General features: G+C 36.5%; 1 protein-coding gene across 1 annotated transcript; it reads right to left on the reverse strand.

Moving 5' to 3' along the window:
- Nucleotides 1–4,202: 4,202 nt before the first annotated feature.
- Nucleotides 4,203–10,533, reverse strand: LOC106661846 (putative leucine-rich repeat-containing protein DDB_G0290503). The gene is made up of 4 exons (XM_014385551.2): nucleotides 7,614–10,533; nucleotides 7,088–7,119; nucleotides 7,030–7,043; nucleotides 4,203–6,952 (listed from the first exon to the last, which is right to left on the reverse strand). Exons 1-4 carry the CDS (start codon nucleotides 10,405–10,407, stop codon nucleotides 4,228–4,230), a joined length of 5,565 nt encoding a protein of 1,854 aa, XP_014241037.2. The 5' UTR covers nucleotides 10,408–10,533; the 3' UTR covers nucleotides 4,203–4,227.
- Between the last annotated feature and the right edge of the window lie 61,556 nt (nucleotides 10,534–72,089).

Genomic DNA, 72,089 nt, shown 5'->3' on the forward strand with positions numbered 1-72,089 from the left:
CTAGAATTAATTAAGGTTTTTAGTTGAGATGAAAAAAGTTAATGGCACGAGCGCGATTCGAACCCAGGGGTTGAGATGGGAAGTTGATGTCCGAGTGGATCGAGGTCACGACAGCTCAAGTGGTAGAGCAGCGGCGTATCTAGCCGAAGATCGTGGGTTCGAATCCCGCTTAACGTCCTTTTGAATAGTTATGTATACACCATATTTACAGAGATTGAAGCCTGATAATGCTATTCAAAGATTTTCTCTCACAACACATACACGTACACATATAATGTAAAGATATACTACTAAGAAAATTATTCAGAAATCGTGAGATGCGTTCTGGTGTGATGTAGGTTTCAGAAAACCATTTTCTTTGCCGTGCCAACGTTTCGATCTTTATTGAGATCATCTTCAGGGCCTGGGATTTTCATTTTCAACCATTGTTTACATTTAACAAATACATGTAGGATGTGGAAAAAAGTGAATTTATACAATGCAAAAAATATTTTTGTTTTAAATATTTAATCAAAATATTTCTACTCACCCAAAGTGTTTGTTTTCTGCGTGATTGTGCCATTCTTGCGTGTCGTGTTGAGAGTGCCAGTGGGATATTGCTGTTTTATGTTTATATATGTTGGATTTTGAAGGGATGGGGAAGGAAGTCGGTATAGAAAAGACATTTCTGTAAAAGGCGTCGGCTTCTTTGAGGTGAAAAGAGCCAACGAAGGAAAAATACGTTGGTAATGGTTCGGCCAGATTATCCTTTCAGGATTATATAGAAAGGGATAAATAGGAAAAGGAAAGCTAATTTGTTGAAAAATTAGACTATGTGAAAAATGTTTGATGTGTGAAATGTGATATGATGATATATGCATGTTATCTATATTGAATTTTATTAATGATATTGGCATAGCTGCGACTGAGTTTACATGTATCTGTTCTGTAATTGATGCTGTGTTTATCTCTGTTGATGTAAACCATTTCTAAAAAATTACGTTTATGTTTGTTTTGTTCTGTATGTAATATTTTTGGATTGTTGAAGTCGAAATTGTGTTTGTGTTCAAAATGGTGGGTAGCGAGTGCTGTAGGATTTTGCTTGGGTTTTTAAAACAGCATTTAAACATTTAAAACATAAAACAGCAATATCTCACTGGCACTCTCAACACGACACGCAAGAATGGCAGTTACACAGAAGACAAACACTTTTAGTGAGTAGAAATACTTTGATTGAATATAAAAAAATATATTTTGCATTTTATAGATTCACTTTTTTCCACATCCTACATGTATTTGTTAAATGTAAACAATGTTTGTAAATCCCAGGCCCTGAAGATGATCTTAATAAAGATCGAAACGTTGGCATGATAAAGAAAATGTTTTTCTGAAACCTACATCACACCAGACCGCATCTTACGATTTCTGAATAATTATCGATTAACGGTCACTAATCACCACACATTACTACTAAGAAAATTAAACTAAAGGGGGAAATAAAAATCTTCGGTGCCAAGAGGTAAGGGAGGAAGTAATCAAAGAAACGGGATTTAAAAGTGAAAAGGGCTGGGTCTCGGCGGATAGGGCGAAGAAGTCGGAAATCAACACTGAAGGTGGCGAAATGCCGATATAGCTTCATCATCCTCGGTGTACAGATCAGTCATGTCTGTTCTTCTTGAGGAACAGAAGAAAAAAGTACAAAATAATTCATCAGACGTTTAAGCTTATCTTCAAGCTCCCCAATGAGTCTGCCGTACACAACACATCCGTAACTTGAGTAGAGGAGGATAAGGGAGGAAACTAGAAGTTTACGCGTACTAAAGGTGAAAAGGTGGTTGTCGGCACTGATAGATAGTGGATCCTATCTTGGGAGATATAGGATGGTTTGATCAAGGATAATCCCAATTCTTGATGATGGCACTGAAGGAAAACGATATTGCAGGAAGCTTAAGCAGGAATCAGGCCTCCCCGACCACTACTGCATCATCAAGCAACGTCGACGCCGCCGCCTCTTCCCGTGCCAGAACGTAACAAATACATATGCACTTCTCCTACCGCACGCCGAATATTGATAAAACCAAAATGTCCAAAAATGAGTAGTAGAAATTTTTTTACAACATAATTCTTTCTAACTTAAATCGTCAAAATATAATTTATGACCGTCAATTTGGATTTCCCAATTACTATTCACCAGATATTACCTCCTTCTCCCTTGATTTGGGGGGCAGTACAGTTCTGGGGCCTTTTTTGTTGTAAGTCAAAACTTTGTATCCGGTTAGACACCCGGGCATGCTGTTCATACTCAAGGCATTCCTTCCAGCTACTACATCATACTTCAGTTACCTCACTGACCGGGTTTTCCGTGTCTTTGATGTCAACTCTGCATATTTCTTTTTTACTGCTGGTGTTTCTCAGGATGTAGCGTTTCTCTCCCCCACACTATGCAGGATTGCACAGCTGACATTATTTCTCATCTTCAAATCACTCACTTTTGCAGATGATATAGCGATCCTCTTAAGTAACTGTAAGTAATCAACGCCTCTACGAAGTCTTGTTGAATAACATTTAATTGCAGACAAATCTACCCAAACTACCTCCACTCTGCTAAACATACTCCACCAGTTTACATCACTTTTATTGCCTTCTTATCTAGGAACGGTACCTAGGACTCGAAGTGGAATCCTCACACAGGTTAAGTTTTCAACTTTCACATCAAGAAGTTATGACACGATACAGAGCTCTCGCACGTCTCAGTAATAAAAGGCTGCTTTATAACACTATCGTTAAGCCGATGCGGACTTCCGGGCTGGAAGTTTGGGGTTCAGCCAAACATTCCAATATTCGCCGTATCCAAACTTTCAAAAACTCATTGATGCGACATTTTATGTGTCCAACAAAATTACCTATACAATCCTAAATATTTCTTTCGTTCAAAATGTAATCCGCACCCGTTACCACAAATGTCATAAAACCCTTCCATCTCCATAAATCCGCACATCAAAAAACTCGCAGCCCGATGAATTCTCTCACGCCTAGATTTATCTAGTGAAAGTAATGGTGATGGTAACACTAGGCCTTATTTACATAGGCAACTGTATATGGTATCCCGTAGACATACGTCAATATTTCAGAAGGATCTCCTACATGCCAAATTGGACTAAAAAACCGGCATCGTTTAAAGCATGATTCTCAATTATATTCCATATATCAATTAATTATTCTTGTTATCTTTTTTGTCTTAAATGAGCTGAAAAAGTTAATGTCCTGAGCGGGATTCGAACCCTCGACCTTCGGCTCAATACGCCGCTGCTCTTACCACTTGGGCTATGTGATCTACATTCCATATATTTTCACTTTTCAGGTCACTTCAATGTTTCACAATAATTTCATAAGTTTATTGTCTATTGTGCTTCATAAAATGTTAATTGACTGTAAAATTCGATTACACCAATGGAAAGAGCATTGAAAACCCTATGTCTTTTTGTTTAGTTTATTACGTTTGGCATTTTTTAATAAAATTTTCCAAATCTTAATGTCTAATATTTTTGAAGGTTTTGTTAACAGAAAAATCAAATTTTAAGCAATTAAATGTCTTTACAGCTCATTTGCTAGGGCAACTTTTCTGTAAGCGCCATATCTAATGAAGATAATCTTACTTAAACTTTAGACAATAATTTTTAAATGCGTAAAAGTTCATTCAATGAAAGTTTATTTTGTTCCCTTAAGGTTATAATACATATTTTTTTAAAAAATAATCTCTCTTATCCAATAATGAAATCCAATTGAGTAAGATCAAAATTTTAAGAGATACGGAGGACTTTATGGAACAAAATTGTGAAAGGTAGCCAATAAAATAAGTAATAACTCGAATAAAATTGATAATCAGATAATTTGAAGAATTTGGACTTTCAGCAAATAATAAAACAAAAGAAATAAAAAAGAAACTATTATGACAAAAAACTTAAAATATTTTAAATGGAGCTAACAGCAGTTAAATTTAAACAAAATCCTATCCTTTATTTGACATATGGATTAATTTGAGATTTTATGCAAATTCAAAGTTATGCTTTTGTCAGACCATAACCGAAGTACAAGATGATGGATCTTTCTATTGGTAAGCTAAGAAAAGTAAAGGAGAAGACGTTTTACCAATGGGACCAACTGCATTGTTGACTTCATGTCCAAAAGTACCAAAACTAGTAATGAGATAAACCGAACACGTGTTAAAATCATGACGATGGAGAAAATTTATTGAGTCAGTTTGTTACAAGACTTATTTTCGCAAACAGTATTGAAGTAAATGTTCTGAAGATCGTCGGATGAGATGTCAGGAATGGCTGAGTACGAGCTGTTCCTGTGGCGGTGGCGTTCGGCCTGAGGTTGAATGTCGAATTCGACGTTGTACACGCTATAATTGAGGTGTCCACCGACGTTGGCAGGCGCGGTGCTGCACTGGGGCCACTTCAAGATTCCTGTCCTGGCTGGAGTTTCCGTGACGGCCGTTGAACTCTTTTTTATCGTGGGTGACGGCGAGTCGGGAAATTGGCGATAGTCGGAAGAGTCGAACTGGCCGTGGAAATCGTTCAAGATGGTCAAATTTGCGCCCTTGTGGATGACCGTGCTCGTGTCAGCCGTTGTATCCGTCGAGTAATCGGACAGAGGTTCGCTTTTTGTGTTGTCCGACGTGTTTTCGCGCAGTTTCAGCCTGATGTTGAAGTTCTCGCTGATCACGCCTCGCAAGTTTCTCTTCGTGTCGTCGATTTCCTTTTTCAGCTCCTCTTTCGCGTGTTCTTGGTCTTGCAACTCTAAAGTGAGCTGTTTGTTTTCTTCGATGAGGCTTGCGACCCGCCTTTCGTAGGTTTTCACCTGGCTTTCAATCGTCATTTTCTCTTCTTTCAACTGGCCAAGTCTATTATCAAGATCGCGGATTTCTGAAGATTGAACCGCTTTGAAATTTTTGAGCTCTTCGATTTCGCATTTCAAGTTCTTAATCGTTAATTCCAGTCTCTCTTCTTTCTTCACCAAATCGATCTTCTCGTACTTGAGTTTGAAATGGTCTTGACCGGTCTTTACGCATTCTTCGGCAAGTGAATTGTTAATTCTTTTCAAATCGTTTACCTGCTTTTTTAAATTTTCGTTTTCTTTGGCGACTTCGGCCATTTTGCTTTCCATCTGCTCAAATCTGCCTTCGTTCAGTTTCATCAGTGTGTTTTGCTCATGGAACTTTTTCTCATAGGCGCTTTTTAATTCGTCTAATTTTTCTTTTAAAAGCTGCGCCTCTTTGTCCGTTTGGTTTTTCTTTTCTTCCATGTCTTTAAATTTTTTTTCGATGGTCTCTACTTCCTGGAGCAACGCCGTGGCTTTGTCTTGGGCGACGTCTTTTTCGGCTTTATCACTCGTCATTTTCTTCATAAACGCTGCCAATTCTTTCTTTACTTTGGTCAGCTCAGACCTTGTCGTGGAGTGTCCTCTCTGCTCACTTTTTAACGAATTTTCTATACGCGTTAACAACGCCCGTGTAGTAGATATTTCGTGTAATTTATCATCTAACGACTTACTCAGATCCGCGTTTTCAGTTAAAAGAGACTGTATTTGTTTAGCCATTTCATCTTTCTTTTTCCAAATAAATTCTTTCTTCTTTTCTAAACTGCTAACGTCATCCGACATATTTTCTACCCTCCGTTTCAACTCTCCGTTTTCTGCAATGAGAGCCTCTATCTGGTAACTCTTTTCCAATAGTTTCTGTGCTAGGATAACTTCCTGAGATTTTGAAGACTTTGCCGATTCAGAATCTTTCGAGCTTCTCTCTTGCGCTTTCTTCTCCAAAGAGAACTTTATCGTGTGTAAATTGTCTATTTCCTTCTCTTTGCTTTCCAGCTGTGTCGTCAGTTTTCTCACAATTTCAACAGCTTCTTTTAGTTCTACTTGATAAGTTTCGTTCTTTTTGAGAGCCGATGTGAGCTCGGTTTGGAGTCGTCGCATTTCAGTTTTTTGAGATTTCGAACCGGCAGGATTGTAAGAATCTCTTTGCGGTTCCTCTTGAACGACTTTAGGGCCTTTCTTCAGTCGGCTGTTCTCTTCAGTGAGATTTTGAACAGTTCTGTCCGCCACGCATATCCTGTCCCTCAGCTCTTTGACTTCGTTGTTCAGTTTCTCCAGCTCCATTTGTCTGGCTTTGTTTTCCGACGACGCGAGCCCGAGACTGGAATGGATTTCCCCGAAATTCGACGTGACTTTGCACAGTTCAGACTGAAGTTGATTTATCTGCTCTCTCAATGAGTTGTTTTCACATTCGATTTTGAAAATATAAGATAAATATTGATCCAGCTCTTCTGGTACGTCTCCTTCTTCCTTCGGAGGAGGGCTCGCTTCTTTTTTCCCCTTTGCCTTCCCGACATTTTTACCGCGACCTCCGACGGCTGTGTTGCAATGATAGACGTACGTCGATTTTTCGCTAGGACTGCAAGGATGGCGAATTTCTTCTTCCGACTTCGATTTTTCCCGTATCCATGTGACCCCGTTTTCGTCAGGTGAGTTGTATTCTTTTGACAATTTTCCAGATGACACTTCACTGATACAGTTCATATTATTCCTTAGCACGCCGATCGCTCTGCGGCCTTCTTCTACATCGAACAAGAGTTTGAGGTACTCTTCTTTGACTCGTTCGAGCTTGTGCCTTGCTCCGTTGACGCCGCCGATATCGCCGTGGACCGTGTTAAAGAAGTTATTTTCTATTTCACCCTTGATTTTCCTCAGATCTTCGAAAAGGAGCCTCAACTGCTGAAGAATGACTTGACCAGTCAACAACTCGAGATCTTTGGTTTTCGACGGTCTGTTGTGACAGTGGTTCTCCTTTTGCAAGGCGTTGAAATGGCTCACAGTCCGCGCGAGCTTCACTTTCAGCTCTTTAAATTCGTCGTCGGCAAACTTTCCTCTCGGCATTCTTGCGTGAAAAATACATAAATCTGAAGAACTTTACACTGTGTTATTTTTTGTTTGTGGTGAAAATACAGAAATTGGGGTTTGTGTGACAGCCCAAAGGCTGACTACTTTTTGTGTTCAGGCTAAAAACATGTGATTTCTTTACATTATAGTTCAATACAAAGACGTGCTTATCTATTGGTGTTGGATGCTGAACCGCTTATAGGAATTTTTAGTCGTATTAACTATTAAAGCCTTGAACTCATTCAGTGAGAGGAAATGTAGAAGAGTGGTCAGCATTTTCGAAAACATTCGGTATCTAAATGGCATTGCATTATTTGCCAGTTGGAACTGGTAAACAAATATTTACTGCTGCAAACGGCTGCTTAGTTTGCTCTCGATTGGCCACAACGATCAGAAAACCAAAGGTCTTCGTCAGGTTCATGTGGTTGGACAATATAAATAGGTAAATTATTAGTAATTTGTTTGAATTGATAGAAGAAATGTGATTCGGACAGTGAAAAACAAACATCTAAAATGTAGACTCTTGTGCTGATTTAGAGATTCTAAGATTTCCAATATTTGTTTAAATTGTGCATACACATACTGTCTGTATTGTATATATAGTATTCACATTTAGTAAAAAGTGAAAACAAAAGGAGTAAAGTAAAAGGTATTTATTGTACAAATATCCGCAAACAACAAACTTCAACATTTTTTCCTCTGAGGAAGTCGTTTTTTGCATTCACCCTTGGAACGTCCGTCGCCCTCTGTTGTTGGGATTGCGATTGCAAACACTTGCGTCGAACTTTCTACTGCCGATTTGTTTTGAATCTGCCCGTGAACTTTACTCCTTCGAATTCCGCTGTTAATCGAGAATTCGTATCCTCGAACGTTTTGGCTTGCTGCTGTGTTGTTCGCCGGGGGGCAGCAAGGTTTCGAAGCCCCTGTAGCCGAGTGAGCCGAAGGTTCATCGAACTGTTCTACATCGTTGGAATCGTCGTCGTTCGTCGAACATTTATCACGCGATTCCAATGAAATCTGTTGGTATTTAAGATCCAGTTGGTAATTTTCTTCTCTCAGCCTCAACACCTCTTGATTCGCAAGGTCCATATCCTGGAGCAGGTTTGCTTTCTGCTGTTCCACTTCGGTCAACCTATTTATTAATTGATTTTTGTTTTCGTTCATTTCCATCATCCTTTCGTTCGTGGTATTGACAATATGGTCTAGTCGCATTTTTTCAGATTTGAGTAAGGCCAGCTCGTTTTCGAGATCTCGACAGGCGCAATCATTAAGCATCCTTTCACTCTTCAAGCTATCGTTTTCGTTGGCAATGGTATTGAGCACCTTTTCACACCTTTCTTTTTGTTTAGAAATTTCCACTTTTTCGTACTGCAGGCTTGTGTTTTGTTCCTTTAATCGCACAAGATCGTCATTGAGGAATTTGTTGGTTCGTTTCAGATCATCTATTTCTCGCTGCACGTCAAAGGATGGTACTTTTTCTTCAAGTTTTAATGCCCTTGCTTCAGCCATCTTCAAGCGATCGGTCTGTTCTGCCAATTTTTTCTCGTATGATTTCTTCAGTTCGTCGCTTTTCTTTTCTAGTAATTTGTTTTTGTCTTCTAACTCTTTTCGTTTCGATTTGTTTTCTTGATTTTCTGCCTTCAGACTTTCGATTTTCTTTTCGAAATCTGATATTTTGCAGTCCTTATCTTTCTTTAATGAATTCAGCTTGTTTTTTTGTTCTTTGTTTATGTCCTTGCATTCGTTTAATTCCATCATGACTCTTGCAAGCTCGTCTGACAGCTGTTCCTTCAAGTCGCTTATTTCACGGCATTTGTCAAGTTCTTCCTGTAAAATTTGCACGCGATTCAGCAGCTCGGAGTTTTCTTCCGCGTTCTTTTCTTTTAAAATTTCTAAAGACCCTTTGGCATTTTTCAATTGTAGATTGGCTAGTTCTAAATCCCGAATTTCTATTCCCATCTGGTCGATAGCTTTTCTGAGTTTGATGTTCTCTTCCAGAAGCTCGTCGCATTCGTAACTTTTGTGCAGCAGTTTTTCAGATATGTCCACGTCGCTCAGTTTTGCGGATCTCAGTCGATCTGCCTCTTTATAGTTGCTCTTTTCGGCAGCTTTTAACGCGTCTTTTAGAGATTGGATCTCTTTTTCTTTCAGGTCCATTTTCTTTTTTATTGTGTCGGGTGTTGAAGATCCTTTTAAAGCAAGGTTCATTTTGGATGTTCGGGCATCGTCGTTCGTGACGATAGACATTATACTTTTGTTATCTTGTCTGGATTGAGTCACTTTCATTAGCGAATGTTTAACCGGACCTACCCCTCGTTTCTGCAAGACGGGATTGGAAGAAGGTTTGTCAACATCATACATTCGATTGTCATATTCTACGTCATCGTTGGAGTAGAAGTCCTCGCTGAAAATTTTCGTCTTGCTTGTGGTTTTGTGGTGCATACCGGCCCTTTGATTACTGGTGGTGTGAGCCATGCTTGGTGCAGAATGGGAATTTTTATATTTCTGCTCGGTCGGAGAAATTCGGTTTACAACTAACGGTTTAAAACCGTGTTTCATACCTTTTATTCGACCGTTTTTTAATCTACTTTTTGAATACGGTTTCGCTTCTTTCCATTGTTTAGGACTAGGTGCACGGTCGCTCACCGGGGGCGATAAGTCGGACTTTATAGATATCAAGTCTTCTTCAAGAGAATGATGTTTCTTGTCTTTGTATTCCGCTTCAAAATTGACATTGTGTCCCGAATCCGAAGGGGAGCGTTCGTACGTGGTTTCTTGTTCCTCAGACTTGTTATATGCTTTATTCGCTTTGTAGACGGTTTCTGTTTGGTATTCACTGTTAGTCCGTCGGGTCGTAGTAGTTTCTTCGGTTACCTCGGACCTAGTTTTATGCAATTTTATTCTCGAATTATTCACAGTTAGTCCTAATTCTTCCGGTTTTATTAAACCCCCAATAGGGTGAGTGGTTTCTGTTTTTAGTTGATAAACAAGAGTCGACTTGTTGGGCTGGTTGATTTTTGTTTCATTGTTTATATTCTTTAAATTCAAATTCCGTATGTTAGGATCATATGTTGAATCTTCCAGTGCAGTTTCCGGCTTGTCGTTGTTATCGAAGGATTCCAGATTGTCTTTTAAACTTTTTACTTCCTTGTGGCTTCTTTCGACGTTGCTGAGGATGCTCGTGTACTCCGCTCTGATTTCTTCCAGCTTGTGCTTGATCTCGTTGGTGTTTTTGGAGAACGGGGCGTCGGAGGCCGTGAGCAGATGATCTTCGATCTTGACCTTTACCTTCCTCAGGTCTTCGAAGAGCAGCTGAATCTGATCGAACGTGTCCAGCCCCTCTGATATTCTCGCACCTGCCACATCGGCGTTTTCCTTCCTCTTCACGCCGCCGCAGGTGAACGGCTCCATCTTACACTTGAGCTCTTTGATGTCCTCCTCGACCGTATGGAGACGAGAAATTTCCTCTCCAAAATCCTTCATCTGTGATCAATAAAATTCAAAACTTGCTCATACCTTTCACTTAATTTTTATTATTTTTTAACATGATTTCGAGAAAACAACGTCTTCCGTCTACTCACATATTGAACAAATCGATCATATGAGTTTTTCTTCCCACATGTTCGTAAACCGACTAACGGTAGGTAAATAACTCGAAACTATATTTTTATAAACGGGTTATAGTTAGTGTAATTTAATAATTTTAGTCTCTTTTTACGATATTTGAAAGCAATATATTATTTTTATGTGCAGATGACGTTGCAGCTTTCAAAATCGATAGTAAGACGGACGCAACGCAGGCGGTTATAAATAACAACTGTCACACCATCAAAGGTCGGTGCATAAAATGGACGACTAACAACAAAACAATTACATGTTGAACCGGCACTGGGGCATTTAGTGGGTCCGTCTACACTCGCGGGTTTACGTGGTTATTCAAACGCGTTCCGGCTTTGCACCACATAAGTTACACCATTCAAAACATCAAACAAATTGAGAAGGAAAACGATCACAAAGACCAACAGAACAATAAAAACTCCAGACTTAACCCGCCAAAGACACCCACCAATGCCAAAGATGACACCAACCCAAGCACTTCACCCCTCACGAGCTCATAAAAGTAGGCGTCGGTGGCCGCAACGGTTTTGGCATTGACTCTGCACTCATCACTGTAAGGTAAAGGTCCCGGGTTCAAATCCAGCGGCCCTGCATTCAAATCCGACATACCTGCAAATGTTTTTTTTTTCTTCAAAAGCACCGGTACACTGACGGGTTATATGACCTCTGTTGTTGGAACCCTCGTAAAAAATAAATAAACAAGGAAATTATTTCATTAAAAATCCTGTTAACTATGAAACCCTTATAATGTCAGAAAATGTATTTACTTACACATTGCTTTTTAAATTCAAGAAAAGGAGTAATCAAAATATTTAAAGTCCGTTTGAAGGGAATCCAGGGCTAGGCGCTGATAGTCTAGAGAATAAATCGGTAACCATATTTAAATAAATGTATACATATTTTTTAAAGCAATATATTTATGTTGATGAATGTAATGGATGGAGGTTGAATCTGTTTTAAGAATGAAAGAATGAGTGTGAATATTGTTTATTTTATAATCTGAAACATGGCCATACGATGCTGATGGAATACAGGCCTCTCAAAGCTCAAAAGGCTGGTTTATTTTGTTCTTCCATCACGTGCACTTCCGCCGAGGTAACAAACATTATCGACCTAGAGAAGAATATCAAACAGTATCGCCTCAATATTATATGTGCGGTGACTATGATCTTGTATTCCCTGTGGCCTCGGCACGTCGCGGCAGCCCCTTCATTCGTTGCGATATGGCAACCAACACGTCTTGGCGGTGTTGCGAGGAAGGAAGCTCACGTACGCCGTACGAAAATAAGCCCCGTCTCATGTATCGCTCCAATTCGCCGCGGCACTACTACTACTATTACTACTACTACTAATAATAATTCTTACCGTATTTCTATTAAAAAAAACTTCATTAAGTGAATTTGTTTGAAGTTGATATTTTAAAAATATTACATAATTCAACATGGTATAATTTATATAATACTAGCTTTATACCCCGGCGTTGCCCAGGGGAGGTAATAAAAAGTGTTATTTACCACATTATTTTGAGTATACATATTGCTACTGCTATAGATAGAAGCGTATATAAATTGAATGAACACAATTGAATGTTTGATATCGATGATTGTAATTAGTCATCATATTAGTTATTTACATATGCAATATTATTATTGTTTTTGATTACATTGTTTTAAATTGTAATTTCTGTTTAATTCAGTGTTAAATTCATTATTATTTATTTGGAGATCGTGAGATGTGGTCTGGTGGGACATAGCTTTTAGAAAAACATTTTCTTTATCATGCCAACGTTTCGATCTTTATTGAGATCATCTTCAGAACCTGGGATTTATAAAAATTGTTTAAATTTTACAAATACATGTAGGATGTAAAAAAAGGAATTTACACAATGCTAGAAAATTTTAGATTAAAAAAGAAGAAACAAATGAATTTATACAAGGCTAGAACATTTTAGATAAAAAAAGAATTTATAGAATGTTAGATATTTTTCTAGCATTGTATAAATTAATTTTTTTTAATCTAACATTTTCTAGCATTGTATAAATTCATTTTTTTAATCTAAAATTTTCAACATGTATTTGTAAAATTTAAACAATATTTATAAATTCCAGGCCCTGGAGATGATGTCAATAAAGACCGAAACGTAACATGATAAAGAAAATGTTTTTATAAAACCTACTTCACACCAGATTGCATCTCACGATCTCCAAATAATCATTAAAGTCACTAAACACCACACGTTAAATTCATTGCAATGCTCTCGGATATACCATTTTTTGGTGGTTCCATTTGTAACATACAGGGTGACCTTTTTAGAAGGCCCGGGTGAATTTCTCTTGAACCAATGACGCTATAAACAAAATAAATAATAATAATACGTTTTTAATATTTTTTAGTCTAGTTTCAAATGTTCACCTTTTTTGTAAATAAATTATAGGGTCCTTCAGGCCAAGTCCAACTTCAAATTTTAATTAAAACCCTATACATCCTGACTCATCATTTTAAAGGATTGTTACGCTGAAAACAACGAAGCAATCGGAATTTAAATTGGTCAAAAAATGACAAAGTTAGGATAAAGTAAAAAAAAAAAAAAACAGTCATTTGGTTTGGTATTTATTAATCACATTTCACGTTCGAGCTGCCTGTCTTGCGTAAAGATGCGAGGATTTGCTCTTTTTAACCACTCTTCACCGGTGCTCAGAGCGATAAAGTCAGAGGAAATGGATTGACAAACATTTTCTATCCTTTGCCGCAGTTCTTCAACTAGGTTATGATTGGCCTAGACACTGTTTTTCAACATCAAAATTTCAAATACGACCGTACATCTGTCATATGATTTTAAAGGACTTTCTTTGCTGAAAAAATGGTGCAATCGGATTGTAAATTGGTCAAAAAACGACCAAGTTATGGGAAAAAGAAACCGGCAGCGCAATTTCGACTTCGAAGAGCTGATTATTTTACTGAATTTTAGCGAAAATCCGAATTTCTCTCTCCGAAATGTTCGAAGGGCTTTAGGTTTTTCAAAACATAAAATTAGACATGTACTTAAAATTTTAAGCCGTATCGCTCTCATCTTGTCCGGGGACTTCGGGACTCTGATTATGACACGCGAAACAAATGACTGTTTCCAATTTTTTGTCATAGCTTTGTCATTGTTTGTCCAATTTAAAATCCGATTGCTTCATTGTTTTCAGCGTAAAAAGTCCTTTAAAATGTTATGTCAGGATATATATGGTCGTATTTGAAATTTTAAAGTTGAAGTGGGCCTGAGTTACCCTGTATAATTTTTCTTCAAAAAAAGGTGAACAATTGGAACTAGAGTAAAAAATATTAAACACGTATTTTTTATAAAGTCATGGGTTCGAGAGAAATTCAGCCGGGCCATCTAAAAAGAACACCCTGCATACAAACAACAAATCCCTTGGGTACCTGGAGCATGCAACGTATAATTGTCCGTGATAAAATCACGGATTATCCCAATTTAATCCACATAATAGCAATGATTAACCTTGCGATTTGTTATTGTTACTGCAAAAGCCAGTTTAATTGTAAATTGCAATAGTTTGAATTGGAAAGGCACTTCCATTGGTATCATTGGTGTATGTTTATCCCCTCGTTTACATTTCAGTAATAATATTAATATTATTCTACGAACAATATGTTGTCGATTTGATGGCATTTGTAACAACATCAAAATGCAGTTCTGCAAAGAGAGCCAAAACGTCAGAATGTAACATTAAACATTATTAGGTATGCTTAGAAAACTTCACTTCAAAACACGACAAAATCATCTGTATTAATAATGAAAAGGAAGAGACTTCCAAGACATTTAAAAAAACTCGGGGTGCTGCAAAAAGGTTTTAGGTCACCACCCCACAACGCAATTAGTCCCTAAAAACAACCATTCACAGATTATCTATTGATTGATATGTGTATTTATTTAGTATATACACCCATATAATTTACATTGTCACGTTGTTCATTTCGATCACAAAAAGGCAAAAATTGCCTTAATTCTCTAATTCCTACTCGACTTGCTTCATTCCGTGCTTCGTGATGTTTTGATGATTAAGTAGCACATGGGTGTGGCGAATGAAATATATTTTGTTAATTCTGTTGTGCTGTTTCTTCTTCTATTCCATTTTGTCTTTCATCTTTAATTCTCTTGGCAATATTTATGCGATGACCAATATTTTGTCTTTTAAACAACAACAAAATGCAATTCTACAACAGGAGTGTCAAAAAGGCAGAATGTAGGATTAAACATAATTCATAATACAGCAAAATCATCTCAATTAGTTACAAAACATTGAAAAACTGAACACAAATCTGAAATTGCAACCTCACATTTGATAAAAATCAGAATGTTAATAAATCCGATTGGCAAAACAACACTACTACATATCAGATATAATTTAACCTGACCAAGTTTGGTAAAACAATGTTTAATAATATTTTACATAATTTATAATTATTATATACTTTAAAACAAAACCTGTTTTCATGGTCTTTTTCATTGTACATTAAATGAACGTTCTCTTGGAGCACTTTTCTCAATGACGATGGTTTGGCATTTGGCTCAATGGTTAGGCCATACAGCCGTAGTACTTTCTACCTACACCACTCCTGCCTATAGTACTGTACAGTTTACATCAGCGAAACCAATTATGTAGTTTCTGCGACTATAATGTATAGTTATATATAAGAGGTTAAAATACTATAACCGATTCAGTAATTTTTGTGACTATAAAGTGTTAGCGCAGCTTTTTTAATCTATTGATTGTTAGTGCTTCCAAATCCGAATTTGAAAGTCGCGGGGAACGTGTGTCATATCGGGAGCCGAAGGCTGACTGGATAGCTGACACCAGTGAAAGCAGATGTGAAAATGGACGCCACAAATCCCTGAAACCTCTCTTTTTTTGTAAATCCTGACCCCCATTATTTATATATCCATTTTATATTCTCTGAATACGAATAAAGTGTGCAAGTTTCATCGAAATCGGTTCGGTAGTTTTCGTTTTATCATTAAAACGCATACGAACATTCACTTTTATGTATGCAGATTCCAGACTGCAAACTCTAATTTGTTATGGGTTGATTTAAATATTCCTTTCAAATACGGCAATGCAGAAGGATAAAGATCGATCCAATATCTCAGGTTCATAAATATTTTTAATTACATATATTCTTACATGTATGTAATGTACTATTACATTTGGTAATGCAGGGGCTAATCCCCAATAACCCGAGGAATATTAAGTTCACTGGGGAAGTGCGAATGAATGCGTGAATATAATTCATTAGCGTGAATGAAGGGGTTTAACTCCAATTAACCTGAGGAATATCGAGTACTTTGGGGTAGTGTAAATGAAGTCTGGGGTGTGAAAGTAATGTATTAGTGCGAATGGAGGGTGTATCTCCAATTACCTCGAGGAATATCGAGTATTCTGGGGTAGTGCGAATGAATGCGTGAATATAATTTATTAGCGTGAATGAACGGGTTTAACCCCAATTGACCTGAGGAATATCGAGCACTTTGGGGTAGTGTAAATGAAGTCTGGTGTGTGAAAGTAATGTATTAGCGCGAATGGAGGGTTGATCTCCAAATACCTCGAGGAATATCGAGTACACTGGGGTAGTGCAAACGAAGTGTGATATTTTATTACCCCGAACTTATACAGAGTACTCAGAAGTATAGTGAATGTAATTTATGAACGGAGGGGCTCATCCCCCTCGACATACGCCCGGGAATATTGAGTACTATGCGGTAGTTTGTCAGCCCAAAAGGTTAACAAACACTTTTCTGAAATTTTTGTAATTCTGACATGATATAAATTACGTACACATAAATTATACAAATAAATATTAAATTACGTATTAAATATTAAATTATTTTGAGTGACATTTTGATACTCGATATGTATATTTTTTAACCTTTTGTCAACAAAATCAACAATTTACTGGAAATCATTTGTACATCGAGCAAACCTTGACACTGAATTTTAGAAAAGCTTCTATCATCTGTTGAAAAGGATTTAGGATGATGTAAAATATATATATATTTTTTTTTAGAGGCCTTATCTTGCATATTAGCCATAGTACGAATTCTTGTGTGTTCAAATTGGGGGTTATCGGGAAAAAAGGGCCAGAGGCGACGGTGGGAATCGAACCCACGACCGCGGCGTGAGAGTCTCTCATGCTAACCACTCGGCTACCGCGGTCCCCCATAATGTAAAATATGCTACATAAAACTGAGTTCCCTGGAGGAGTTAAACGTTTTACGTTCGCAGATGTCATGCAAAAACCTTTGGCTAAATTTGTTATTTCGATAGCACTGCTAAACACGTAGCAATAGCATAACCGTAGTAAAGACAGGGTTTTGGAATTGAAGGCCGTTGATGACCCTATGAACATAATAAATTACAAATTTCCAATCCAGTTCCTGATCAATTGGTAAAATGCGACTTGCTGGATGTGAGCCAAATAAGTCAATGAGCCCTTATGGGAATCGGAGACTTTATTACCGGGCTTTCGGAGCAGGGCGCTTCTTGAGTTAGTGTGGCGAGGGCCATCGCTAATGACTGGCCCTCTTCAGCAGATAAATCTCACCCCCTCACACCCCATGGCTGCGGATTTACCGACTTTCCAACCCTGGGAGGGGATTTAAACTTTAGATTCACAGGTATAAATTGAGAGGAGAGAGAAGAAAATCCCAAGTGGCGCTGAGATGTAGGAGGCCCCAGGGCCGAGCCAAACCACCTCTATATATGCTAATCACTATTTAAAAAACATTATCTCTCCTCTACAGACATTGCACGCTATCGGAGTCCTTATTTAGAAAAAATCTCCCTTTTATGTGCATCTGACCAAGACATGAGTTTTCAAGGGGGCGGGGGCTCGTCTCGCTTTTGTTCGTTATCCATGCTGTTATCAATCCAAACTACCTTTTAAAGAAAAAGCCTTGTTCCATTTCAAATGATAACAACCCAAAATTGTACTTTAAACCATTATTTTTTACGAAATATTTTTTTCAAAGAAATTTTATGTAAATCAATGGAGCGTACCATATCTGAGAAAATGAAACCACACATTTTCTATAATGCCGAAAAATTCCCAGCGGTGAAGGTGAAGTATAGCCCCGGGCCACTACAACACCAGAGTGTTTTTGCCATAAGTTCCACCAGAACTTATGACTCTTGAGTCATAAGTTCGATTCTCTCTATATATGTGCAGAATTGAGCTTATACAAATAAATAAATAGTGCTATGTTTCATTGATTATGTATTTATGGTTAAAACATTATCTAGAGAAAAGAAGTTCTGTAGTGGCCACTTGTAGTCACACGTTACTGCTAGATGCCACTACCACTTATGGTTGTTCTCATCCTCCTCTCTGCAGCCAATCAGAGTAGAGCTCTTCCATATATAAGCACTGCCCCGTTGGAAACAGACACCTCAGCCCGAAGAGGTCTCAAACATCACTAATAATCAACGACAGCAGGCTCGTCAACCCGACGAGCTCTCACAAATCACTAATGGAGCACCGCAGCATTAGCCGGATTCTCGCCTTCTAAACACAACCGATTTGGCTATAAACGCCAACTGCTGCTCTCGGCTAATTGCTGCACTCGAGTACCTTCGACCTCTAAAGACAACCGACTCACGGCCCCCGGACCTCAGCCAACGGTTTACTCGGTCACAGACAACCACCAACGACACCACGCATACGGTCTCGGCCTTGATCCAACGTCTCGACGCTACTACACAACACTGGCCTTTTTCAGGGGCACAAAACTCCCAGTCACTAAAACATCTTAAAAACAGTAGGACAGACACAGGACTGTACCCAATAAACGGTCCACAAACAAAGATAAATAATCGTGCTCACGATCGAAGAACGAAAAAGATCTCAAGATGATCTACATACGTACACGCACGAACATAATTGTACTTTGCTATCTTGTAGAACCTCCTTTGAAGTTATTAGCTTAGATCCAATTATAAATTGTAGATCAATCCTAATAAATTAATTATCGTAATGATATAATTGTGCTTCTAGGCTATCAGCATTTAGATTTTTGGAAGATACAGAGGTATTTCTGCATATATAAATTTATTTTATCGTGAGAATTATTTTTAAGCGCGAATATGTGGGTAGTATGCGAGCGTCGATGGCGTAATATCAAATGCCCCTTCGACTCTCAGTTACAGTAGTTAGTGTATGTGCAGTTGTTTATAAGTAAAAAGGATGATAGGGGAATATCGAGTACTCCTCCACCCTAATTGAGATAATATGTAAGAAAGAATGAATTAAAAAAAAATGCTTAAATGATCTTGCGGATAACACATGGAGCCTGACTTCGGCGGTGCTACGTCTAAAACCGAAGTGTAACCCAGGCCACCAAAACACCAAAGTGAGTGACTCATAGGTCATAAGTTATGCAAATAAATAAATAGTGCTTCTGTACTTATGTTTCATTAATTATGTATATACTGGTAGCACATTATCTACCTATGCAAAATACGAGAAGAGAAGTTGACATCTTAAAAACTTAAATCACAGGAATGTACCCAACAAACGTGCCACAAAAAATATATATATACATGTATTATACTTATATTATGTAATTGTTTAATTGCACTAAAAAAACTTTCCTTTCCTTTTAAAGACTTGTTTCAAACTTTATGTCAACCAACTTTGATTAATAATGTCGTATGAATACGGTAAATTATTATATGGTAAGTTTTCTCTTAGGTGTATGTTTACGATGTCATGATGAACTTCGATAAATGTTAAAACGGTCCACGCGCTTCATAATTTGAAGGAATTGCCCATGAAACCGCGCTGTAACATAAATAAATAAAATCGTCATATTATTACTTTTCGTATAAATAAACCATACACATGAGCTTATAAGGTATGCCGTTATGAAAGTATGAATTTTCCAAAGGCTAAGGGAATGAATCATCCAAAACCCGTGACCCTGATCATTGATTTGACGAATTTTACACATTCTAAAACTCTCGTGGTATTTACACAAAACGTTAATTTATCAAATCAATTTTGGGTGTGATCTGAGCATTAAAAAAATAAGCACGTTAAAAAAAATTTGACATCAGCAGGTTGCCAGAGCTACTTGCATCATATAATAATGTACAATGTGTTCAAAATAACAAATGAATAAATTATTTAATACAATAATTACAACTATTATTACTACCCTTATTTTAATATAATTATTCTCTTTTGTTTATATTATTCAAGAAGTCCTCTATTGCAGAGGTAACCTCGCTAGATAGGAGCTTATTATATTTGAATATCCTACCACATTTCCCATTGTTTTGAATAGCATTCAGCATCTTCCTATGTTTCTCTTCGTAGAATGGACACATCATGAAGATGTGTTCCAATGTTTCTATGCTACCAGACGTGCACTTTTCGTCTTGTTCCTGATTTATCATTTTTTGAGTAATATTTGCACACACCGTGATTGGATCTAAGCCTCCCCATTATCCTGCACGTTGCTCTTTTATGAGTGGTCGTTACAAAATCTGGGTGTTGTCGAAATGGCAGGAAACATTTTTTATATAGCAGCCACACCACACTCACTGTATTGAGTCTGCCAACTATTCATGCCTCTCGACATGGCCATTGGATAACAGTCATGGTATGGTTATCTGATATTTAATATTGTTGGTTTTCTGGTTACTTCTTTCGCTAATGAATCTGCTTTTTATTGCCACAGTGAGCTAGAATCTAAAACAAGACGAGTTTTATTTCTTCCCATTTTGACAATTATGTTCCTTATTTGCCGTATTATGTAATTGTTTAATTTTTGTGCATTGACTGCTTTGATCGCCTCCAAGGAACTTTTGGAACCCGTTATTATTATCACTGTTGATTTATCGTAAGTAATTAATTGATCGGGTATAAAGTAGTGTCCCCTTAATTGCTTGAAGCTCACAGTTAAAGGCTGATGTTAGGGCGTCGGTGGCCGCAACGGTTTAGGCGTTGAAACTGCGCTCATCGCTGTATGGTAAAAGTTCTGGGTTCGAATCCAGCGGACCTGCATTCGAACCCGACATACTTACAAAAACACTGGGTCCCTGAGGGTTTATATTACCTCTGATTTTGGGAACCATCGTAAAAAAATAAAATTAAATTAAAAAAAGGCTGATGTCTCTTCCGGCAACCTAACCTATCGACCATACTTCTTCCTTGGGTCATAAAACCCTCATCCTGCTTTCCCATCAGCCTTGGTGCCATCCGTGTGTAGCACAAGCGATTATATTGGAAATAAAGTACTTAAGTCTTCTTAAAACAGTTTATTTATTGAGATCATGTCCATATTTTTTGTCTATATTTCTATCTGCTATTTTTATATTTGTAAGTATATTGTCGAGTAAAAGTTGAATTATTGGTAATTTATCTGATTGGTCTCTACGCACTTTTTAAAAAGGTATTAAAAAAACTAACTTTCGTAAACTGACAACAGCTGGTTAAAACAGATTTACAGATATTATCAATTTAGACTTAACTTTTATTGCTACAATTAAAATGGTCTTTTACGGGAAATAAACCATACTGTATTACTATTTTTTTTTAATGGTAATGCGTTTTCCATTTTGTCCTCTAGTTTTAATATTATTTAAATAAACAAAAATTGTCAAAAATTCGATGAAACGTTTAAAATAAAACTAGATTGATTTTATTTTTGACGATTTTTTCCAAGATCTAAGAAATTTCTGGAGTCTGCAAGCTGACCGACACGCGGGAGTGGGGTCAAACCAATTTCTGAAGTTAGATTAGTGTGACCCGGCTTGCAAGTCGAACGTCCGACGATTGTTTGCCCAAACTTTATCTCGCGTTTAAAGCCCCGTTCTCCGACGTCGATTGTTTATTTATCAATAAATAAGTTTATATTGTTAGCGCATTTACTCAAAATGTAAACACAAATGGAAACCTTTAAATTGAACTGACTGAAGTGTTCGTAAAAACTTGAAAAATAAATGTAGGGAGCAGAGAGAGAAAGGAAAGGACACATAAAAACGTGGAAGAGAACAGATTACAAGATTAAGAAAAAATGTCTGGTAAAAATAATTGCAGAAGTAAAAATAATTAATTGACAAAGAGTTGAAACCGAGGGAAGTTTTGGCCTATTACAAAAGTTGATAAAGAAGGTTTACGTTTGCTTGAAATATTCAAATATGTTTACCGTTAAGTTGTTAAATATCTTATCACAATAAAAATATTCAATAAAAATATTACAGTCCTTAGATGGATATGTTTTTGAGCTGATGCACAAATGAGTTGGGATAGGTTGGGTTAGGATTAGGGTTAAGATTAGGCTAAGTTGGTTTAGGGTTACAGATGGGTTAGATTGGAGTCCATGACTCAATGTTGTTCTGTGAAGCGAGAAATGAGAGAAAATATCTGAATGTGAAGCTAAAGTCGCAGCCGTATCGCTTTTTATTTTATTAGATAAACGGACCATGAATAACGCTCATAAATCTGTGGTACTAACAGTCGTCCTTAGTAGAGGTCGGAAGAAATCAAATTTATCTGATGCTAGTGCTCACTTGGCAATATCCATTCTTGCTTACGGCCTAGGAAAAGTCTAATTTGACGTTTCGCTGTTTAGAAACTGTTTCTCCACACAATATGTGTTTTCGTTTCGGTACTTTTTGAATTAGCTTCTTAGAAACTGGACGTTATTTTGGCTGCTACAACTGAATCTCCAGGTAAATGATTAGGATGAGTTATCTTGGTAGTCTGATGTTGGGACGTTTTATTGGGCATTTCTTTTGCTATTAGAATTATGTTGAAACCACGTGCATAGAGCTATCTACGACATATTACGGATCTACGGATGTAAATGCGTTTGATTTTAAAAAATGCTTGCTGGAGGTCGGAGGAAACAAAAGTAGTCTGATCCTTTTCGCATTTGTCAAAACCAATGTGAAAATGCAAGTTAGTTAAAATGCACCTAGGTAATGTTCAATTTGACGTTTTGCTGCTATGAAAGAGTTTTTCCTTTTTGCTCAAGTTTTGTGTTGATTTGATTATTTTTAGCTTTAGCTTTTTAGAAATTGGAGGTTATTTTGGCTACTGCAACTAAATTTTGAGGTTTGTATGATGCTGTTGTTTTGATCTTTGTTAGACATTACTTTTACTATTTGAAATCTGTTGAGACAAAAGTGCAAAGTGGTGTTTAGCTCATACCGTGGAACTCAGTTGATCTGGGAACACGATTATGGATAATTTTTTCTCATTGATTTGTGTTACTAGCATTGCCTCATGTCTCATAGTTATATTTCAAAATAAACTTAACGATGTGTCGTTTGATTTCTAAGGAATAGTTGGTGGAGGTCAGAGGAAATCCAAGTTGTTTGATCCTCTTGCGCAGTTGATAAAACCAACAAGTTTCGAGCCCAGGTAAAGTCAAATTAGACGTTTTGCTGCACGGAAAGAATGACTCCACAAAATTTGCGTTCTGATTTGAGTACTTTTGTCTTAAACCTACTAATGATCTATTTAGATGAGTTACCACGGTAGCGTGTTATTAACTTTAATTACTTTTCCGATTGGAAGAACAATATATTGAGATAAGAATGCTATGTGAAGTTTCGCGTATGCTTCTGAGCCTCTGTGATCTCAGGACACAGGAAGATTTACAATTTTGGGATCTGTGTCGTACTAGGCATGGCTCATATCTCTTTCATCCAAAAAAGAGAAGCGACAGACAGGTAAATGCGTCGTTTGATTTTTAAGGAATGCTTTTTGGAAGTCAGAATAAACCTATGTGTTTTACTGTGCGGATTTTGGACAATATGGCCAATGTGTAAGGTTTATACAAGTTTACGATCCAGTCCAATTTGATGAAAAAGAGTTCTTAACAACCAACTACCCAATGGGTGTCGCGGACGACGGGTCAGACCGCTATTACAATTTTTTTTTTATCGTTCTGTCAATTATAATTTCATTGGCAGTGCCAAGAATCCAACTCTGAGTTGGATGCCCAAATGAAATTATCACCGAGATCCCCCTGCACAATTTAAATATTTGCAATTGTTTTTATCGTTCAACAGGAGATATAATGTTGTATTGTAATTAGGAAATATGACAATTGAAAGATAAATAGACGGTTTTTTACTATGCACATTACATAATTTTTTTATGTATGTGCTGATTTTAAGACAAAATATTCTAAACGGAATAAACATTTTTGATAAGATTTATGTTCAATAATCAGCGAAAGCGTTTTGACATGAGAATTTTTCAGACGTTTTTCTCAGGAGCGCTTTGTAGCTACGCGTCTATTAATCATAAAAGTGTTTGCCCGGTAGACTTCGACAGATCAGGTAGGACGTGTTGTATGATGAATACACGCCCCGGTTTGACAGAAGGCTGAAAAATGGTTCGCCTTCCCTGGAAAGAAGTGGTTCTGTACAATTTATTATCTTTTTCCCACCTCGATCTGTTAAAATGGACGGGCCGGCGGTTTTCACAAGAGCATTCCGACGGAAAAAGTCGGGAAGGTTAATGGAATGTTTGGACATTGCATGATGGATAACCGTTCGACAGACGAAATTGCAACAATTGGCCATTAACTGGACGGGAAAACGATACTTTTCCTTTTTTTCCAGCGATGAAGAACATCCCTTCTTGATTTTTATATTCAAGTAAATATAATAAATAAATTCTGATAACATATATATTTAAATATTAATTCATTAATGTTCAGCGCTATTCTGGTCAGTCAATTTGTTTTATTTAATTTCTTCATTATTTATTTAAAAAATCCATGTGGTGATTCTTGTTTTATATAAATGCACTTAGAACACTAGCCAATAATAACGTATAATGTTGCTTGCTAAACTTTCTATTGAATGAAAAAAACAAAAAACAACTACGTTATTGTAATTTCTGTGACCAACTTTATTTGAACATTTTGCTTGCGTGGAATCCCGCTGAGTTGGATATAAAAAAGTAATCCTCGACTAGAACCTCTTGGGGATTAGAGAGGATTTGTTTTTAACCCGATATTTCCATCGAGTTCAACGGGATGGATAACAAAAATATTGAATTATATAGACAGCAATGTTCTGATGGATAAAAAGCGATCGGGTTTTTTTTTGATAAATTACATAACCAGGAAGTAAGCAGTAATTATGAGGGAACAGACTTCTTGCCAGTTTTAATGTTTTATTAAATATACTTGAAAAACATAGTAATAAATACATATAACAAAATATAAATTGTGAGAATTCTCCTTGAGGTTTGCTTGGTGATGAAGCTAATTTGGTTGTTGGTTGTTGCCGATCATCCTGGTCTGCCTATTCTAGTAATGTTGGCGAAATACCGGAAAGCATGATACAGACCAAAACATAATAGATCGTTAACAACCCTATTACATCAGATGATAAGTTTAGAAAAGTTACTGAAAAAGTAAACAAGCCCAGCTACTTTTGAGTTGTTTTTTATTCTTACGTTTTGACCCAATAAATAATTGTGTTTGATGTTCTGCAGTCATTTTAATTCGTTCAATAATGTGTTGTTGTTTGGGTGAATTACTCTGAGAGAACAAACAAGTGACGACCTTAATTATCTCTTAGACCATCCTCCATTTACAATATTATCTTATAACAATATTTGGTCCATTTTAAAATATTATAGGTAATTAAAAAACAGATAAAATCTCCCACTTGTGTTTATAATTGGATTGCCTAAATCCCAATTGCCGCCGGAGTTCCCCAAGGTTCAATCCTAGGGCCATGCTTGTTTCTCCTTTTTATAAGTCCACTCCCCTCACTGAGAAATTGCAAAATTGCCCTTTATGCGGATGACATAGCTGTCTTGTTTGTTCATCCTGGAGGCTTAAGGCAATTGTGAAAAGATTAAATGACAGCATCACCAGAATTTGTAGGTTTTGTCACCACTGGAAACTCAGGATTAATGTCCCCAAAACTGATGCCGTATTTTTCACAAAACGACGACCAATATTCAGGGAAACCATTTCCATTCGCGGACACAAAATCGAGTGGTGTGAGGGTAAAGTACTTGGGTTTAACTCTGGACCGAAAACTTAACTTCTCAAGGCATATAAATGAAATAGCTATAAAAGCCTTATTTCTGCTGATGGCCCGTGAGAATGGAATAAGCTATGAAAATAAACTAATTATTTATAAAGTAGCTATTAAACCTATGCTGCTGTATGCTTGCCCAGCATGGAGTTACACGTGCGGATCAAACATCCAAAAACTGCAAGTGGTTCAAACTAAATTTCTAAGATTTATTATCTCACTACCTCGATACACCAGAACTGGACTCCTCCATGAAAGAACGGTAGTATATTAAGTCCGAATTAAAGCGTCGGTCCAGGAATGTTTTTATGGGTCTCTCCTCCAGCAAGAACACTACTTGTAGGGATGTAGGAGTGTATGATGTAAACTTTCGATGGATACATAGAAGGATTAGACTCAATACATAAATCTAGGATCTGTTATATATTTATTGTTTCCTCTACCAGAGCTGTGATACTATAAGACAATTTGTGATAATTCAATTACTAGTTCTTGTTAATCTCATTTATGTTTTATATTTTTGTTAACACATTTTTGTTAATTCATTTGTTAATTTTTATCCTATTTCATACCTAGTGGGTTTTTAAGAAACGTTTTCCCACTATTTTCTTGTTTGATTAATTAAAACTAATATGAATAGGAAACTTGATAGGAAAAAGTGTTGAAATAGGACGTAAAAGTGCCCCGCCACATCCCCTGCTTAATGAATGTTATGTAACATAATGTACAAGTATTTTTCAATAAATGTTTATTCAATTCAATTCGGATTGCCTAAATAAATCTTGAAATAGTCAATCTCTTCCTCGTTGGTTTTTCTGTAAAGCTTCTTTCTAACGTTCCGTTGCTTTTATTTTTGAAATGTGTACCATTTTTTAGTTTCGAAATGTTTGGGTGATGGTTTATGTGAGAGAGATTTAGCTAGAATCATAGCATTGTTGGAAGATGGATTCCCAAAACCACTGCCCGAAGGGTCTTCCTTCGCTACAAAGATACTGGGAGGTTATTCAACAAGGCGTGGATCAGGTCGCCATCTTGACTCACAGAGGTCTTTTTACTGTTTTGGAATGTACTCCGTAATCGAAATTCAACCGCTGTTGCGATCAAGCAAACTTCAACACGTTAGAAATGTTACTACCAGTTTACGCACTTCAGAAGCTGGATTACGTGCGAGAAGGCATGCCACAGGCATGCCACTGGTCCAGAACTTCAGACAAGGCACAGAATTCGGATAAGTTTCGCAAGAAATCACATCAATTAGTCTGAGCAAAATTGGATTAAAAATCCGTTTTTCGGATAAGTCAAAGTTTTGTAGGAGGTCTTTTAGAGGCCGAGAGAGGGTTTGGAGAAGAACAGGAGAGCGATATATTTTCTCTACGGCGAAGCTATGGAGGTGGTGTTGTGATGGTTTGGGTAGGCATTTCTATGGAAAGAAGCACAAACTTGGTTTTCATCGAGGGTTCCCTAACGGATGCGCGATACATTAAAGATGTGCTATTAGAAGTTGTTCCTTACATGCCTACTAACTGGCAACGATTTTATTTTTATGTATGACAGTGCAAGGCCCCACACTGTTAGGATCGTTAATGACTACTTGGAACGGGCTTCAAACCGATGTTTGGAGTGGCTAGCGTGCAGTCCCGACGTAAACCCTATCGAACACGTTTGGGACGAGTTGTCAAACAGAGTCGCCAAGTGATGTCAGAGGATTTGCAGGAATTAAGCGGGGCAAACACTTGCCCGATGCAACGCTACGTGACGCTACTCGATGCTACGACTCCTTGTCTTGTTTTGGTACTCGATGCTACTCGACGAAAATCTGGACAGCGAGGACCGCATAGCGTAGAATAGGGTAGCGTTGCGTGGCATCGGGCAGTTGTGCACGAGAGTAATACAATCTTATGGAAAATTGGATATTGGATTTACATCAGGTAGCATCGGGTAGCGTCGCGTAGCGTTGCATAGGGTGTGTTCCTCGCCTTAAGAATGCCTTTGCTGAAGGTGTATGAAAATACGCCAGACCACTACATGAAAAAAATCTCATAAAATTTATGCCTCTCGAATGCAAGCGGTGATCTACACAAGATGGGAGAAATACTCCATATTAATTTGCATATTTTCTTTTTTATTTCCATATCAACATTTTTGGTAGAATTTTTTTACTCAGTTTAATTTTTTATTTAATATTTTTATTGAAGCTACAACATGTATTTTTCTTAAAAATACTCAGTAAATAGCAAAACATAAAACGTTTTTAATAAAATAAAGGGAAAAAAGAGGGTGGCCACTTTTTTGCTTAAGTGTATAATTTCCAAATTTTCTTTAACTTTTTTATATCATGGGATTTTTACGAATTTTATGGGATTTTATATCATGGGAATTTTACACTCTTATGTAGTGTTCCTTAATGAACGTATACAAAAATATTTTATTATAAATTGCTCGGAACCGCTGATGGACGAACAGTCATTTTTTATTCTTCCAATTCATGGCCCATCCCATAAATAGTCTCAATGACAGCCGCGGCGTAAAACAGGTCAGGGATGAGGGAAGAACAGTAATATATCTTTGAATTAGGTTGGTGAAGTCCCGGAGGGGAAAGGGCGTAAACTCAAACTACCCGCTAAACCCACCGCTCACATAAAAATGACAATTTCTTTCCACCTGAATTTAATTTCCACAGCCGTAAATCCACCTCTCTACAGTCTCCCCGATCTGTTTACGGCTCGGGGCTGCGTTTTTTGATCTACTGCCGGGGAAGGAGTCGAATTTTACACCCGATGTGTTTTATTTTATTGCCAACTTTTTTGGTTACGGTGGGTCGGAGTGCATCGTGTTTTGAAAGTGAAATATTCTGTAGAAATTGGTGGATCATCGACGACTGTGCTATTTAGTGAGATATTTCGCAATGTTTCATGGTTTAAGCAAAAACGAACACTAATTAGTAAACAAATAGTAGTAAACAGAACTGCACTTGGCAAACATTAGCGTACAATGCAATTTTTACTTTCTTTCAAAACTGTAATATTAAGTGTGAAGGATTATGTGTGGATATGCTTGTGTTTGCCCACTTATAGTGGGCGCGCACGTTAATTAGTGAGTGTGAGATTGATAGATAGGTAAAGAGAGAGCGATTTCTAGGACATGGCTTAAATACAACGTGAGTAGAAAGGGTGTGACAGTGAGAGACAGAGATGAAGTTTAAAATTAAAGAAAGGATGAAAAGGGCAACAAAAAAGAGAGAAGGAGACAAGTTAGTAAGTGAATGATAGAGATAATTAAAGTTTTCAATAGATAAATAGAAATAAAAGAAAACGAAAGAGAAAGGTAGAAGAGAAATAGAAACGAGAGAAATAGTGCGAAAGGTAAATATATCAAATAAAGAGAGATATAATAATGAGAAAGGGAGAATGAAAGAAAAACCGAGAGAGAGAGATGATGAAGTTGAACGCTTTATTTATCAATCACACAAGATTATTTGGTCTGAAGGCCCATTCTTACATCTAATGAAAGAGAGAGAGAGAGAGAAAAGAGAGAGAGAGAGAGAGAGAGAGAGAGGGAGAGAGAGAGAGAGAAAGAGAGGCAGAGTCAACATATGTAAACTCAACATAACTCAACATATGTCATATGTCAACATTAAAGTACACACAATTTTTTAAATCCACGACTGCATCGGTAGATAAAATGTAAGAACAGAAGTAGCTTACTAAACTTGGCAAATGGAAAGTTTCAATCTTTCGCCTTTTTTATTTATCATATTTGAAAGGCTGAGTAATTTACTGGAGGAAATGAATAAAAAGACCGTTTTCTTTAAACATCTACATCTCTTCATTTATACTAAAAAGCCAATTATGCACTAAAATAGCTATGTATGTATTGAAGTATTTTCGTATACAACTATATAATTCGTAAATCCGTTCTCAAAACTAGACAAGCAATGAAGCCACGAAATGCTTACATTTTAAGTAATTAATTATCATTCATATTGTTTTCTACATCCATTATATTTAGTGGTCTATTGACCAAATGACTCAATTAATTAATTTTTTTACGTAAGGTTTTGGTCGAAATGAAAAAGTTAGTGTCACGAGCCGGATTGGAACAAAAAACGACCTTCGGTTCAGCGGCCGAAGTTCATGGGTTCGAATCCCGCTTGTGACACTAACTTTTTTATTTCAACAAAAACTTACGTAAAAAGAACAATAATTGTTTTCTAGGTCGTTTCCGACCTACCCGGTCCGGCTGTCTTAGCTTATTTGGCTCAAACAGCTTTCTTGGTTTAGGCAGTTCGCCAACGGAAACCACTGAAATTGATATAACATAAACAATACAATTTCACAAACTGCAGCATAATCTATAATTTTACCCAATCGCTTTGATTGGCGAAAAGCCGAAATTGTGATAACAGGCAAACCAAAATGATCGGAAAGGACGAAGCTATAGACATTTTCACCCGCTAAACTTCTGATGATGTTAATTATTTTGAACCATTTTCTGCCTATTCCTTCTTAGACTTTTAACGCGGTCTTAATTGAATGAATGCTGAGCGTAAACGTTTGAAAAAATGAAGTGTTATATATTTGATCCTCAACTAAAATATAAAAGAAGGGTTTAAACCTTTTTTTTTTAAATTACAATACTTTACATTCCAGCATACTGAAGCATATTTATTGTCTTTGCACATGTCTAAGAAAGAAAGTGGCGCTACAAGCCATATTCGCTTGGCTAAGTATTTGTGTGATGATTTCAATTTAATCTTAGACGCTGCTGAAAATTTTTAGGACTGCTGATTAGGTATATTTTTAAAAACTTCTTTCTTTAAAATGCATTAATGTTGAGTAAATTCAGCCAATAGCAACCGATTTCCTTAAAAAGGTGTAAATTTGTTTTCGTCGGCCTCAACATGCTAGAACAAACACTCGTTTTCAACCTGGCTTTCCTCTCAGCTATTCATAGGAATTAAAGCTTTACCGGCGTTATAATCCGGCGAGGAGAGCGCTTTTGAGCTATATTAATTATTCCATATTAATCCGTGCTATAACGAGGCCGAGGACAAAAAGCGGCGAGGACTGCATAGTTAACCGACCCACACCCGCTATAAACTTACATTATTCATCTCCCGGTCCTCATCCCGCTACCCTTCTACTCTATTTACGAAGTTTAAATTGAGGAGTTCTCGTCTTCCCTGATTCTCAACCTCGCCGACACCGTTTTAAATCCCGTCTATTATTAAGGTAGAAATTAATCCTTTACCTTCTGATTCAGAGCGTCTAAGTCGTTCATCACGTTGGGAAACCGTTAAACTCAACCTTAAATAATAATAATCCCTAATTTTGAAATTTTTATTTAAAAACAAAAAACTTCCGTGTTTAGTAAAAAAAAGTATATATATATATATATATATATATAAAATTTATAAAAAGATAAATCTATTTACTATGGTAATTACACAATGTATTAAACATATGTATTAATACATAATGAGTTGCATTACTCTGCCGTTCTTTTTGTGTTTTATGCTTATTCTTTTGCAGTGACTATATGCTTTTAGGATTTTCAGCCTAATTCTATAAAACAATTTTTGTTTTAAATCAGTTTTGATCACTTATTTTTGTGTTTTATGATGACACACTCGATTTAGCTCTTTTGCCACCTACAGTAATGGAGATTTCAAAGTTGTTAATTATTCGTAAGTTTGTACAATTATATTGGTCTACGATACACCATCTTCATGGATATTTGTTGGCAAACTAAAGAAATTTATCTGGCAGACTAAGGAATGTGGAGCCGCAATTAATGATTCACTGTTCCACAAAAAGTGAAATTTTATATATTTTTTTATACAAATGCCTTTTTCGTAGTTTTCTTTCATTATACATTTTTTTCCCGGTTAAAAAAAAACAAAAAAAAAGATTATGTTATCGTTCAGGACCGCTGGATTTGAACCCGGGACCTTTATGTAAGTACTTTTGCCCTTAAATCTAAAACTTAGGCATGTTTAACCGTCGGTGTTACTACCTCTTACTTTAATTACTAATCTCTTTTTGGTATACTCGATATATATATATATATATATATATATATATATCANAGAGAAAGAGAGGCAGAGTCAGTTGTTTAAATTTTTAAATAAACTTCAACAGTAGGTTTTATGAATAAATAAAAAGTTATTTTTAAACCTGGCTTAGTTGAATTGTCAAATAAAATATATTTTGTCTTTGCTAGAGTTATTTGATGTTTTATTTGGTTGCCATAAACTATTACTAACTGTATTTTCATTATAGTGAATGCATTTTGGGAAATCGATCAATTGATAGGATTCCAATAAAGTTTTAATTATTATAGTTACATTTAGAAAACTACAGATTCGTAGAAATAAAATGGGTGAGTAACTAAACTCGTCGTGTTCATAAAAGTTGTAAATATTGTCCGGGTTTTGTGAAATCTACGGGAAAGAAGGTTTGCCATCCAATTGGAGACCCCAATGTTCCCGGGCCCCCATTGCTTTCCTGGTAAGTGAAAAGCCATATTTTATCTCTGTCAAAAAGTTTGCGTTGACCTCCCCTCCGCACACACACATTGGCTTTTCCAACACACGTATATTTCTTAGTTTCGGAGGTATAAGACGAAGTGGTGTGTTGGGGGACACGCGACAAATATGGTAGGGGCTCGGGGGTGAGGGTAATGTATGGAGATTGTCAGGAGGGTGTTGTCCGAGGCATAAATATCCCGGTACTTGGGGTAGGCGTTCCCTCGGGATCTGATTTGCGGCCCCGCCAAGAAGTCCAGACCCTCATTTGCTTGCGTTGGGAAAAAGTCCGACCGAGGGGGGATGTTTACAGCAATTTCCTTACGTAAATAACCCTAACGAGCGGTCACTTTTACTCTTGAAATAATACGACTTCAAGTTATTTCATTTAAAAAATGTTAAACCAGAAATGAAGGAATTTAACAATGCAAAATCATTCGAATAACACAATAGAATATTTATGTGGTGTAAATTAATTGATTCGTGAATTAATTAGTGATTGACGATGTGTTAAGTTTCTGGTGGGAAATAATAAGAATTTGTTCCATTGTTAAAATGATATAAATATTTATAGTTATATTTATTGTCTCTCTAATAATAGATATCCTCAATTTGGAATGTATATATAAATAGTCCTTTCACCGTACGTTTTTCTTTTAATGGTCACCAAAATAGTAAGTGCAAAAATTAATAGTAAAATATTAACATTTGGACAATAATAACATAAGGAATATCGGTGTAATAGTTAAAAAACTGTTAAAACGAAAGAATGAGGTTGATAGAGAAAGATAAATAGAGAAGAGAAAGGTAGCGAATAATGAAGAGAAGAAAAAGAGCTAAAGGGAAAGGGAGAAACCGTGATAAAGTGAGTGTAAAAGAAAGAAAGAAAGAGAGAGAGAGAGAGAGAGAGAGAGAGAGAGAGCGAGAGAGAGAGAGAGAGAGAGAGAGATTGTTTAACGATTTATTTATCAAAATACACGCAAAAGTTAGGTCTTAGGATGTTTCTTACACTTAATATGCAATTACAATTATATTTGTTTATAGTCGCATAAGACTTAAAAATTAGTGCAAAATCAACATAGAAGTAAATAAAGTGGCAGTAAGTTAAACTTATAACTCTCTCGAGAGTGAAAGAAAGAGAGAGAGAGACAGAAAGACCCAGACAGGTGGAGAGGTAAAGATAGATAGATAAGTAGAGAGAAAGAGAGAGGGAGAGGGAGAGAGAGAGAAACAGAGAGGGTGAGGGAGAGAGAGAGAGAGAGAGAGAGAGAGAGACTGAACTATAGACAGAAATGAAAGGTGGACCTAAAAGATAGGAAAATACTGGTCCAAATTTGAAATAAGTGTTTTTGAAAGTAGGTGAGGCCTGTATCTCTCCAAACCGGATGACGTGATTTTTGGTCCAAGGATAGGATCGAACCCTTGAAATATCTTGTTCCCGCCTTTTCGAGTCAAATCAAATTTGGGCGAAGGGGCTTCACACGTCACATTAGCAAAGTTGAGAATGGGAATAATGGAAAGTTGTCCAACTCCAGGAGGCAGGCATCGTTCGCTGCCGACGCTGCCGGGGGTGATAAGAAATGTGGGCGGAGGCGGCCCCCGGGGACGGCCGAACAGGCGGCCCGAAGAAATTGTTACCCGGCCCTCAAGATGTAGTATTTACCATAAATCATCCGGGAGACGCGCTCTGAATTATTACATTTAGGACTGCCGTGTCCCACGAGGGCGGCGTGATGTGGCTGACCAACACCTCTCCAGAATTGCAAACCCCCACCCACCCACACCGACTTCCATAGTAATCACACATACAGACACACTTTCAACAGGATACAATTTAAAAAGAAGAAGAAAAAAAAGGAAAAAGAAAAGGGGATATTTGGTCACGTGACTCGAATCCACAATACTTCTATATCATTTATTCTAGCTGTCGGCAAAGAAATTTACTAGAGAAAACTGAAGAAGATTACTTTTTCTCTTTAAAATCTATGGTTCTACTGAAAATAAATTATGAACTAAAGCGAGCTCTTATATTTTGTAGTATTTTCGTCTTCAATACTTGGGGATGATTCTCCAAAATAAATACGTAATGCAGCAACGGCAAAATTCGCTTTCATATTTTTAGTTTTTAAATATCAATAATATTGTTTATAATCCGAATCAACCACGTTTTATAGGCAAACAATCAATCGATTATTATTGCAACACTTGAAATAATGAGAAAGTTCCTCCTCCTCTTCTACCCTACGTTTGTATAATGTCAAAAATCTTCACAATACCTCAAGCAGTATACTTATGGATTATTATTGAGCTATTTGTTGTTTACCACCGTTGTCCTCCTCCAGCCAACATTTTAAACATCTATTTAGAAATCGTGAGATGCGGTCTGGTGTGATGTAGGTTTCAGAAAAGCTGAATTGTTGGGAAATTAGACTATGTGAAAAATAATCCCTTCAAAATCCAACGTACATAAACACAAAATAGCAAATCTCACTGGCACTCTCGACACGACACGCAAGAATGACACAATTACACAGAAGACCAACACTTTGAGTGAGTAGAAATACTTTGATTGAATATATAAAATATATTTTGCATTGTATAAATTCACTTTTCCACATCCAAAATATAATTGTAATATGTAAACAATATTTGTAAATCCCAGGCCCTGAAGATGATCTCAATAAAGATCGAAATGTTGTCACGATAAAGAAAATGTTTTTCTGAAACCTACCGCATTTTCACGATTTTTAAATAAATATCTATTAACGGTCACTAATCACCACACATTTTAAACATCCTCGGACGGTCTAGACCAGTGGGTAGAGTCCGGTTAGGGTAAATTTGTCAAAAAAATCTGTAATCATTATATGTACATACCAGACATTGTTAGCAGTAGTTAACAAAAAGATAAGTTTGAAATTAATGATTAGGATAATCCAAAATTAATTTAAGGTTAACCAAATTATAAAGAAATTTTCTATATTACTTATCATGCATTTATTTCCTTTGTCAATCAATCCATGTCTATGTGCTACATAAATTTACCACTGAATCTGGGGGTTTTAAAGATAATTTTTTAAATGATTTAGAAACAGAAAATTAAGTAACATTAAATGGAAATAAGAGTTTATTCAATAATTATTAGGCATTTACGAATTTTACCTATCTTAGAATAGGCTAAACCCGTACAACGTCCGTGTCATGCCGAACTGTTGGTCCGTTTTATTTATTTTTTTAATTCTTTTAAATTGTTTTATTTGAACCGTTACTTACTAGTACATTTTACAAATATGATCACAAGCCATTTTTTTAACACTAACGCTAATGCCAGCGCTGCACCAGGAAGACACCTTCCAAGAGAAACAGTCAATGCTGGCACTCAATGTGAGGGGTTAAGGTTTCGAGGCCGTGGTCGATTAAGGCGACGTGGGTGGAAACGTGTAGAAGGGTTCGAGCTGTAGTGTTAGGAAGAATCGAGAGGTTGGGGTGAAATATTTCGAATCAGGAATGGATCAGTTCTTTTACAAAAGAATTCATTGTGGATAGTGAGGTTAGTGATTCAGTAGGGAAGTTTGACAATTTGCCTGAGGACTATTTATTGACGGAATAGATGCGCTGGAGGTTGGATGTCTTGGGAGAACCCCATAGTTCCACTGTTTTATACGTAGTATATTTTTACTTATCCAACAGTAATGCGCAATTTTTCAGAAAATGATTTAAACTTGCATTTGAACTCATCCTCGTGAGTCGAGCGTTATAAAACCCTTAGATACTGACTATCGTGGAAATCGATGTAAATTAATTTTTTTGACTGATAATTTCGACAAAATTCTGCTTCTGAAATACCTCGTACAATTTCTAACATCATTTTTCTCAAAATCTAGAAAGCCTTCAAGCTTCATGGTTGTTAATTCGTTTTAAAGAAATTGTAAAGTGCATTTTATGACTGTATCAAGCATTAAAATCTGCCTATTATTTCCATTTAATGAAGGAAATTAATTTCTGACAAAAATCTTTAAATTATAGACGTTTCAATCAGAAAATCCGAGAACAACTAATTAAAATTGGGACAAATTTTATGGTCAAAAAATCGACAAAGTTAAATTCAAACAAAAAATTTTATCTAGGGGCCTCTAGAGGTGCTAAAAGAAATTTCATATTTGTGTCACGAAAAAAATTATGACGTACTTTATTTGAAAAATAATTGGTTTTAAGAAATTTTTCCGTTATTGATAAACTTGATAGCATTTACTATATTTTTATTGCAATCTTCATAAAAATTCTGAAAAGTGGTATATTCACACGGTTGATTTGTGTAAGAAGAATGGCGCAATAAAAATATTAAAATACGGAAAATTTCAGCTTTCAAACTTTTTCTTTTTAGCGAAACCAGGGCTTATTTACCAGAAGTGGCAGATACGTGTCCGATATTTAAGTGTGTAGAATCACCAAAATAGTTTGGTCCAAATAGGTGAACCTCCCTTGAAAGTGTTTTAAACTATTTTGACGACTTTCAGTCTGCTACTGGTGGTGACAAGTTTATTTTGGAATCTAGTTCCATGATCATTTAAGGTATTTACAATTTTACAGTTGTCAACACACGTGATAGACTAAAAAATATACATATAGAAGAGTCAAAATTTTTAAACCAATAAAAGCCTAGCTGCAGTCGTCTTCTTTTCTTTGAGTAGCAAAAACTTTTTCTATTGTTAGAGCATGTCCCCATACCAATATGGTGTGAGAAATATGGGCATCAAAGCAGCCGACATACGCTTGAATTAGTACTTCAGTTGATATCTGAGTAGCTATATTTATTTATTCTTTTTATTAGATCTACACGATGGGTAGTCCAGTTAAGTTTGGAGTATATAATAATAGGCTGACGAGATCAGTATTTAATGGGAGTTCAGAAAGGTCCCTTAAGCTTAGTATAATGCGTTTTATTGGAATTGAGGCACAATCCATTTTGCTTAAACCATTTTTTTGAGTGAAAGAACTTTGTGCTTTGTTTTGCTACATGTACACTTGTATGTTGTCAGTGTTGTCATCCGCCAAGCCAATCAAGTACACATTTAGAAAATTAAGAGGAGAACTTTTGTGAAAATTAAATATATTATAGGGCCCAGTACAGATCCTTGCGGAACTCCCATGTTGGTCTTTATAAAATCAGAAATTTTCAGCTTTATCACAGAATTAGAAAAGTTTGCTAATTTGATTATAAACATCGTATACGAAACACAATCAAACGCTTTGGTCAGAACTTTTTCCCCAATATTGTCTTACAATCTGAATATTTTATTATATTATGTAATTTGATGAACACACATACATGCAAAATTAATGCAGGTTTTGAAAAATTGTTTTATTTTCGCAGGTGCTTGTCATGTAAGCAAAGCTAAATCCTCAAATAATTTGTGGATTGGGGGCCGCGGTAGCTGAGTGGTTAGCGTGAGAGACTCTCGGCTCGTAGACCCGCATTCAATACATTGTCTTTGGCTAATAACATAAAGCCATTAAAAATAAATCAATAAAAAATTGTGGATTATAATAAATACTTTTAACTGTTAACTATGTTCAAAGTAGATTAAACTTGGGCGACGTGTGGCCGCACCGCTCGTAACATCAATACGGTTTGGGTGGAGGGAAGCATTAGCACCACACGGTGCAGCGATGGTTTCAGGGATTTCGATTTCGAAGACAGGGAATGTAGCGGGAACCCTTCCGTTGTGGACAGCGACCGACTCAAAACGTTGATTGAAGGAAATTCACGTAAACAACACGGGAAATTGCGGAAGAGCTTAGTGTTGACCACTCAACTTTTTTTTCGCCATCTGGAGCAAATTGATAAGGTTAAAAAGCTCAACAAGTGGGTACCGCACGAACTAATCGAAGCTCGAAGAAAATGTCGCTTTGAAATTTGCACGTCTCTTCTGTTGCGCCATTAAAAAGATCCATTTCTCGATCGAATCATCACGTGCGATGAGAAATGGATTCTGCGCGATAACAGGAGGCGTACAGGTCAGTTGTTGGACAAGGATGAAGAGCCAAAACACTTCCCGAAACCAAATCTTCTCCCAAAAAAAGTTTGGTGGCGTACTGCTGGAGTTGTTTACTATAATTCCCTGAATTATGGTGGGACTATCGCAGCAGAGGAATATTGCCAAGAAATTGACAAAATGTACGGGAAACGTCTTTTTCCAGCATTGGTAAACCGTGAGTAGCCCGTTTTTCTTCACGATAACGCCAGGCCACATGTCGCAATGCCAATTCTGCGGAAACTTAAGGACTTACGAGAAGAAACCTTACCGCACCCTCCATATTCACCCGACCTCTCGCCTACGGACTGCCATTTTTTTTGGCAGTTTGATCACCTCTTGAGGGATAAAATTTGTGAACGTTGTGAAGCCGCATCCGCTTTCCAAGAATTTATTAGACTTTATTTATTAGTCGAATTATGGATTTTTATGTCAGTGGAATAAATTTATTTTATAAAAATTAAAAATAGTTTTGACAGCCTTTTCGAAACCTGCATTAATTTTGCACCAGCCTAATATTTACAGCTATTTACACATTTACAATGAGGGGAGTAAATAATCAATATTATTCTCACACTTCTCTTCACTAAATAAACTTCACTGCCTAATCCTCAGAAAGGAGGTCGCGGGGCCATTTCTTCTTGAGACGCCTTATGGATTATAGGGAATGTTCTTTTGGATCAGGCTTAGGCGAGACTATTGGGGTGAAGGAAGAGATTATTGTTGAACTTGGTAAATTTTTGGGGAATGGAAACTTTTGGGCTCAAGTCTAAAAAGTTAGATTTTCAGTTGTGTTTGTCCTCTTCAAAACAGTTTAGGTGTACGTGACAAAATTGTCTATGGCTTCGTCGTGGTATAATAGTACACGGCCAGTCTACCATCAAGAATAGGTCCTTATCTCATTTTTGTACAATAAAAACGCGGTAATTGTAAAAGAAGTGTCTAATGTTTATCAGAAGGATCGCTTGTCGTCAAGTTGGCCCATTTAAAACACCAAGGATTAATTTCCTCCAATTTAAAATTATCTCCTTTAACTCGTATACCTGAAATAGAGCTAAAAAAGAGGCGATAAAAATTGTTCCCGGGCAATTTTTTTAACTTTAAAAACCGTTTGTCAACTCATTCAACACCGCTACTAATCAGTTGTTAGCAAAGTTTGTCAAATAAGGCCGAGTTTCCGTTTTCTTCTGGGGGAGGAGGTTGACTGGTTTAAGACTGAGGAGATTCCCAAAGGGAGATACTGTCTAATAAATGTCACTGTTCCGTTCATTAAGCCGAGAAGTCTCCTGACGGTTTAACTTTACACGGTTAATGTCAACTACACACGCGACTGTCAGCCGTGACGTGGAAGAGGTGAGGAAAAACATATCCGTTAAAAAATGTAAAAAAATTCCAACGACTGTGAGCAGTTTGGAAGTAAATACAAATTGTGCCATTACTTAATTTTTTAAAACATTTTATGGCAAATATTCAACCGCTAAAGCAATTTTTGGTTAAAGTTTTTTTAAAAAGAAAATAGAAGAATAACTTTTTTAATAGTTTAAAGTTGCTTATGAAATATCGTCTTAAATATATATCATACATTTTTACACCAACGATAAATTCAACCAATATTGGAATGAAGAGGCGATTCCGAAAAAAAATTATTTTCATTATAAATTAACTGTAGTTAAGGTAAGGCAGTTACAAACGACGTCTCGTCATACAATTGAGTACTCATCGTAAGTGCAATCAATGTGTCAAAAAATTTAAATTTTTTTTATTTTCTCGTGAAATATTCCCTTTTAGTAGAGTATACAACAGCTTGGCGATTGCTGATTATAGTTTCTTATTTTTGTGTCAGATACCTTAAGCATATATGTGCTTATGTTTTCATACTTCCAGGACACATGGAAACTTGCAAAGATCATCCCATTCTCAAAACCTGTAATTACCTTCGTAACTCAGTCCTTAACACTCTTTCCAATGTCACTGAGAAAGTTATCCATCGCAGAATAATGATTTTTCAACTGTACATAACATTATTATGAAAAATCAATCTGACCAAATCATTTCACCATCCAGAGTACACGATACGCTCAACCAAAGTTTGAACTTAAACGGCCACAGGAATGGCACTAGTTGATATTGGAAAGAGCTTTGACTGTGTAAGCACAGAGTCTTATCTGACAGGCAGAATATTCTATGCCGAGGTACTGAGGTACTAGGGGTTCAGTTATCTGTAGGTATGTCATTGGACCGGACAAAAACTGAACAAACTAAACATTACCAAGGGCACACAGAGTATACTTTTGAGTCATAAAGTAACCCAAATACAAAACACTTATTCGTTTCTCCCGTTTACTATTTGAACTATTAGAGCGTTCAAAAATAGAAGGGTATCTGTAAAACGTACAGACTTAAAAGAAAAGTCAGCAATAGTCGGATCATGATCATGATATAGGATGAACCTTTGGACTAATGATGTATGATAGGTGTTTCTTTTGGCAATAATACAAAAAGAGCGTTTTACTATTTAACTATTTGGGAAAAAAGCAAATATATTAGTGAAAGTCGAAATCGCCAAGTTAAAGTAGAGCTGGTAAGGTGAGTTGATCTTACTTGCACCACAAGACGCAAGTAGACTTGGAAATATTGTATTGATACATGATTTATGATAAGAAAATAGAAAATCGTCTAAAAGGAGGATAATCAATTAGCTTAAATGAAAAAACACACTGATAAACATAAAAATGAAGCAAATGAAACACTACAAAATGAAGAAAAGACCCACAGACATAAAAGAACCGAAATGAACAGAAATAGTTTCACATTTTCCCTCTTTTTACTTGAAAATTACAAAATTCAGCAAATAGGGTTCGAATCTGAAGATTTATCAGATCAGAGGCAGTGAGGTGAAAATTTATAAGATCTATAAAAAAAGAAGTGTACAAGAATAGAGTGTAAAGAATTGACTCCATTGCTGAATGGCAAAATGGTCAAACGAGTCGAACAAACAGACACATGCAGCTTGAGAATTATCAAACCAGGGAGAGAATGGTGAAGACCCTTTGAACCAATGTTCAACGAGTGTTTGTTCTTTCGGCTATAATTTAAAAACAGCCGGTCTGAACAATTTAAAAGAAGAGCCAATTAGTGAGAGTCGAAAGCGAGAAGGCAATAACTACATTTGTTGAGATGCCCGTAGGATATTTGATTGGGGGCCGTCCCCGGGGACTGAGTCAGACCCTTGTTCATCCGATCGTGGGGGGCTCCCGGTGGAAGATTTATTGTTATTTATCTTCGGGTAATGCGTTTACAAGAGCCGGACTTTATAACCTGGGCCGGCGCGAGGAGACGGGATGCGCTGTTGCCTCCAATTATTCCGTCCGCCCTTTACGGCCCCGGGATTCCGGCCAAAGTTGATTAGTGCTCTTCAAAAATTAATTACGGCCGCGTCTCGTGAAGCCACAAGTGGCACGTTCATCCAGCGGGATCCTTCGGCTTGGTGGAAGATAGCTGAAATATGCATTAGAGGAAACCATAAAGCTTCTTAGTGGGGGGTTTTGATATTTCATTAAGTTCCTGGATTTACAAGCGAATAGAAAAACTTTGGCTAAGTATTTTACTAAAAAAAAGTATTACGATATAATTACGTACTATGAGTTTGTTTTATAAACCAGCGCTACTCTGCATTTTTACTTTTGCTACTTTTTTTTCATTCATAGATTTTCTCCGGCAGGCTAGCTGATTGCCCGCTCTTTAGAGGCTTTTGCATATCTTGCCTTATCTTCCACATGTGATGAAAATGTCCAACATCAATTAAGATATACATTCATAATATTAAAACGATAACCTAATCTAGGTTTGGCGGGACTAAAGAGTTTGCTCATATTGCTGAACTCCTATTACGCTAAACTCGACGTCCTCCTTTCACGCCATTAAATATATTCATATGGAGTAAAAACCGCACATTCACTGACCTATTTCGTCAGATCTGTGAGGTATGCTATACTCCACCACAGATCGTGTCCATACACACTTACCCACTCACGCAAATAAACACATTCAGAAAATCAGGTGGTCACTAGGATTTTGATATTACCTATTACCTACAAATATATTTAAAATTTTCAGTATTTGAAATATCGACCACCTTTTTATTTACGAAAAGCTGGATTAAGGTTCAACACACACAGTCCTTGGCAATTCATGTCGAGAGACGTGGTTGTAGAAGTCCTTCAACCTGATGATGAGCTAAAATGTTCGAAATCCGGATCGTTGCAAAACAACTTACTGTGAGTAGGAACTATCTTTTTAAAAAGGACAGTCCTTGGCAATTTTGGGACTAGGTCTTCAAGGAAATGTAGATAGCCTGTAATAAAATAAATAATAAAAACATTAAATATCAATCTGTAGATATATTTAAGGCTGTTTTGCCCTGATGATGACCTTAAAATAGGTCGAAAGCTTGGCATTTTCAACTAAATTTGCTTCCTTCTTTTTAAAGACCATTCCTTGATCCAGTGTGCGAAATATATTTGAAACTAAATAACCTAGACTTTTTTTGGTGAATGATCTCTTGTCACGAACACCCAAATATGATCTAAAGTTCACGCAATGAAATACATTCACTCAAAGTAAGAATATTATTTCAATCTTATATGAAACGCTCCCTATATGATACCGTATACCTTTTACTACATATTCATAGGCAACCAATATTGTTCTATTGTGCAGCACTATTATTGTCAAGACCACTTTGTTAAGCATAAGGTTTTTGCCAGATCCAAAGCTTTGTTAAAAGTTCCCGTGTTTATACTTCGGGCTTGGCCTTTTCTATCCCAGGAGTGGGAATCACCTCCTGCATAGATGTTCGCTTCAAAAGAGGACATCTTCAGCTGTTTCTTCTTCTTTCTGGCAACATCTATTGCTCAGAGTCTATACATATTTTTCCGGAGCCTGCGGTGTCCTACTATCCTTCTAGTCCTAACACGACCTAGATATACTAGACCTTTGACGACCTTTTGCCCATAGCTCTGTCCTGGAAAACAGGGTTACTGAACCCGCACCCCTCAGGTAACGGGTGCATCAGTAGGGAGTTCGTATGACCTCCAGGGTGGGCGATCCACCTTAAAATAATACTGAACTACGGGAGTGGATTATCCAAGCGGCTCCACTAATTGAGGTTGGACTCGTGGTGGTCGCGGTTTGTAAACAAATTGTACCTTAGCTGGAGGGTATCGCCCAACCGGAGCTAGAGATAGAGTGCCTTCTCTACCACCCCCAGGGTGAAAGGCATGGCTAAAAAGCTGTGCTGGGAACCACACTTTTTAAGGCACATGTATGGATGTGCCCTTTTTAGGGCACTTCTGAACTTGGTTAGAATTGCACCACCCCGCTAGCCAAGAGATGTGACAAGTCCAGGCATATATAATCTTCCTGGTGGTCTTTCGAGAACACTAGGCGTCGGAGAAGTCCCCTTGGGGATAAGTCCGGACGCTAAAGATCCTCATGGGTTTCAACACCCTTGAGTAAAGATGGGAACATCTGTCCTGGAAAACATTTCCATTGAATTCAGGCCTTATTAACCCACCGTCTGACTGATATGTTTTTAGAAATTTTGTATGACGCAAAGGGGTTCAGAAGCGATAGGTGTCCTGATTGAAGTTTTCTCGATCAATCTATTGACTGCCTGTATGACCTGGTGCCTAAACAAGAATGATTTTATTGTTTTCTCCAATGCCTAACAGGCTTGAATCCCAAACGGTTCTGGACTTTAGTACCGGTAGTTGACTTTAGTAGATGGCTATTTTTTGTTGCTAACACCTGGCCTTTTAATCACTCTGGCACAGCTCTCCTCCTATAAGAAAGTGACATCTTGCCCAAAGCTTATATGGATTCTAGTCCTTGTTTTAATTTCATATAGCTCCTATCATTCGGTCTTAGAGAAAATCTTAACAGAAAATCTAGTCTTAAAAATATTTGCTAAAATGCATGTCATTATTGATAATATTGCCGGCAAAATAATTTCCTAGCATGTTTATACCGTAAAATCAAATTATATTGTCAACAAACATACGTTCGTAACTAAAAAAAATATGAACATTCTTAACGAATGATTTCTAATACAAATTTATAGCAAAAATTACCAATTTGAATACAAGATGAATACAGGGGTGAACGTGATTTGGCCATCCAGGTCGTAGCTGCCACGCTAGCAGTTCAGGGTACGAATCCTGGCCAGTGGAATTTTAATTTTTAGCCGGTATTTTAAGAAAGTGGTTCGAACCGACATGCACGAAACCAAACGTATACTTTAAGCCCTACGGTATGACAGGAATTACTATACTTCGTTTTCACTTGATATCAAATTTGGCTAAGTGATTTTAATAATTTTGTTAAAATCATTTTTAATTAGACAGCATATTGAAGTTATTTCTAAAAAATTATGGTTCACGAAATGAAAGAATTAAAATTTATTTCGGGTCGAATATATTTTAATTTTCCTTTCTTCTTTTACAAACATTCCTATAAAGCATTCCACTGCAACCAGGAAGTGGAGACAAGTTGTCATTTAAGTACTATTTTTTATGTAGATTTAAATTTATATAAAGCTAAAGCAGTCGCACCTGTTATATTAAATAAAAAAGGAAGTGGCGAGTCAGTAAAAAATTGGCGCTATAACAAGTTTTCTTATCAAATTAAAAAAAATTAACCAAATGGTCCTGACATCCACTGATTCCCTTTTCTGTTCACCTTTTAAATTCCTGCTTTTGAAAACTGGTGTATTAATTTATTTTAATGTTAAAAAACGATTGAAAGTGCAGTTAGAAAACGCCGAAAAATGTTTCCTTGTTGAGATTTTAGAAAGCCGGCTAATTAAAAACACTGCGGTACCCCATGGCAAACGAGATTGACTAATTGGGAAGCATTTTTCCTTGTCACGTTCACGGAGATTTGCTAAAATCCATCAGCTATCGACGATCTGATTCGTTAAAATGTAAATATATTAAAAAGATTGATTCTTAAAGACCTGTATACCAGATAGGCATTAACCGGAATCCATTTCTCCCGATCTAACTGATTCATGGCGTCGTCAGCATCACCAGAACCTTGTCCGCCTGCAGTTCCTCCCATTATATGTAACAAACGTGGGTAGAAAACCAAAACCTAAACTTAAAAAAAGGTTATAAAATAGCACACTGGCATATCCGTTGACAGACCCCAGATCTAACTATAGCCGAGTATGCTAGTTCCTAAATAAACTTACGTACTGGCCTTCCAAAAGGAGAAGGGCTTCACAAAGAAGAATTCTTCTCAGAACAAATCACGAACCGAATCGTCATTCGGAATCAACAGAACGAGGCGAAGTAATTACTAGATTGCCTGTAGCCGCGAGGGGATTTGTCAATTTTTTTCTTAAATGGAGAAGTGAAAAAGTAATGGGCGGGGGTGGAAGCGGCGAATAAAAAAAACCCCGGACTTTTTTCACTCCTCCTGAAGAAATCCCATGGGATGAGAGGAGTTTTGTGACTTTGGTTAATAACCGGTCCTGAATCATTGTTTTGTCCCGGCTCCCTTTTATCTACGGCGAACCTTTTAACTTTCACATGTGTAATTGAATGGATCCTTTTCAAACAGGGGGGATTGTCCATGACGGAACCCCTTTTTTCAAGATCACAATTCAAATCCGGGCAGACTTCATACACCTCGAACTTTCGGATAATTCAGCAAAGCTTGATTTGTAGTTGATATTTCACTATGCTGACCTAATTTTTCATTTCGATAGAATTTAAATCTTCTTTGAAAAATCCGCATTTAAATTGCGTGATTTGGTTCTAGTTAATTTATTATAAGCCTGTATGGAGTGTTAACTAAGAGAGTTAATGGGCTGCGAATCATAACATGTCCCAAGTTACTTCATATTGCAACTTTTACGTAAAATGAACGAGATAGATTGTTAAATGTTATTTTTCAAAAAATGATAAAAAATAAACGTAAGGACAACCAAATAAATCAAGCAATGAATGAATCAGCTTTTATGAATGGGTTAATATAGGCGCTATTCAGTTTAAAATTTTCTAATCCGCTTATAAATCTCAAGGGATATTCGACGGAAAAGAAGAATGAATTCCTCTTTAATTAAGACACTTAAGAATCCTTTTAGTCTAAGCGTGTTTTATCGGAGTTAAAAAATAAAATACAAAAGGTTTAAAAGAAGGAAGGCAGTAGCCAAAAGTTAATCCCATGAAAATGTCTACACTTGTTAATCTTCAATGAAGGCTCTTAAAACCGTGCTTCTTTCGGCTGCCTTTCGGCAAAACTCTCCGTTTTTTCTCCGTTTTGCTCCCTTTTTTTCCTTCTTAAGTGTATAATTTATTAACAGGCTTGTTTGTATCAATTATCGTTACTTATTCAGCAGGGCTAGAGATTAGGGGTCAGACCTTTCGGCCAAGGCATCGAATGAAGGCCTTGAATGTTTCAAGATTTGAGGGCAAGGGGGTTGACGAGCTGAGGGCCACCGGGGTAAATATTTGCAGTGAGAGTCCTCGGTACATAACCCTGTGTGCATAAACCGGCTCTTGATCATTTCCCGGCAAACTCGGAGTGGGAATTGTGAAGTTCTCAGAGGCAAATAAACGTTGTCCACTTTACAAGATTCGACTGTTAGGTTCGAAACATTAAAAATTCATTACACTTGCATAAACTTCAATGATAAACTATCACTAATTCACACTTTGTACAATATTTATTTGTACATTATAGTCAAATATAATCAAGCATTGATGTTAATCTTCAATTATTTATTTAATTTAAAAATTCTCATTGAGTTAACACATTACCAACCAAATTTAAAACATGTAATCGGTTTAAAATCAATAATTAATTGTGTAAAAATATGATATAACCAGTGAAAAGAACTTTTTTAGGAAATCATGATAGGAAGAATGTAAAAAAATATATCTGAAAATTTTGTGCACATGGAAGTTATTCAAGTGTATCTAAGATTATTTTGACGAGGGTCTTTTAACTACGAGGTTATATGAACCCTCGGGCGCCGAAGTTTTAAAAAAGAGTCCATTTATAAGTATGTCCAGTTCGAATGCAGATGATTTGAACCCGGGACCTTTACCATACAGTGATGAGCGCCGTGTCAACCTAAACCGTTGAGGACACCGATGCCTCTCTAATTAATCAAAACTGACTTGGCAGTTTCACATCATTCTCGTCTGCCCACCTCGCTTAGATGGCTAAGGTATGAGCACTGCATCCATCAGACAGGACTTTGTGAGTTCTCCAAGTATGGGTTATATGCTACTAACAAGTTTCTAACTTTTTATAAGCCTCCATAGGTTTAACGGTTGCTCTTCAGTTAATATTTCCTGAATTGCTCCTAAGTAGAAACCTTCCCATTTTTTTAAAAAAGGCACTGCCTTTTTAGTCGTCGAGGAGAATTATTAGGAAGAGACCGGAAGAAAAGTTGTTGTACATGATGATTAGATTGGAATTGGGGGTTAGCGTGGAAATTTTTGTAGCTGGATCTTGCATCTTCTTTTATAAAGAGAGTTAGGTCGTTGCGGATAGTGAGGTCGGAAACATGGAATATGGATCTTAGGATTAGTAATTGTAGGGTACGGATTCTGCGGAGATTGGGTTGAACCCAATGGCGGTTTCAGTATTGAGCTGTATATAAATATTTAGCTGTCGAGAAAAGGACCTTTGTGGTTTAGTAGTCTTTTATTTAAGAATCGGTATCATCGGTTCAGTTATGAGCCTTTTTGAACCGTGTATGGGGATTCTAGGTCGTTGCTTGTCTAGATACAGCCCAAAGTAACGGAGACGTCAGAGGGTGGAGGTTATATTGAAATTTGGGGATAGGTGTTGACTTTGATTCGCCTTTTGTGAACTATTAACTGGAGGATAGAATAGCAGTGGCACCAGCGTGGATAGTGGTGGGATGGGAAGTGATATCAGCAATATATACCTAGGACGCCCGCATCCACCTTGAAAGGACATTGGCAGGATCCTCCGAGTCATGCTACCTGTAAGTCAGAACTTGAGAATGTTAAATACATAGAGGTATGACAATGAGTTTTCAGAGAAAACCCAGATGCCAGACGAGATCGAAAGCCTATTGAACATTGAGGATGACTTCTGATCAGCATTCCTTATTTTCAAGGGAAAATACGATGATGTCCAAAACACGATTATACTGTTGACCAGTACTGACGCCTAAATTGATGGTCGGGGATTATACTAGAAGATTCAAGGATGGGGAGTAAAGGTTCACAGACAAGTTTTTCTAAGATCTGCTAGGATTTAGGGATAACATAATATGTATTGCGGTTTACACATCTTTTGGCACAAACAGCATAGATTATCCTATGCCACTCTCCATATTTCTATATACCAGTCAAACATATTTGTAATAATAGTAAGTTTTTTCGGCTTTGCAGCAGTAAGTTTAGGCTAGACTTGTTGACGAAGCATTTATATGCCTCTGATCAGCGAGTGATTTCGAAACATTGTAATATTAAGCAGTCCCAAGGACCCATGATTCCTAGGATTGACTATGCGAAGCTGAAATTAAATTCGTAGCACAATAACACTTGAGGTAACATCACAGACATTGTGAGACTGCGTGAACGTTCTGAAAGAAATAGGTTCTGTATCATGTTTAAACACGCTAAAGCCAGTGGAGGCATGGGTTAGAAGTGCAAGTTTCATCATCTTTAACACAGCCAAAGTGTCTGTTTTTTAAACGAACTATACACTATTGCTATCATTTTGTTTAATAAGCAAAGCCTTGCTAACAATTTAAGTCCTGACAACCCACGAGTATAGACAGATCTAGTGCCGGTTCGACATGTGTTCACTGACACGCAGACCAACACCCACAATCAACTATAAACTGTATTTGTCTAGGGGTCTAGGTCTCAGAGTACTGAGGATAGGAGAGTAACCAAAACCAAGGAAACCTCTGTAAAATTTCAAACTGCTATGCAAAAGAAGTGTTAATCGAGTTACCTGGAGCAGCATAATCATGTAAATTTATAAAATCCATAGCTAAAGATGGTAAAACGCCTAAACGAGTCGGACCGATCAAAATAACGAAGATAGACATACATGATGACAGGTAATGAATAAACTGTAGGTTCATGCTTTCTTTTTTATTGTCTTTCCACGACTGTGTAAGAAGTAATTTGGCATATTCGACTATTGTTTCAAAGGCATTCACTTAATGTACATGAATCTTTCGTTTTGCGCAAAGTCACTTGCTTTTTCTGATATCTAGTCTATATACCTTGACGTGTTTATTTTGAAGAATTTCGTCTCTGGAGCAGAATGGCCTGCATTATTTTCTATTTTGATATTTATTAATGAATGATTTAGACCGCACCTATCATCTATTGAATTTTTAAATTTGCTTAGAGTACGCTTTGTCCTTCTTATGCAGAAATTTGAACCTTTTACCGTCACCTGAGTCAGCCTCCCTTAAGGGTAGATAGCCGTTTCTATCCCCCGGAGTTGTTTAAGATCTGCAGTCCAAGGTGTGACAAAGGAGGACAGACAATATGTCCCTCTTCTGACGTCCGGATTTCCCTCCGGGCCCAAGAATTTGCCTAATGCCAAGGCAAAGGGGGCGGCGGTTGAGGCATTCCCTGTTTTTGCGGGTCTCCCTCAGGATATTAGATTGCGGCTGGGGTCAATTTGGCGGCCAATCAGTTTAGAGCCGCCCCTCAGGTGGACCCTCCATTTGTCCTCGTCTTTGTCAAGGCATATATTACCTCGGGGGTGGAAAAGCAAGAATTTCCTCTTTTTTTCTCCTACGGAAATAGACCGGATGTCAGATTACATAAAAATGTGGGTTTCGCGTGATGTTTTGTATAAATTTATTCGAAATTTTTATACTGCCACCTATCAAAATGTCACCCAAAACGAGTCAATTGTTTTATCAGTATGACACTTTTTTCCCCATCGCAATACAACAATGAGTTGATTTCTGTGTTTACCAAAATAGAACTTTCCAAGTTAGATACAGCAAGACCCCTTTCGTTATGAGCAAAACCGATAAGCAAGGTAATAATTTTTGTGTCTATAAATAATTTTTATTATGAACAAATTGTTCACCTATTGTCAATGTCATTTCTGTCTCATGGTACTTAAAAAAAAAAAACATTGCGCAGTTTTATTTCTTAATGGCTCTCAAAGGAATTACGTTTATTTGACAGCATTGAATTTTGTTGTAATAGCGTTAATAAGGAAACTGCTGTGGTTGAGTAGATTAAAAAATGCAAAAAAAAAATTGTTATTACGACAAGTAATCTTTCATCAAACTTCATCAATTAGGAAAAAGTGATTTACATACGTTTATTACAAAATTACCATTTACTTGTCTTTCTCGTAAAATCAAGAATATCGGAAAGGCTTGTAGGCGTATTGCTTCCGTACTGAAATCAAACTTACCTCTCAAACTAGGTCATAGACGAAAGAAAGCACTTTTCAAAATGAAATCTGCGCAATAAAAAGGTGGGAGGAAGCATACTCGGAAAAAGAACAATGTGGAAAAAGTAAAAATTCCTTTTTACAAGTGACCAAAACGGGAATTCAAGAATAGTGGTAAAAACGCGATTTCAGGGACAAGGAGAGGGGAAAATCTACATCTTGAAGTCAAAAGCTTAAATATAGAACAAGACGAAATAAAACAAAATAGGAAAATATTCATATCGTCTACCAATTAGCTGAATTCAGAATTATGAGAAACCATAGAATTGTGGATAAAATTAGTAGACCAATTCCAAAATTTTATACTGTTCTGAGCGTGCAACTTTTGTCCTTCTTAAGCAGCTTTTCAATCGTTGGTTTTGAAACGAGAGTTGTTTCTTTACTTCTATTTTCAGCACTGCAGTGAATAAACACTCGTGCAAGATTACTGATTTAAATAAGAAAAACAAATGCACATACATAGCACAACGTGAATAGAGTTGAGCCTATCCTGCAGTATACCGGCAATCCCGGCTTTTGTAAGTTACGATGAATTACCGGCAGGCCTTGAGGATCAACACCTCTGGTGTCGGCAGTCCGGGGTAAGACATCGGTCTTAACCGTCCAGCAACGGAGGCTGGGCTTCAGAGGCTGTCAACAGCTACGTCATTTCAGCACTCAACGCAATTAGTTTCTAAATTCAAATCAATTCACACTCTCACTCACTCTTAAATTCACTTAGGGTGGTGGATTACTAAATATTCCTCCATCACCCTTTACACTTATTATGCAACTAGCCTAATTGATGGTCGATGGATATTCAATAAGCCATCATTAACCCACTCATAGTGCTCATTCACACTAATAAATACCTTCACTCTCAATGCACGCTAAAGACACAAAACTATCATTACTATATGCAATAAAACAACCCTGTTTCCTAAAAAAAAATGGGGACCCAGATACTCATTGCCATAATTCTTACCTCGAGTGGCCGTCCTACGCGCGTTCTATATACGGCCAAGTAGTTGTGTTTATAGTGTTTATAAGGGTTAAGGACCCTTCAATTAGGTGGGACACATCAAGCAACGATCATTCGGAGATCGTGAGATGCGGTTTGGTGTGAAGTAGGTTTTACAATACAAAAACATTTTCTTTATCGTGTCAACGTTTCGATCTTTACTGTGATCATCTTCAGGGCCTGGGATTTACAAACATTGTTTAAATTTAACAAATATATGTAGGATGTGGAAAGAAAATAAATTAATTTATACAATGAAAAAAAAGCTTTTTATATTCAATCAAAGTACACTCACTCAAACTGTTTGTTTTCTGCGTAATTGTGTTATTCTTGTGGGTCGTGTTGAGAGTGCCAGTGAGATATTGATGTTTTATGACTATATATTTTGAAGGGTTGGGGAAGAATGTCAGGATAGAAAGATATTTTTCTATGAGGAGTCGGCTTCTTAGGTGAAAGGAGCCGACAATAGAAAAAATGGGTAATGGTTCGGCCTGAATATCCTTTCAGGATTATATAGACGGGGATAATTAGGGAAATGAAAGCCAAATTGTTGAAGAATAAGACTATGTACTAATGTTTGATGTGTGGAATGTAATGATTGTTTTATATGTTATATTATATGTTTTGTGTGTTATTGTATGTTTTATTATGTATGTGTTATTTTTATGTTATTGATATTGAATTTTTTTTTCACGAGGGTTCGCAACAGCAGAGTTCATATAAACCCTCAGGGTCCCGGTGTTCTGGAAGAACAGCCCATTTGTATACCGGGTTCGAATGCAGGGCCGCTGGATTCGAACCCGGGACCTTTACCTTACAGTGATAAGCGCCGTGTCAACGCCTAAACCGTTGCGGCCACCGACGCCTCCTGATAATGAATTTCATTAATGATATTAACGTAGCTGCGACTGAGTTTACATGTGTCTGTTCTGTAATTGATGCTGTGTTTACTGTTGATGTAAACCATTTCGAGAAAATTCACTACTTTCGTGGTCCGCTTGACCAATTAATTGTCATGTATTAATTGGTCAAGCGGACCACGAAAGTAGTGAATTAATGATTTAAAAAATAAAGTACACTTCACTAAAGCTCACCGTCCCCATTTCAATTGTCGTCGAGAATCAAAACCGATTACACGACACTTGAAAAATGGCAAAAGGAGGGAAAACTCATAAGGTGGGGTTGAGATGGGAAGTTGATGTCCGAGGGGATCGAGGTCACGATAGCTCAAGTGGTAGAGAAGCGGCGTATCTAGCCGAAGATCGTGGGTTCGAATCCCGCTCGTGCCATTAACTTTTTTCATCTCAACTAAAAATCTTAATTAATTATCATTTCTAGAAAGTTACGTTTATGTTTGTTTTGTTCTGTGTGTAATATTTTTGGAATGTTGAAGTCGAAATTGTATTTGTGTTCAAAATGGTGAGTAGCCAGTGCTGTACAATTTTGCTTGGGTTTTTTGCAAGTTGTTTAGTAATAAAGGAGGGCCAGACGAACATCCGACGATCCAACTTCGCATCAGCCTAATAACGACCTGAATGTTTAAAACGTTTTCTTCTATTTTTTTTCTCTTTAAAGAAAGGATTCAATGAATGGTTAATAAAGACAGTAAAGTCGACGCAGTGTGTTTCCAGGTGTAGGGAGGCCGGGTTCTAAAACCGTCGGCCTAAGCGTGCAAGGTAGGCCCAGGGGCGTCTTTCCCGCTAATGGAAACATCACCTAAACGTGAGAAGTGTTTCTTTCTTCGTTAACCCTCCTATCTTTGTACCCTTTGTCTCTCCTTTATTGTCCTCCAGGAATAAAAACCGTTTCAGATTAATAAATCACCTTTTAAATGTTTAAACCAACGGCTAGAAAGGAGAGCGGCTCTGTTTTCTTTGCGTTTTCAAAAAAATAAAAAATAAATAAAATAAAAAATGGCGTTTTAAATAGTCTCACTTTCTGAGAGATTAACCATCGAAGAATTTAGGATTCCAGTTAGAATTAGTAGAATAAGAAAATTATATATAAGATTGTAATAAAAAAAAAGTTTCGTTTTAAGCAATTTTTGAAGCTCTTAAATTTTAATAGCTAACAAAAATAGACATTTTTGGGCTTGATCAGGTGGAGGGGGCATTTTTTCTCTGGCCTCTGGTGTTTCATTTAAACATTCAAAACTCATTTACATTTTATCCAAAATCCACGAGATTAAAACCATTTGAAACGTCATTTTTTCTTCTATCAGCCTTTGTTAATAACGTTTTCACTTTATTATAAGTGAAAAAACAGAGATATAATCAACAAAATCTTGACAAAAAAACCCAAAAACATCAAAATTTTAATTTATTTACTGAGAGATGTTATATGAAGTTTCTTGTGAATTGATGGAATCGTTTCGAAGTTATCTCTATTTTCGGAATTTTTGAAAATAAAATATTTGACAGACTCAATATTATTTTTTGATTTTCCACCAAATTTCTATGCATGGTTTTTTTTGAGTTGAATGATAACAAATACCAACTCTTTCTAAAATTATAATTAATAAAAAAATAGACATTTTTGGGTTTTTAACAAAATCCGCAATATTATATATATATTTTTTTTAAACGAGGATTCCCAACAGCAGAGGTTATATCAACCCTCGGCGTGCCGGTGTTTTTGTAAAAAGCCCGTTTGTAAATATGTCGGGTTCGAATGCAGGGCCGCTGGATTCGAACCCGGGATCTTTACCTTACAGTGACGAACGCCGTGCCAACGCCTAAACCATTGCGGCCACCGGTATACTAATTCTTGAGAAATTGTTTATGCTTTGAACTTCTATCAACAACTTTTAGCTTTTATCCCATTGTAAGTGAGAAAAATAAGCATGAAAGCAACAAAATCTCCCAAAATGTTACGTTTTACATCTCCGAGTATGATTCATTTACGGAGGTCAGGTTTGTGTCCTTAATAAATCAAAACCACTTGTAAAGCACAAACTTTGAGACTTTTTTGTACAAATGTAATATTTCTCATAATTTATTGGATTTTAGCAGCTGAAATCACATATAAAAAGTATATAAAAAAATCACACTCGAAAACAATCAGTGGCCCTGACTATTTTCAATTTTGTCCTCAGGAAATTCTTTTTGTCTGTGTAAAATCTCTTTGTTTTTGTACAAATTGACTTTTTACATTATTCATTGACCGTGTTGTAGCAGTTTATAACAGTAAGCTAGCAAAGATCCTAACCATTGCACATTTTTCTCACAGTAAATCCATTTTTTTGCTACAACATTAGTTAGTTTGGGTACAAATCTATTGCTTTTTATTATTAATTGAACATTTTAACATTAAAAGCTAAGAAAAGAACAAAGCAAAGGAAAACATATTAATCTCATTTTTAAAAACCAGTACAGGTTAATTTAAAAATAATTTAATCACACTAATTTAAAATGCTAAAAATGGATTCAACGAGAGAATGTCTTTCTTTTGAACTTTTGACTCCGAATTCAAGTTGTTTCAATGAAATAACATTCAAAACACTTGCTACTGAACGATAGCCTGAATTGAGAAGAAGAAAAATTAACTGATTAAAAAAACTGTGTGAATTTGATTATGGTGAAAATGAATAAATTTATATCTGGCAGGATTCCAACCCAATATTAAGAACAAACTACGTAATCTGGAAAGGACGGTAAATATTCGGATTATAAATCAAATTGGTTTACGGATAAATTAAATAAACAAAAAATGGTAGCAAAAGGAAATGAAATAGAGATAAGGTATTGGGGCTGAGAACCTGAAGGATCTGTTTAGGAAAGCAGTAGAAATCAAGATAAAAAAAACCCAATCCATTTAATCTGTGTTAAAATAAAATAGTTGTTAAATGTATTTTAATATTATTAACACTTTTATGTGGGTATTTTTTTGAAGCTTGAAAATGCGATCGTACAAGTGCTATTGTGTCAAATATAGAACTTTTTCCGTTTTTCTGGGACCAAATCGGCACTGACACCTGCGAATTTACCTGTCGTTCCCTAATGAAATGGCAGAAGAGTAATTATAAATTAATTGTCCGTTGTTTGGGGATGCCACAGGGGACTCCGTTCTACATTATATATCGGTCCTCTCTCTCTCGGACCCTCTGTCCAATTACCCCTTCTCCCAACCCTACTAATGGCGATTAGATACAATTAGCATTACTAGCCCGGCCAATCGTACATTCGCTATTTCGCAGCCCGTTATTTAAAATTAACAACTTGCCACGTTAATAATTACGGTTGTAACGGTGTTATTCTGCATACGTGACTTTGAACAACATTGTAAAGTCTAACCTCGGATAGCAAATTGGCATATATTTCCTTCTGTCCTCCTAGGGGACTAGACGAATTTTATCATAACTCATCATTTCATCTTTGCGAGATGCTAGATCGAACTAGAGCACATACCAATTTTTCCTGATATTAGATCCTGTCGGCTCGAATATATGTATATACAAAAAGATCTTTCTGTCTCTAAATATATCTATCTATCTTTCTATCCATATCTTTGCTCTGTCTATCTAACTGGCTATTTTTCTTTCTCTTTTCTAAATAAAAATTACATATTTAGGCAATGCAACTTTACTGTTGGGACAGAAAAAAAAGAAAAACCCAGTTACATTGACCAGATGATAACATTATTCACTTTTCTGTCGTCCAAGCCATTGTTTACTATTTAGGAACGGATTGCAACTACAGTAAGTTCGCATCGTACTATGACCATGTTCTTTCGTTTATGAGCGATACACTTACTGGAGCTGACCACCGGTCTGACCTCCATTTTGTCCAGTAAAAACGTATTGGCTGATTGGATTGACGACAGAGAGGAGGAAAACATAAACGGATCGACTTCACCCTCGTTCCAAGTATTAGTAACTTGGGGTGAGAGGGAAAAATGAGCTTAGGAACCTAAATCTAAATGCACACACTATAAAAGAGGAAGCCGTAACCTTCTCCGAAAAAACTAAGCACATAGTTTATTAATTAAAATAATTAATACGGGCAATTACGACTACTAAATACATATATAGATTAGTATAATGTATAAAGCCAAGGAAGTCGAAATTATGTAGCCAAACCTTGACAGCACAATGTCATTCCCTCCAGTAGGGTATCTAAAAACATTGAATAAGAAAACTCAAAACAAATTGCAAAGTCTATAAAGACTAGCTGTTTCAAGATAACAGAGGCAATGTATAATTGACTTACGACAGAGATGGAAACCGCACTCGATCTCTCATCATTAGACATTCATGAACAAAGGTTGACTTTCGAGAGTGCCAACAGACTCCTGAGATGTAAATAAAGAAAACCAGATCCGAGGAGAAGCTGTTACAAATTTCAAGAGGGAATTAAAATAATAGAGTTTGCTATAACGGTACTTGACAAAATGGGAGGAAAAATCTTTCAGATCCATCTAACTAGTCATGTATGTATAATAGAGATATTTGGGCGAAAGGCAGCCTTTTACGAGGGCATTTCAACTACGAAGAAACACGGGGGCCGCTGAATTCGAACTCAGGATCTTTACCTTACAGTGATAAGCGTTGACACTAAACCGTTGCGGCCACCGAAGGTTCTGAAATAAAGGATGACATCCTAGTAAAATCTTTTGAACTGGTTACAACTTTCGTCCCAAACTGAGTTTTATGTAATCCACCTCTGTATTCATAGGTTGATAGGGGAGCAAAAAAGGGTGACGATTCTAAATACTTTTGGACAGCCAGGTGGCTATGAAAGCATGTGTGTTTAGCTCTAAACTAGTCCGAAAGAGCCTAGGGTTGGCTAACCTAGGGGAACACAACAAGCTTACCTTAGAGTAGATTCCGGACATGACAGTTTAGAAAAAACGAACGGGCTGGCCAACTTGCCAAAGAAAGGGCAACCCTCCCTCCCACGGGACTGGGACATCTTGGCACACTAGAAAGTGTGAGCTAGAAAAATGACTTGAGAAATAAAAACTCGGCACTGGATGAAAGATGGAGACTTGACAGCTTTGAAAATGATTATAACCGTGATGTGGATAGAACCCAAGCAAGACATGATTAAAAATAATTGTAAAGAGGACTATGATTATTATATTTTTAAAATTACCAAGGCCGATTTCTCCATAGTTAATCAGCTTGCAAATTTCTCCTGGGCAAGAGAGTTTACTCGCAGTACATTAAGTTATGCAATTTAATTTGACGCATAAATCAATGGTTTAATGTTTCTTAGCTCATTTAATTTTATCAAAGCTTATTTTTTTGCGTAAATATACTTGAGAACTCCAGTGTGTTACATTTATTGTTAGGTTATTGCTTATTTTTTTGAGTAGAGGTGTTTATTCCAAACTAGCAGCTTATAATTAATTTTGAAAATGGCCCAGCAGTATACGAACTTTTAACTTTTGATTATGAACTTTCAAAACTAGGAATGTTGTAAAAATTGTAAATGCGGTCTATCCTGATTTTTGAAATTATTGATCTAATTTATATTTTTCCGAATATGGAATACGTTTTTATTTAATTTAGTTGAGACATCTTTATTGACGTTATGTTTGATATTTTACGGTTGCTTTATGATATATGTATAGGAAACCGTCATTTCTGCTCTATATATCATCCTATTTAAAAACTTGTATATATAAAATTTTTATAAATAATTTAATTTGCATCATAATAATTGCATGCAAAAGAAACATCTTTCTGGCAAAAATATTATACACAAAAACCACACGTAAAGACTTTCAAAAATTTTTTGTTATGCCGAGATTCATCTCAGAATCCCTACCTAGGGACGACCTAACCATCATTATCATCAAAAGGACTAATTACAATCCTTAAATTTCTCCTCTTCATTAAAAATACCGAATTAGCCCTTTTCATTAGTAAGACTGTAATAAATTATTTCGTATAAAAACAACATCACAATTGAACTTTTAAACCTCGTCCTTATAAATCGATCACTACTCACATTAGTCAATAGAAATGATCGGGCGTGCCCCTTTATTTCAATAGTGCATGGCAAATTTGATTTTACGCCCTGCCTTGTTCCAACGTTGGACCGGTGAATAATAAAGTTCCATCGGCACGCATCTATGTAATAACAGGAGCATAATTTATTTGGCCAGGATCACTGGACTTAGGGAGAGAAATTGGTGAAACTGAATTGATTTGGGAAAGTAGTGAAATCAATAGTTTACATATACGAGCAAACATTGAGATATAGTGTCCTCTTTGTAAATCCTTTTCCTTTTATTTTTATCGAATGGTGCAGACATACGAATGTTTGGGTTGTTGATGAAGAAAATTAACGCTTGATTGTTTTTACATTAAATGCATTTTCCAGGTCTTACAGGCTTCCTCTTCATACGGGTCCAGAAATGACTAGAAAAGCAAAAACTGTCAAGTCTTATTTCGTTCATCAAAAACTCCAATATTTCATAGTCTTATATGCTTTATTAAGTTTATTTCCAGTTTTCGATTTTCTTTATCCGTTGTCTTGTTGTTTATGTAACAACATACTAATACTATCAAATTTAGATAGTTATTAATTTATTAAATACTTCGCTAACTGAAAAATTTATAATAAGCATCCGGTGAAGTGATTGTGGCAATATTAATATTGCTTAATATCAGAACTGATCAAAGCTTATTGTTATATCAAGTATTGCCAATACAAGTAAAGTATCGACGGAAATCTGCTCATATTTTTAGTCTTGTGCCGTTACGTGAAATACCATAAAGGTGAAACAGCAATAACACAAAGGAACTGATAATTTCCAAGTTGAATGTTCGTTGCAGAAGATTAACTAGAATATGTGATTTTTAAACTTTTGAAAGTGGGCTATTTTATGAGAGAGATAAGAAAAGAGGAAGAATGTTTGATTGATGGGNGAGAGAGAGAGAGAGAAAAGGAGGGAGAGGGAGAGTGAGTGAGAGAAAGAGATAGAGTGAGAGAGATAGATAGATAGATATAGATAGAGATAGATAGGTAGATAGATAGATAGAGATAGAGATAAAGAGAGAGAGAGAAGGAGGGAGAGGGAGAGTGAGAGAGAGAATAATTGAATTTTCTCGAATAATCTAAAATCAAACTAACTTGCTAAATAGGAGAGGAAGGAAAGAGAGAGAGAGATAGAGAGAGGGAGAGAGATAGAGAAAGAGAGAGAGTGAGAGAGAGAGAGTGAGAGAGAGTGAGAGAGAGGGAGAGTGAGAGAGAGAATAATTGAATTTTCTCGAATAATATAAAATTTAGAACCATTGTAATTTGTGAAATGTGGAAATCAAACTAACTTGCTAAATAGGAGAGGAAGGAGAGAGAGAGAGAGAGAGAGAGAGAGAGAGAGAGAGAGAGAGAGAGTGAACATAATTGAATTTTTTTAGTAATCAAAAATTTAGAACCATTTTAATGTGCGAAAATCAACCTAATTTGCTAAATAGGCTCCTCTTTTCCAGAAGATACAGGTTATTTTGCTACGTTTGTTATATTTAATGCTTACGCTTATTGGCTTAAGTAGATCTGATCTATTATCACATCTGACCTTAACCCTACGTAAACTGAAACAGAATGATTGAAGTTGATGATTTTTTCTTTATATCGCCAAAATTATTTACGTTAACAATGAAACTGTGACATTACTTATGTTATATTTATTATTTTATATGTAGGTGTTTTATGTAAACTTGTGTACAATTAAAAATGTTTTATGAAAGAATTTGTCTATACCTTTTTTAGATCATTTAGGTTCTATGTATATAACCTACCGTTTTGGATATTCGAATACGTTTTGTAAGCGGAGTAATGACAATCTAGGCAGCACTTTTCCTTTAATTAGAGTAAGGGGGTCGATTATAACTGAAAGATTAACGATACCTGTAATTAAGGAGGAGCTCCCCGCGATATCTTTATTGTCCCCCTTATAATCAGCACTGATTACACATATAGTTCATTCAAGAGCGAAAATATAGCCGAACCGTTGGGTTAATAGTGCAGGGCTTAAGCACGAAGGCGAAATATTGCCGTGAGGCGCGCCGGTGTAGGGCCCAGAGGTGTGCTAAGGGCCCTTTATGGCGGCATTCTTAGGCGAGGCCCTTATATTGTACATTACGGCCAATATTGTCTCTACGCCCTACTTGCCCTTAACGGCCCTGGTTTATGGCGCCGTTTTAATAATGGGCCGATGCGATTTTGGTGTCGGCCGACTCAAATGCGCCCACTACGAGCTGTAAACGCGCCGTATGAAAAATCGCTGCGGTCGGAGAGGATTTCAATGAACTTTTACGACGCATAAGTGACATTAACGTTCATGGAGGAAAATGCAGATTTATTCTGAAAAAGTGCCAAGAGAAGTGCTCGTAAATCCGACTACTTCCTTGTCGCCCCGACTCGACAACTTTACAAAAATGTTCAGATTATGTATGAATTCCTGTTAGGATCAACGTTGTAAAACGCAAGTTGATTTAAGTCTCATAAATTAACTATAGGGATAGTCAGTTTGTAATTTGGCTGTTACAATTCAATTTGTCCTATACTCGCTGTTTGTTCCGTTGGTGCGTTTCATCATCTTCAGTATTCAGTTTGGGTGATTGCCGTGCAGTCAAGATTGTTTTATAAGGTCATGGAGGGTGTCATGTATACATCGTCGTAGTTTTTGTTTAGTGCAGTCCTTACCTACTGGAATTGATGGATAGTTTTGCGATGTCAAATGATATAGTTGAGATGTATAGATCTTTTCGCCATGACTTTGTCATTTTTTGACCAATTTAATATCCGTTTACATCATGTTTTCAGCGTACAAATCCTTTAAAATTATGTGTAGGGAGGTATAGGGTCATATTTGAAATTGTGAAGTTGGTCTGGGTCTGAGGAACAATGTATAATGTTTCTCTTCAAAAAGGTAAAAATTTGAAACTAAACTAAAAAATATTAAACATTTTATTATTATTATTATTTTTTTTTTTAGCGCCCTTGTTTCTTGTGAAATTCAGCCGGGCCATCTAAAAAGGACACCCTGTGTTGCTGTTCGTTAAATTTAACAACAGAATTGGTAATTTGTTTCTATCATTCCTATTGATAATTGCCTTTAAATTAAGTGTCCTATATGGTATAAACAGCCCTGATATTGAGTTTGGAAAAATCGAAATGGATTTTGGAAAAACAGCGAGATTATACGGACCAGTATTAACAGGGGATTCGTGCGATTTTTCAGCAACTCGAGATCAAATGACATCAACTAACAGTTGCTTGATAATACGAGAAAATACTTAGGTTACTAAAAAATCACTAATCAATTAAAAAAATCATGGTTATACGTTTTCTAAGTTTGCTTTCAAACTTCATCCGATAGAAAAATTTCAATTCTACTTTGGATCAAACTAACATCTAATCATAATAACACTCAAATTACGTGGTGATATTGAGGGCACTATATGAAAACTATGATTTTAAAAATCGTTTACGAACCCTAGACCTAGTGATCATTAAAACGAACAAAAAATTATAATTGGAAATATGCAGAAAACCAATATCGACTGACAACATCATGCAAGTCGACTCTAACCATCCTCATGACGCAAAATGACAGCAGTAAAGTACATTACACACAGAATAAAAATAGTACCACTACAAATAGGAAATACGATCTCGCAACAATAAAACCATATCACCATAATAATTGATTTGTGTGTTATAGGTTAAAATAGAAACAGGATCAGCAAAATTCAAAACAAAAACATACAATAAATTGAATAGATAGGGAAAAGAATATATTGGTAAGAAAAGAAGATATAGTGAAGAAATTAAACGTAAAAACAGCACTGAAGACTACAAACATAATCGAAAAATTATTAGGACAAAATATTGACAAAACGAGCCCAAGGTAAAAATGCCATATACGCCATATCATGCGGGGACAAATATATAAGACAGAAAAGACGAAAATTACACGTAAGATCATTAAGGTAGAATAACGATTCACGCTGAACTAACAGATTCACTTCACAAAAAACTATAAAAAACTATAACGAACCCTCAATAATACAGACGAGCATAAAACTACTACTCGACGTACAAATCAGACGAAAAATTAACATACTACAAAATTAGGATATACACGCACACACAACACATTTAACGTTAAGAAAAACTCATAAACACAAAAACTAACAACAGTTCTAATAATCCTTTTCATTATTGAAAACACGATACCAATTAAAAGGAAAAAAGACCGGGATCGCAACATCGACCGGACCAATAAAACAAAAATAAACTGAAAGTTCGTTGAAATAGGTGACCGTGTGATTCGAATTTTTCAAACGGTGATTTGTATTCAATGTTTGCTATGATACGTGTAACGGACTTTGTACGAATGGCAATACTGCTATTCTGTTTAATTTCCGTGTATACACCTTGTTAAATTTGTCAATTGAATTACAAATTCTCAATAAATATGTTACCGCTTGCCACGTTGAACATCCACAGTAGCTGTTTTGATCCAACTAACACTAGCTATTTAATCATAATAGAACAGTTTTTTAATCGCTCCTTTAACGTGTATAACACGATAAATAATGAGGTGTGGTGAAAGAGGATGTATATTACGCACGATAAAGTATTGCAAGTTAGTTTGGTTAGTTTTTGAATTNAAGGTGAAGTAAAGGAAAGATTTGCAAAAAAGAAAGAGTGAGAGTTTGAGGAAGAAAAATACAGTGATGGGGTGAAGAGAGGGAAATTGAGAGAAAGAGAGAGTATGATAGAAACTATATATAATCAGAACTTTTTTATTTTATTTCCCAAAAGTTACAATTTTTTGCTCATTTATTTAACGTATGATTATTATTCTGCTATAAGAAAACGAGTTGTTGTATTGCTGAAGAGCCTATTAATCCTACCTTAAATATTTTTATAATAAAAATCAGAGATAAATCCAATTTGAAGGAAGAAAAACCACTCAGTTACTTAGTCAAACTTTCGAGACATATATCTTATTATTAATAATTTACAAGATAAACCAATATGAACATCTACTTACTATACTGAAATTTGTGGTTTCAAATATGACGAGTTTAGAGTTGGCGAGATCAAGGTTCGTTCTACAACAGAATTGGGTTTTGAAACCAAACGCTCTTCTGATGTAGAACGAAGCTTGATGTCATATTGAAGGCAAATATCAATTATAGCACACCCACATGAAAAGTGACACAACTTAACAAAAGATAATTTTACAGGAGGGATAAATGTAAATTTACTTTTTTACTTATGTATTAAGTAGATACCATTATGGCCATGGTGTAAACTGCCATGGTCCATCAATATTGTTTTTCGTTTCTCCAAGACCTAAGCAAAAACACAAAACTTTAAAAATCCAGCTATACTACTCCTAAAAAACTAACCATTTTCCAGTTGTGACACTTTTCTTGCACATATTGGCTCTTAGTAATATAAGTTAGTTTGTTTGTTCTAACAATGAATTATGAATTGAAACTGTAAGGGTATTAATTTTTTGTGATAGTAACAGACAACATGCAAACCTAACAAATGAGCATAAATATCCATGTAGTATGTTTTACTAAGCTTATTTTTGACCCAAATGTTCTTTCCTCCTCGAGTCCGAGCAAAGTAGTTATTTAAACTACAAAATTAATTATTGAAATAAAGATTTTATTGATTATTAAAAATACTGTAATTAAAACATTACAAAAAATCGTTGAAACTATGAAATAGTGTAAAAGATAGTTAAGAAATTATGAAAAAGCAATATTATAATTAAGAATGTTATTAATAAAAGACATGAAACTAAAATAATTCACGAACACTCTAGATCAAGGTATGGTCTTGAAGAAAAAAGCAAATTCAGTTGTTACTGCCAAGCTTTCGACCTTTTTTCAGGTCAACAACTGGGACTATATTAATTTCATATTACGAAAATAAAAACTGACAGGCAAAACATTCCACCCACTTGTAATATAACTTGATTTGTATATATTTTTACAGAATAATCAAATTTTCTCGTTTTTTAACGTTTAATAATTGAGTGAAAATAAAAAAAGACAGACAGATAAAATTTGTTTTAATTAGATTTTTAATTAACATTTCAATATCGCGTATTCCTCTTGCCTTAATTACATCTCGAAGACTCCTCGGCATACTTTGTACCAATCTGGAAATGTCTCTGAAGTTAGCCCATTCTTCAGGAAAAGCCCTTTCAAGATCGTGGAGTGTATCAGGAAGTGATGGACGTGCTCTTGTTCGTCTTTTGAGATTATCCCATAAAGTTCGATGGGGTTCACGTCTGGAGAAGACTAAGACCCTGATTTTGTGTGTTGAAGGTACGTTTGTACCATGCGAGCGACGTGTGCATTATCGTGCATTCCATTTCATCCACATGCTAGTGACCGTCAAAGACCCTCGAACAACAACCAACTCTGTGCGACTCTCCATTGAAATTTCGGCCCACACCATCACTGAGCTACGTTAAAAAGGTTGGCTCTAGGAAAAATTACAGGCTTCGTACCCTTGATTTCGCCTTCTCCACACTCTTTCACGCCCATCCGGAGATCGTAGAGCAAATCTACACTCATCTGTAAAGAGTACAGCAGACCAATCGTCCAAAGACCAATGGCTGTGTTCTCGAGCAAATGTGAGCCGTGCAATTCCGTGTGTTCTGGCCAATTCTGGTCCTCTTATGGGGCGCGCAAAGGCATCAGTCCATACTGATTTAATCTTCTTCGAGCAGTGCGTTCAGAAATTTGGCAACCTCGAACATCCTGAAGCTGATGAATCGCTTTAGCAACAGGAAGGTGCCGGTTTCACAAAATTGTCAAAATCAAAACACGGTCGTCCTCTGGTTCTGTTACCCGAGGGCGTCCAGAACAGGGCCTTCTATGGTAGGACCCAGTTTCTAAAAATCGTCTAACGACGTCTTGCAGTGTTACGTATGGAACTACGATGGCAATAGCCGCACACCTGACGGAACGTCCAGCATCAATAAGTGCAAAATTCTCAGCACTAAGTGGCATTTTTAAGTTTAAAAATTGAAATTAAGAAAACAAAGATGAAAATTAAACAATTTGTTTCGGAATTCAAATGAGACTGAATATATGAAAATATTTTAAATTCCGTAAAAAGTAAACATTGAAAAATGCTTTATCCTTGTTTTGGATTAAGGATTAAGTGTCTTTACCTCTAATTGATATTCCCAATCTAAAAGATAGCATAAACAAATATTATTGATAAAAACAATGAGACATATTAAGAGGAGAATGTCTTTTTATGGAGAGAAAAAAATCAATTGGGTGGAATTTTTTGCCTGTCAGTGTATTTCTACAATTGATTTAACAATTAGTTTTCCATAGTGTGAAAATGTGACGCCGGTTCAGCATAAAATCGTCCACTAAACACGAAAAAATGACGTAACTCTAAATGGACCACTTTTCCTGCAGTACTCTCACCGATGCTTTAAACCTCGACACAGAACTATGATATGCCACTTTTCTTGAATGGTGACAGTACGTTCCCGCCAATACAAAAGTGTCACATAGTACTGCCTAGCAGTATACTTAAAAAAACTAAATAATCCGGGTTTTATAATTTTTCGACTTGTGTCACTTTTCTTGTGGTGTGCGTAATGTCGAGATATTGCCTATTTTAAGTAGTGTACATTACACATTAATCACATGAAAATTATGTAGTTAAATGTCGACTAGGTGCTCAAAATTTATAAAGAAGCTGTTCCAGGTGTATCTTTTTTGTAGCCAAGGAGTTATTTTTAGTTTGAACTTTCTATAAACCCGTTATTCCGATTTTAGGTCTTCTGGCCGCCGATTGTGATGTAAAGGGCCTCCCCGCTAATAGAATCGGATTGGAGGCGGCGGTGACGTGAATGTTGTTGATACCTCGTGGGAATCGCAGCGGCAGGGCAAAACCCGGGCAGCGTTCGCCGCCTCCAGCGGCCCCTTTTAAATGTACACCGCATGTGCCAGAATTTTAGTTAAACAACGAATTGTTTGAATTGCCCATGAACGTTTCCTTCTTAAACGGGCCCTAGGCAAAAAGGGCCTCGGAGTCCGGGATTCGCGAGGGCGCCGCCCCAGTTCCGGGGGCCGCCTATGCCCAGTTGACGCCCCCGAAGCCACACCTTTTAAGCCACGCCCTCGCCCCTGCCCGCCTCCACCTGGCTTCCAATGGATTAAATTCTGGTGAAATTTTATTAAACGTTCCTGCCAGGCTTAGCGTCCGGATTGGACGGTAAAACAATTATGTTCCTATTGGGTTTTTCAAGAATATGAGAGTGAAAAATGTAATTGCCTTTTTCTAGATAAGGGAAAATAATTGCAACCCCCAACCCCTAATTGTTAATATTTTCCACATTTTTACTAGCGATATATCAGGAATGCGATGATTAAAATATAAATATATTTGATATAATGATTTATTTTGTAAGAGCCTTAAAATTTTCCTTCTTACCAATTCTCTATATTTTTCACTGATCTTTCGGCTTCCAAAATGTCAAAATACCCCCATATGACGTAACGTAAAATTCTTAATTTCACTTCATCCTTAATTCAAAACAAGGATAAAGGATTTTTCTATGTTTACTTTTTAAGGAATTTAAAATGTTTATTCAGTCTCATTTGAATACGGAAACAATAAACTGTTTACTTTCATCTTTGTTTTCATAATTTCTATCTTTAAACTTAAAAATGCCACTTAGTGCTGAGGTTGTTGCGCGTGGTGTGGCACTTATTGATGATAGACGATCCATCAGGTATGCGACTAAGCCATCGGAGTTCCCTATGAAACTCTACGAGACGCCGTTAGACGTTTTCCAGAAACTGGGTCCTACCATAGAAGGCCCGGTTCAGGACGCCCTAGTGTAACAGAACCGCACGATGACCGTTTTTTTTTTTTTTTTGACTCTGAGAATTTTGTAAAACCGGGGTCCAGATTGGATGGTAAAACAATTATGTTCCTATTGGGTTTTTCAAGAATATGAGAGTGAAAAATGTAATTGCTTTTTTCTAGATAAGGGAAAATAATTGCAACTCCCGACCCCCAATGCTAAATATTTTGCACATTTTTACTAGCGATATATCACGAAATGCGATTATTAAAATATAAATATGTTTGATGTTTTGATTTGTTTTCTAAGAGCTTTAAAATTTTCCGGTCTTACCAATTCTCTCTGTTATTCACTGATCTTTCGACTTCCAAAGTGTCAAATTGCCAAAATATGCTGATGTAAACATCGAGCTAAGCATCAAGACCCCCCCCCCTCTTCTACTGAATAAGTGTATACGTTTGTAAAAAATAACATTACTTTTTGTATAGAGCTTTGTGTTTTTAGATTGGTAAAGAATTGGGTGATGGTGGTATATTTGGAATGTTTTATGAAATCACGTAGAGAGATAAACACAGCATTAATTAATGAACAGAAACATGCAAACTCAGCCGTAGCAACACCAATATCTTAAAGTAAATAAACTATTAAACCTTACTTTTATATTATCCTTCGTTATCGTTCTTAATAATTAACTTGTTTCCAATATTGAAACCCGGAATCACAAATCCAATCCAGAAAATCGTCATTCTCGACTTCCTTTGAGTTAAATAAAACCGCCTATGTTCAAAGAAAATTTCCCAGATTTACCTGTCACCATCATAGCAGAATACAAATTCACGTTTTACAGACAACCAATATAACACCGCAAGATTAACACCACACTTTATGTGAGTATGAAATACTTGGTTCAAAATTTATATCTACATCTTAAATTGTATTTTTTCCAATCAACATATGTTTTCTAATTTACCCAGTCCCTGAAGATGACCCGACTAAAGGTCGAAACGTCTTCAAAAAAAGGGTTGTTCTCAACTACTTCAATCCTGACTGCTCCCTCCTCTCGACTTCAACAAACTACTATTTCGTGGTACCAACGATCAGATAAAAAATTCACTTTTGCCTTTGTACGCATTCAGTGAACATAATAAAATATGAATGTTATCAACATTTCTTCGCCTATCAGGCAATTATAGAAGACATTTCTAAATTTAGTTTAAAGAAATCTCTGGGTCTCCCGAAACTTTAACTTAGCCAACAATAGTACATCAATGATGATAGCTAACAGCTAGCTATTCTTCATGTTTTTATTAGAAAAAAAAATTTTTTTCTTCACTCGCACACAGTTTATATTGATCTAACCATTTTTCTTCCCCCCTCTACTTTCTCTCTCTCTCTCTCTCACTCTCTCTCTCTCTCTCTCTCTCTCTCTCTCTCTCTCTCTCTCTCTCCATCTCCCTTTCAGTATGATTATACAAAAAACTGAAAAAATTCAAACGTTTGTTATTAGATAATTATAAGCATGCACGTATGCAAATTTAAATATCCTTTACATCACGTTTATGTGTTAACCTATCGCATCCGTCACGATTTTACTGTTTCTGATGAACTCGTCAACGCTTTCACGCGTTACAGAAAGCTTTTAGACAAATGTAAAAACCCCTTGGTTATCTTTACAGTCATCAAAGCTGGGTTTTATTAAGTAAAGACCCACCCTGTCCCAGATACGAGAAGGGCACGTAGTGAAGCACCAGGACTGTCGTGCGGACCTAATAAAATTAATTAAACCGGGGTAAGATAGGGCGTTTTGCACTTAATTTTTTTCTGAGGACATCACGCTTGTCCGGTTGACAAATGACTTGACTCCGGATCAGCTTAATGAGATTAACTGTGTATAAAGGATAAAAAGCTATTTTGACTGGAAACTGGTTACTTATTTGAAATTTTCAGTTGGTTTATAATTTTAAGATAGATGAGTTTCGATTAATCAAAAAGAAACCATGGTTATTTTAAACAAATTTGATGTATCTCGTATAAATCATTTAAAAAATAAAGATAAACCTTTAGTTATAGTTTGAAACGTGTCTTAACTATCATCAGTCTCGTTTGAGAGGATTAGTTACCTTCACCTATGACAATGGACCTCGTTGTACAAAAACATCTGGTAATTCAAGTCAGATTCAAAATATTTTCCAATTACTAAAATATGCCAGATTTTGAAAAGGCTGAGTCTAAGCTAAACGAGGACGACTATATAGGAAAGATTTGTGCAGTTTTATGCTAATTGTGCCTCAAAACAGTATATGTTTTACAATTTATCTTTTCAAAATAACAAAACCGGCCTGTATTATTCGTGTCGAGGCCTGGAATTTAGTAAACATCGGCCCTTCGTATCCGGACCGGCGGAGATAAAGATGAACACGGTGCAGGGCCGTGTCCCTTGAGCGTGATAAAAGGACATTAGGAAGCATCTCCTCCGCCGACCCAAGGAAAATGTGCCTTCATCTACATTCTCCCTCTGGAATATGTGACAAATAACGCTGTTTATCATCTGAACAACTAGAAGGAGTGATACGTAATGTTTATAATTTTGACATAATATCGGCCGTTTTGGTTTCGACATATGAGACACTTGAGCTTAAGTTAATATAATCGAATTGTTGCCCTAATGTGTTGTTTATTTAATTAATAATAAAGTTAGTTACACACATACAAACACCACACACACACATCCTATGATATCTAGGTCTATATTGCAAAGGAATGTCTTTTGACTTTCCTAGGTGCCATAGCCTTTTCCAGACTATTGCAGGACATTTCCATAGAATATGTTCTGTTGTCTTTGTTTCCTCTAGACATAGTTGGCATATGTCATTTTTTGATAGTTCCACTTTTTACATGGTACGTTACTGGACCATTTCCCATAAAAATACCTGTTAGGGTTTTTAATACCTTTCTGTCAAGTGGAATTCCTTTCTCCCATTGGGTTGTTTTTGCGAGTACTCTGTTTGCTTGCCTCACTTTTTATTATTTTTTAATACTGTGTCTATAGTTTCTGTCACAAAATGGATTTGGTCTTATGTGCTGTTACGAGGATAATTTTTTAACAGCTACTGCCTCGTTGCCTGAAATTCCTTCAGGGTCTGGGAAACCTATTGGTTGCCTATTGGTAGATCCTAGTTTTCTTAAAATAATTAGTCCGTGCGAGATTAGTTTTGAGTTGATCTCGTAGGCTTTAAGGACCTTAAGAGCTGTCTAGCTATGCAATATTTTTAGAGTTACATGTTTCTGTCGGCTGGACGATAGTTGTCGTGGATCTCAGGGGGTGTCAGGCTTAGACTCCTCTATCCCAATCCAGTCCCATTTTCCATCTGTAAACCATTCATCGTAGAAGACCTCCAATATTTTCATTTTGTTATCTTTCCATTGTGCTCTTTCTTTAATATTTATTGATTACACGACATTTGAAAATGGCAAGAGTGAGAACTCGAACGGTCGTAGGTTGAGGTGGAGAATTGGTGTACGAGAGGGTCGAAGTAGCTCAAGTGGTAGAGCAGCAGCGTATTTAGCCGAAGGTCGTGGGTTCAAATCCCGATCATGACACTGACTTTTTATCTCAACCAAGACCTTACGTAAAAATAATAATTAATTGAAAGAAGTAATTTGATCAATTGGACCACTAAAACATAAATGGTTTAATATTTATGTCGAATGATTTTTAGAAATATTGCATTTTCTTTGATATTGCAAAGACGGTTTCAGTTATGCTAACTCCTAAAAACGTTGGTATGACTAGCTTAGCTGTTTTCTTTCTACTTACTTTCCGATAAATTCTCAGTTTCTAGTCGCTGTCATTCTTTTGATATATGTACATGTGACAGTTGAGGAGATGCTACATTGCCGATAGTTGCTTTAAAAGCAAAGGTGAAGCGAAAGCATTGTATTTTTGGCCACCTAATATAACGTAATCATGAGTCTGACTTTAGTACGACCCTAACTTCTATCATAGTATCTCTGGCATATCTATTGTGCCTTTCACTATTGTGGTTTGTCCTAAGGTTTCACGTTACCCTTTTGTCGAGAGCTACTCCTAGGTATATAATGCTTTATTTATTTTTGTGTGATGATTAGTGACCGTTAATCGATATTTATTTAGAAATCGTGAGATGAGAGGTTTCAGAAAAACATTTTCTTTATGGTGCCAACGTTTCGATCTTTATTGAGATCATCTCAATAAGGGCTCAAAGTGTTTGTCTTCTGTGTAATTGTGCCATTCTTGCGTGTCGTGTCGAGAGTGCTTTATTTATTGATTTCGCAGGGTGTAAGCTATAAATTTTGGTACATTTTTCTTGATATATGGCATTATTGTTGCCTTGGAGTGACTTCTATTTAGGCCTTATATATCAGTGTTATATTTACGTCCTTTTGAAATAGTTCGTCCAGTATTAGCTAATAGGGTCACTTTTTTATTGTAATTTTTGTTCATTTGAAGAAATAAAAATGTTATCAATAGCAAGAAAAAATAACGAATCAAAGAAGAGGGATCGTACCCACCGGAACTTACTTTTGAGCCAAATCCCACGTATGTGTCCTGCATG

This window comes from Cimex lectularius, unplaced genomic scaffold (genome assembly GCF_000648675.2).
Source record: "Cimex lectularius strain Harlan isolate CLEC.00 unplaced genomic scaffold, Clec_2.1 scaffold59, whole genome shotgun sequence".
Lineage (NCBI taxonomy): Eukaryota > Metazoa > Arthropoda > Insecta > Hemiptera > Cimicidae > Cimex > Cimex lectularius.

Excerpts from the sequence above, each read along its gene's own strand:
- LOC106661846 (XM_014385551.2), bottom strand. The coding sequence starts at position 10,407 with ATGAAGGATTTTGGAGAGGAAATTTCTCGTCTCCATACGGTCGAGGAG. Across the intron at positions 7,120-7,613 it reads ACTTCCTCAGAGGAAAAAAT|CGGTTCAGCATCCAACACCA; the intron begins GTTGAAGTTTGT and ends AATTCCTATAAG.